Source organism: Zonotrichia leucophrys, chromosome 1A (assembly GCF_028769735.1).
Source record: "Zonotrichia leucophrys gambelii isolate GWCS_2022_RI chromosome 1A, RI_Zleu_2.0, whole genome shotgun sequence".
Lineage (NCBI taxonomy): Eukaryota > Metazoa > Chordata > Aves > Passeriformes > Passerellidae > Zonotrichia > Zonotrichia leucophrys.
The window spans coordinates 31,943,465-32,015,553 of record NC_088170.1 but is presented as its reverse complement, the minus strand read 5'-3'; the positions used below and the strand labels follow the sequence as shown (position 1 = coordinate 32,015,553).

Sequence of the window (72,089 nt, the reverse complement as noted above, 5' to 3'; positions counted from 1 at the left end):
ACCTGGGCTAAAGGGTATGGATTAAATTTCTTGGAACTTCTGAAACTAAAACAGGATAGCTTCTGATCTGTAGTGGAAGCTTTACAGGAAAAAAAATTGCTAATAAATCATACTTATAAAGTGGGTGGAGTAGAGGAACTGCCTGAGCCCTATCCCATTCAAAGCCTCAAATAACAAGTTTGTGTTGCTCAAATCCATGGAAAATCAGGTGAATCCTATTTAGATTTACTGGCCAGTTAAAGCCACCCATGACCAAAAAGAAACCCCAAATATTCCAGGTAGTTCTGCATAAGCAGAAAAATGAAGCATGAATGACACAGTAGTAATCTCTGCCATTAGAGGAATAACAGTTCAGTTCCTTTTTGAAAATAGAAATAGGCAATGTGTTTTGGAACAGAGAAGAAAAAAAATTATGGAAACTTCCAGAGAAGCCCAAATAGTCATTGACAGTCACAGGCCAGAAGTGTTCTGATAAATGTTATTTATACTGTTCTTACAATTTGGAACATGTGATAGAGCAAATGAATGACTGCACTGGAGAAAGAGGACAATCAGCAATGATGTGAAATTACACTTGGCACAGTTTACTGTGCCTCAGGGATTTCTAGAGAATCAGTCTTTCATTTTAGCATGAGCCCAAACCTAAGGCTTTTTTGACTTTTTATAACTTTTGTGGCTGGTTGCTAGAAATATAGGTTAAAAAAGAAACTTGGACATACAGTACACATCTTCACTTCCAGAACTACATCACAATCTGGATTGTTCACTTTCCTGAGGCAGAGGAAAGGAACAGAGAAAAATAATTAAAATGAACATTTTCTTCCTTGCGTTTATTCTCTGCAGTAATAAAAGATTCTAGATCAAAGAGGTTCTTTGTTAGCAGAATCCAAGTCAAGCCCCAACTAAAGACAAATCCAAACGGTGTCCTTTTGATCTTTTGCAGTTTCATTCTTGAAACCACTCCTTTAATGCTCTTCATACCTTTCAACATTTGAGCTTGGATGGTGGAAGATTTTCCCCACTGGTAAACAGGGGCTAATCAACACCTCTCAGGACAAAAATCAGAGGGATTGTCTTGGAAGAAGGGTCTGCATTTTAAGTAAACTTCACCACTATCCCCTGTGTAAAGCCAGCACTGGAGAAACAACAAGCAGCAGCATTATGGCATGAACTATAGGCAGATACTAGACAGACAAGCTGATCAAACATTTGTTTTTAGCATTTTTGTGGATTACTGGTAGCCTTTCTTTATCTGCATCTGTAGTTCTGTGATTTGGCTGCTTAAAGGGAGCCAAATAGCATCAGTGATCAGGGTCTTTTTCTTCTTTGAACTTTATGTAAGGTATGTATAATTGGCTGTGGAATGTTTGTTGTTTTCATATTTTGTTTTCATTTTGTTTTTCAAAAACAAAATCAAACCAAAGTCATTGCTATGTGAGAAATTTAACTGCAGAAGTCTTTAATGTTTACTGCAGTTGTAATTAGAGTTTCAGCAGACATTTTTAAATATCCAACAACAATCAAGGAAACCAGACAGAAGGCGGTGGGGGAACCGTACAAACAGGGGTTTTGATTCTTATGCAGGGCCTCTGAAAAAAGCCACCAAAGCACTGTGGAAGCTTGATATTTCTGAAAAAAAGTCTCAGACTATAGCCCTGAAAAAGTTATGTGGTGAAAATTTTTGGTTTTTGATTTTATTTCTGGATTGCCATTTAACAGGAAGTATTCAAGAATACTCTATATAGTACTGGAGTTGATTTTCTGAAAGTAGTTGAGGTGCCACAACTGTGAAATAAGAATATCAGGATTTGCTATTTTGCATCAAGGTTTTCCTGGCTCTTTTAGAGAGGAGATCGCATCTGTTGTGCAAAGATGGCTGGATATGTTTGTATATGTTGTCCTTGATATGGATGGCTGGGTGAATTACAGAGCATAAGTGAATGAGTCCTTAGAATATATATATATATGTGTGTGTGTGTGTGTGTGTGTGTGTGTGTGTACAAACACACAAGCAGAACCACTGCTTTCAGATATCACTACAAAATGTGACAAAATAGAACTGGCAAACAGGCTGCAACCAGCTGCAGAGCTGTTTTTAATTAACCTCAGTGCAAGATGATAATGGAAGTGCGTTTCTCTTTTCCTGTTGAATGAAGATGCACTGATTCAGCAATAATTGAACTCTAAACACTTTGTAAACTTCTTCTGGGAGGAACTGCAGGAAATGCCAGCAAAGTCATCTGTGAATCATTAAGAAGAAGGGGAGAGGACTCTCTTGAAGCCAGTCTTCCCTGGCCCAGGTCACAAAGGGAAGGCAGTGATAGTGGCAGATCATTCTACAGTGTCCTATTGGCATAACCAGTCCATGTTGTGAGTTTTCTGAAAGTAGTTGTTATGAGACAATAGGGTAGTCAGATGTGGTCTAAGACTTCTTAATCAAAGTTGCTCTCATCTAACAGCTCTTTTACCCATTACAGTAGAACTGTTTTTATGGTGCTTATGTTTGAAGGGCAGAACTGCATTTATGTTTCTGCTTTGTGACTGCCAGAGCCCTCAAGTGCTTTATTATAGTACATTGCCAGTTTTGTTGTAACTGAGGTGGAGAACTCCTTACGTCTGCAAGTTGGGTTTTTTTTTTAATGTGAAACCATAAACTCTTTCTCGACTTGTCTAGAATTTCTCATGATGCAAGATTGGCTTTGTGGTCCAGACCTGGTTCAATAAGCAAAACTTTCTTAAGATACAACTTTCTGAATAAAACACCATGAAACCTGTTGCTGTGTTTTCATGTGAATCTCTATGTAACTGCCTTTAGAGCAAAGCCTGGCTCCTATCCCAGGATCTCTTATATGCTCACTGCAAAGATGCTGCTTCCATGAAAAACAGGACCAGAAAAGCCATTTTTTTTAAATTTGAAAAAGAAAAGGAAAAAAAAAAGTGTAGAAAAAATAAAAACCAGAAAAAAAAAGGGAAAGAGATTAGTCTTTGCAGAGAGTTATGCTTAGCTGTAAGGCACCAGATGAATCAAAGCGAGCACTGGCAGGCAGAATATCCCAGCAAGTATCTGCCCACGAGCCAGGGGTTATATGAGCTTAATTGCTCAAGGGAACATACTTTGGTTGCTGATTCCATGTCACACCCAAGCAACGTAAATCTGAACCTTGCTCTTGACTGAAATTTGAGAAACCTCTGCAGGCATTTTACTTAAATGCAGCTCTGCTGAAGGGGGGTATTTGTGCATGGAAGAAATGTAATCAGAGTATTCCAGCTAACTAGAAGCTGGTTGTGAAAAGAAACTGCAAGATGTGTGTGCTGGATGGGAAGTGTTGGATGAATACCCAGCAGCAACTTTGGGAAAGAAGGAGGAACTGCACAGAGACAGAGAATAAGGAAAAGAATTAAAAGTCAGGGAGCAGCTAAAGGAGGGGGCTGGGAATTGAATTCAGGACAGCAGAAGGAGGAAGGAAGCAAGTGAGGGAGGAAGGGGAATGTCAGATGGGCCTGGGACCTGAGATCACTCTGCTCTTCCTTCCCAGATGTGTTCTGGGTTACAGAAACTGGTCAAGGGTCAACAGTGCCCTCCTCCTCCTGTCTCCACTTTTGTCAGAAATTGGACTAGGTAAGAAACAAAGAGAGAAAGATCATATGGATTTAATCATTAGAAAAGGAGGTCATTTAAAGGTAACGCATGGACAACTGGAAGATTGCTGGTGGCCTAGACGATGTGTTGTGAGCAGAGAAAGTTCTTGGAGGTGCATGGATCAGATAAACCAAGCAAAAAAGAAAACTGACTGAAAAAGCTGCAGTGATGTCCTAGATGTGACCTGCTTGAATGACAGTCCACAATCCAGGAAAACTTCAAAGCCTGTGTTATTTCTAGCATCTTCTGCAACAGAGGATGCTGAACAGAACCATCTCCTGTTATGTGCTAGCTGGATTTGGCAGAGTAATTGTTCAAGGAGAGATAGAGCAAAGGAAGGAGAGGGGGAGATGGAGGAAACAACTGAAAAAATATAGAAAAATTGCAGGTAACTTCTTGGGAGGGTAGATGAAGAAGGAGAGAGACCATGTATTGGTATTTTCCCTACAATATGAATTTTTCAAAAATGAAATTTTTCTGGAAGTGTTTGTATGTGTTGTACAGATATTCTATCAGGTAAACAGCTGTTTGACAGTGCTGGCAGATGAGATGTGGTTGCTCTCAGTCAGGAACTCCATCCAGGCTGCCATACATCCAAATGTCTCAGGTGTGTTTCTAAGCAACTGAGCAATACACGCACATGGATCTGAAGAGCTCTGGGCCTTCTTTGTATCTGCTTCCTAGGTGAGCAGCTGTGCTCATTATCACTGTACTGAAATCACCAGATTTACTGTGCAAAAGCTAATATTGTAAAATGGGTACAGTAAATGGATCCAGCACATCTTGACTACATCACTTAGCACAGACACCTGTGTATCAAGACTGAGGAGAAATATGGCAGCCCCAAATTACTCTTCTCTCCCGAGTTTTTTAATTTACTGTAGCTACTATTTATTCTATACTACTATCTACATATTTGTGATTTATCTCAAAAACCTTGTTATAAATTAAGAAATGTAGGCATTTCCCTATTACCTTAGCCCCTTGTCACGGTAAAAGATGCACTGGAAGGAGTAGAAGAAATTAGGTCTCCCAAGAGCAACCATGTTGCCTTAGAAAGAGAAACATTAGATTAGCACTCAGACCCCCGAAAAAGCACAGAATTAATGGTGGTGGGAGGTGCTGACAGCCTGGGAGAAACTACTCCTGCCAAAATGGGCACACTTGCTGTTTGTGGCTCATGGTTTCTAGGCAAGATAAAGATCAAAAAATGGGTGAAAGGTGATCTCCAGTGGGTAAAATTACACATCTTGCTTGGAACTATGATGCAGTAAATGCTCTACAATGCCAGTACAACTAATTGCTGACAGTAGTTGCAGGATCAATGACAAACGCCACCCGTGGTGAAGCAACAAGAGCAGTTGTGCCACAAAGTGGGAAGTATCTCTTGTAAATGCTGAGAAAGAGACTTCCTGTAATGTGTGAAAAATTGGTACAGATTGAGTAGGAACCTATGAGATCATGCATCTTTTCAGCTTTCAGACATAAGTTTCCCTTACTTCATGCAGTTGAAATTGTCTGGAGAGCTCTAGAGAGGGAAAGGAATCTGGGAGGAGAGATTATTTTTCACAACTGTAAACATGGTGGTTCCAAAGTTCCCTGGTATCTTCACCATTTACCAGTTTGAAACTATTCAGAGCACTAAATCCCTTTGCTCATAGCTTTTTAGATACTATCACTATATGAAACGCCCTTCTGAAATTTCTGTCACTTGTCTTGCAATGTTTTTTTATTACCTTGTTATTTCTAGCTTGTAGATAATAGAAGCTTAGTCCTGGATTTCAAAGTTAAGCCTCCAAGCCGGTCTGTGGTCTTCTGTTAAACAGACAATCAGAAAATAAAACTTATGTGGAAAAGCTGAGATTTGTTTAGTCTGGAAATAAAAAGTTGAAAAAGCAAATGATAACAGTTATGCCAAGACAGCTACATGGAAAGCAGTGACTGATTGTGTTCCTGAATCACGGGGAATAGATGTGCAGAAACTGCCTTATTTTGAAACAAGACAGATTTAGATTAGTCATTGGTTGAGAACGTGTATGATTACTTAGAGAAATTGCAGAATCCCTTTAAACAGCTAAGAAATGTTCATTGAAACACACAGATATCCCACAGTGCAGGTATGTTTGAAGCTACCCCCAAACACAGGGATGAGCTGAACCTCTGCCCTCTTGAGGCACCTTCCAACCACCTGATTCTATAATGTTGTCTCAAGAGAGTAGTGCAGGGCCAGCCCTGAAACCTGCCAGTGCTGGAAGATGTCATACTGCCTGACACAAGGAAAGGAAAGGGAGGAAGTCACAGAGGCTACAATACTCAGAGCGCCCAGGATGGCAATCAGAGGGAGCACAGCAGCACTCAGAAGCTCAGCTGCCCATGGTACATGGTGTGGGTGAAGCTTGCTGGGGCTGTGCCAAGAGCAAGAACCAGCTCCCTGCAGTCCTGTGGTGCTCACACAGGCCATTGCTTCCTCTGCACTGTCCATGCACCTTGGGAGCTGGGTAAAGCCAACCAAATGGGAAGAAGCAAGCAAGAGGAGATACCTCTCTCCCTCCTGTGCCTGTCTGAGAAGTCTGACCAAAGCTCCCAGCAGTAGCTCTGATGCCAGACAAAACACCTTTTATCTGTTCCTGCTCCATCACAGTAGCTGTCCCTTCTTTCTCACATGCTGTCCTCTGCTCCCCACACAGACCACAGACTCTACTTTGATCACTCCACCATCACTTCGCTTTCTGAGGTCCTGTGGGACCTCTGTGGAACAGCCCCAGACACTTTCTTTTCATGAATGCTCCAGATCCTATGTGGATTGAAGTCCTCAGGTTTGTCCCATTATGGATGGTGCTAGGCTCTTGTATTCACAATAACAAGTTAAGGAGTGCCATAGGAGACACACACTGTGTGAAAACAAAATAAAGTCTCAAACAAATTTGTGGTGCAAGGGTTTGGTATAAGTTCCTTGATACTCCATTTTTTTCCTCCTATGCTAATGATGACTGAATTTCCCAATTTTTGTGCAGAAGTGGAAATTCCAAAATGTTCATGGAAAAGTTTTACTTGTGGTCTATGACCAAGACATAGGCATAAAATACTGGAAACTTTGTGAGAGCATTCTACCCACCAGCTTGGAAAAAAATATCAATATTTATTTATTTACTGCCTAGACCAGATCAAGCATTGAAGCAGTAAGCACCAGGGCTTCTCAGACATTTATTTATAGCATATTTTTCTATTTCATAAACAGGAGAGTTCATACTTGTGATTGCCAGCATATCCTTCTGTACTCTGTACTGGTTCAGCATGCTCTTAAAAACCACTAAATAACACACCTTCCAAATTTCTGAACTACTTTTGCATTCATCAGGGTGCTGTAAGCAGCCTCAGGACAATATTAGCTCAACCAGCTAGTCTACATCATGAGATGAAACTTAAAAGTTTTCCTTCTGTCCCTGAGGTTGCTTCTTTCTGCTTCCTCTGGACCTCACTGACAAGCTCCAGAACTGCCACAGTGGTGGCATTGTCTTGCCTACTTCCCTGGCTTTAAGTGTCCCTGATTCTTTGCTTCATGGGGAGCTGTTAAAATACTGCCTTGGTCAATCCTTAATTTGATCTCAATTTGCTGAAACCATTAACTCATTTTTCTGGTTGTTATTTTTCTTTGGTACTTGCCTTACCACTGCTACCCTATTTTTATCTTTAATAGGTATTTTTATCAAACATGAGGACAATATCTTTCTGTACTAAAAGTAATTCAGAATTTTGCTCTTTGCTACAGAGGAACAAACATTTCATGTTTACCTTGAAAGTTCATGAAATTAAACTGATTTTTGCAAAGAGTAGAGCCTATATTTTGAATTTCTTTCTCATTCTGACGAAGTAGACAATTTCAACCCAAAAACCACCCAGTTCTGTACTCTCATCAGTTTGTGGAGACAATTTCCCCAGTGTTGCTCAACCTCTGCACACATCTGGAGCTCTGGCTTTGAGGATGTCAGGCAACTTTTTCTAGGAAGGAGCTCAAGGGTTTCTTCCATTTGGCCAGAATGAAGTACAATTCAAATATTCAAGGCTTATAAACTAGCTCAAATACTAGCACCCCTCTGAACATCTTTGTGATTGCTGAATGAAAGATGCAGACTGACAGATATAAAGTCAACATTTAATTTAGCTCTGAGAGAGATGTTCATGGTCCTTTATTTTCCAATAAAAAACTTCATTTCAGTTCCTGACCTGTTGATGAATGAATACCACCTCTGACCCCTGAAAGCAAACACTCCTCCACAGCCAGTTGTTTTAAAAAAAACCAGCAAAAACACACAAAGGGCTGCTTAGGGACTGATTTTTGTTCAGATTTCATTGTGTGAATTAAAAAATTGCACACACATTTCACAGATGAAAAGAGAAAAAATGTGACAATTAAGCATTCTAGTTTGGCAAAGTTCGTAAAACCATGCTGAGTGTCAACAATTACAGGTTCTGTTCAAATGATATTACAGCCTCTGTCCCAGTGGAAACAGCTCTCATTATAGGCATTGTATTGAATCATGCAAAGAAGAAAAGAGCTCAGGAGAAAAATTGATTGTCTGTCTGGAAAATCGCATACATTTCCTTTTGTCCCAATGAATTACACTAGCACACCCACAGCTAGCTCAAAAGAACACCCTTTTGGAAGCAAATTTTGCATTTCATGTAACACCAGACTGACACCTCACCACGAGGTTTTCCAAGCAGAAAGAGAATGCACTTCCAAGCAAATTTTTATCTCCTTTCCACAACATGCAACATATGTTCGTGCCTCTATTAAGAACATCAAACAAAACTGCTATACTGATGGGAAGCTCTTATGCAGGCCTCACATCCCAAATATTTTTATAGTTAGCCCATTTTTGAGGGTGAACATAAGATACATTATTCTTCTTTCCAACATTAAGTCTCTACATATGTAAAACATCACCAGTGGTTCCTTCTTTTCTTCGAGCAGACTTTCCCTGCCTCTCTACATTAGTTTGGCTCTTACAGCACTTTTAAGGCACTCCACATGTTGATGAGTAAACCATCATTTCCCACTTGTAATAAGATTACTCAGTCCTTGGGAGCAGATTTATTATCTACAGTTATTTCATGTCTAATCACAGCCTTACTCTCTGTCAAGAAAACGAGCAGGCAAGGATTGCATTTGAGAGCTTGGGGTCCTAAATATTTGGGTTATATGTATATAGACTTTGCTGTATGGAAGGATACCAAAAGGAAACAATAAAAGTGGGAGGGAGGGCTTTTTACAAACCTAGGCTAATAATGGACTTTCTGCACATGTTTTAGAGCTTTTACAAAGGCTGAAAACACCTTCGACATACACTGGTCCTGCAACGATGTCATCTGTTATGAATAAATGGGTGGGAGCAGAAAAATGCAAAGGAGGGAATATGCTCCAACAGTGGAATAAACAGGCCTTGTAGTGACTGTGTGGTGAGAGAGAGACTTTGTGTGAGGTATAAACCACATTTCTACCAGATGGCATGGGCAGCTGTCCTTGAGGAGAAGGGATATGACAAGGCCCAGCTGTTAACTCTTGAATTCCCAAGTATCATTCTGACCCTGGAGCCATGCAAAAGGGAATTTTGGGAAATGTAAAACTCAGATCATCTTCTTTCTTTCCTAGGCATCTTCCAGGGTGAAATTCAGGGACAAGATCTAGCCAGAGACTTCAGCTACCAGGGCAGCTCCAGATGTAGCCCAAGAAGGGTTCTGTGAGGATTGGAGACATTCCAGCCTAGGGGATATGTGGACCTGTAACTTCCATTAACTCACCTCCATCCAAGCCACAGTCGTCTCTCCTCTGGCACTGTTTCATTATCCTCTGCTCCTTTCAATGTCCCTTTTCTTATCTTTGCTTTTACTTAGTGTTTTCCCCCCAACTATTGCCATTCTCTCTGACACTATCACCAGTCTGAAATCTGCTGCCACTCCAGGGGTAATGTTTGTGTTTCCAAACCATTTAGGAGTCTATCTTGTCTGTTTAGAGTAGATGCTTTTAGCAGCAAACTGCAGCTGTGGTCCTTCCAGAGCTGTCTCCTAGGTCAGTGTTAATGTGTAGTCATTCTCCATTGTTAACACATAGGAATCAATAAACAAGAAATCCATCTTTTTTATTTTTATCAGTTCCAGAATCACCTTGGATGTCTTATCAGATGGCCAGTGCAGTTAGATGTGATGAAATAATAGAAAATACTATTTTCCAAGTATATTTCTTAATGTGGAAGTTCACTTTCCACCATTTCTCTTCTCTTAATAGATGTGGTTTTGCAGTTTCTGGGAGTTAGTACAAAAAGTTATAAATTACTTCAGAATCTCTTACTGGTTGGGAAGAAGTTTACATATATATTTGAATATAGGCAAATGAACTGCAAATATTTTTTAACCATGGAAACCTGGGTTTGGTGATGACTTCACTCCTACAGAACACTCTAGTGATCTTCTCAGTTTTCAAGGGAGGGTTATATTCACCAAAAGATCCAGGAAATGCTGTTGGGATTTATTGGGCTCATTGGCTGGCACATCTGTCACGCAGTGCCTGTGTTGCCAAGTTACATGGGAAAAGCAGTGCAGTGCTCCGCTGCTGTAATGGCATATAGTTGGGGTGGGGGCTATATTTGAGAGAATCATGCAGTCACCTGAGTTGGGACCCACCAGGGTCTTCCAGCTCCTGGTCCTGTGCAGGAACACCCCAAGATCAGTGGTGCTATCGCATTGATTTGATACGATAGTATTGAGATTACAAGTAGGAATTGAAATGGCATTTTTTCCTCCACTGTACTGCTTGCAAAGATAGTTTGCAATACATTTTAAAATGTGATTGCTAGAATGTGATTTAATGGTGTAAGCAGTGTGCTTGTTACTTGTGTCTCTGTAGTCACACAGCTACACAAGTGGAAAAAATGATACCATGGTAAAAATATACTCAAAAATAATAGTAATGGGAATAATTAGTTTAGGATGCAAGTGCATGGTAGAAATTATGCAGTTTATATCATGCAGCTTTGCCCAAATCTCTTCAGATATGTGTGGCTACTGTCCTTATGAGTGGCAAAATACATAGAAGAGACAAAAAAAGAAAAATGAAAAAAAGGAAAAGAAAAAAAGAAAAAAGAAAAAAGAAAAAAAGAAAAAAGAAAAAAATTTAAAAAGAAAAAAGAAAAGAGAAAAGAGAAAAGAGAAAAAAGAGAGAGAGAAATTCTGGTATTTTATTAGTTTCAGCAACAACAATGTGTGTCCTCACATATTCTTTACTCAATTCTTTTGAAAAAGTTCATTTTTGGATACTTGGAAATATATTTCAAAATTCCCCATCTGATCGAAATGCAGTACAAGTACACTGGGAAGTTTTTTCAAACATTTGCATTACAAAGTAATATTTGAAGCTAAAACTGGTGATTTTAGAGAACTGGTTTTGGTAGAACATGTTAAGAAAGTAATCGAATAGGTTAGTAAATGCAAGAAGGCTGAACACTGTAGAGCAAACTGATACCCCTCTCCTGCAATCCGCTTAGCAAGAATGGCACTTCTAGCCGACAGGACAGGAAAATGGTATTTAGTAGCATAAAAAGTTTGATTTATTAAAAATTCAAGAAGTCAAATAATGTGTGCTGGTGTCTCTGTTTGGGAATATTTTCCTCATTTTCTCTCCTCTGTTTTTCCTGTACACTCCTTTGCACCATTGTTTGGAAATGTTTTCGTGGGGTTTTAAAGACAGAGTAAAGCTCTCTGGCACTGAAATGCAGAATAATTTATGTGGCAAATGTTCTTCAAGCACATCTCTTGTAACCATTTCCATACTGGTATGTGTGAAAGTAGACAGCATTTTTAGAGGGAATTTTAAATTTTATTTTCTTTTTAAACACAACTGATTTTTTCTTAGTGTGGTACAACTTCTCACTTAACCATCCACAATCCTTGTGAAGTCAACTGGTAGCAGTAAGAGCTTAGCACCTTGGAAATTCTTGTATTTTACCATCTGACTATCCACATTTAATACAATTTTTGAGTATGGGTCTGTGAGGCTTAGCATAATTCAGCAGAGGGCTTCTGGTGCCTTTAGAGGACCACTTCTCCACTAACACTTCTCATCATTTCTTCACACTCCATGAGGGTGACATAGCTACTTCATCTTACCCCTTCTGCTCTTCTTCCTCCTCCTCTTCATGTCACAGTAACAGGTTCCAACAGGATTGGTTGGAGGTTGGAGGTTAAACAATCTGTTTCTGTGTCAGTGATTTGATCCCTTCTACCACAATTGTCCCTTCTTTGAACAAGCTCTACAGTATAGTGAGCTCAAATTCAGGATTAAGGAGAATAAATTTTGCTAGCTTGAGACCAACTGAAAAGAAATTCTTAATTTATCTTTTTTTTTTTTTTTTTTACCTTTGTACCAATTTTAGGTTGTTTTTTTTGGTTTTTTTTTGTATTTTCACTTGATATATTAACCATGACTTTCAATGGGTTTCTATCGAAAATCTCATTCCTTTGGAGAACTTGCAGTTTAGCAACTATGCACAGGCAAACAGCAGAAAAGAGGGAGCTCCTAAAAACAAGCGGCAGATACTTCCCTCTTTATCTCCAGTGTAAAAAACCCTGCAAACCCAGCTGTTTAATGATAGTTCAGCATTTAAACCACAGCACTGTTTTGCTTTTTTAAGAGTTGCAATGATGCATAAGCAGTGAGAGCAGTATACTTTGGCTTTGGATAATACTGGGTTTACAAAAAACTTGTGTCTATTCTGCTGTTTTTATTGGACTTTCTGCTGTCATATCTACTGAATCTCTTGAGATCTGACTACTACTAATATGCAGGAATTAGCTGAAAGTTTCATTTTAAATGACCTTTTTGGCTAAAGATGATATTACTCCTTAGAGAAGGTTTTCACGTATACTCTTCAAATTGAAGATGCTCAGACAGTCCTCTGATATCTAAGTCATTCAAAACAATGTATATATTACTCATGTTATTGAGGTACAAAATGTCTTTATATTTCATCAAGAAGTATTTCAAACCAAAAAACAGACGGAACATTCATAATTAAAACTTCTATTTTGTCCTCAGTTCAGTTAGTTTTGTTAAAAAATACTGGGTTTTTTTCTGGAAATAAAAAAGGAAGAGTTGTGAAATTAGATGTGAAATCTGAAATACTCGGGAAGGAAACCAAAGCTTCTCTTCAAAATGATGCATTAGGGGGCTTGTAGAGTGACTCTCACTGCTGCTGGCACTCCCTTTCTCCTACAGGCTCAAAATGCCCTTGGTCTTACTCTGAAAGAGGCACTTTGGCTGTGATAGAAGTATTTTTAATAAGGTTGATTGGTTGGTTTTTTCCCACAGGAATGCAGCTTCAGTTTCCTTTTGAGGCCCAAACTTAGCCTCTTGTGTTTGGATAGTACTATCATCTTAACTCCTTTATTATCTGAACTCCTTTCTGGAAGGAAGAATTTGAACCTCTGATCACAATACTCATTTGGAGCTCAGCACAACACCAAGAACTGTTTCACTACATTAACTACTATAAATGTTTCACCTTACCTGAAACAATGAAAAATGTAATTTTTAAAGAGGCAGTATTCATTTGTAGTCTTCTCAGCTTCTCGAAAGTGATTCAAGATAGCCAGCACAGCTTCACCAAGAGCAGGTCCTGTCTGACCAACCAAGTGATATTCTGTGATTGAGTGACTCCAACAGTGGATAAGTGAAAGGATGAGGATGCCCTTTATCTGGATTTCTCTAAAGCCTTTGACATCATCCCCCCCCCAGCATCCTTCCCTCTAAACTGGAGAACAATGGATTTTATAAGCGGCCTCTTAGATGGATAAGAAAGCAGATGGTTAGTGGTATCCAGAGGGTGGTGATCAGTGGCTCAGAGAGATGGACATCAGTGACAAGTGTTGTCCCTCAGGGATCTGTACTGGGACCAGTGTCATTTAGTATCTTCATTATTGACATAGGTGAAGAGGTCGAGTGCACCCTCAGCAGATTTGCTGCTGACACCAAGCTGAGTGGTGTGACTGACACACCTGAAGGATGGGATGCCATCCAGAGGGACCTGGACAGGCTCAAGAAATGGGTCCATGCAATCTCATAAGGTTTAATAAGACTGAGTGCAAGGTGCTGCACCTGGAGCAGCCCCTGATATCAATCCAGGCTGAGGGATGGACAGATGGACAGCAGCCCTGCTGAGAAGGACTTGGGGGTGCAGGTGGATGAGAGGCTGGACATGACCCAGCAATGGCACTCCCAGCCCAGAGAGCCAAAGGTGTCCTGGGCTGCATCCAAAGCAGCGTGGGCAGCAGGGAGGGAGGGGATTCTGCCCCTCTGCTCCTGTGGGACCCCACCTGCAGGGCTGCATCAGCTCTGGGCTCCCAGCACAGGGACATTGACATGTGAGAACAAGTCCAGAGGAGGCCGCCAAGATGATGAGAGGGATGGAGCACCTCTCCTGTGAGGAGAAGCTGAGAGAATTGTGATTTTTCAGCCTGGATAAGAGAAGGCTTAGGATGAGCTACTTGTGGTCTCCCAGTACTTGAAGGGTGTACAAGAGACGTGGAGAGGGTCTATTTACAAGAGCATGTAGTGACACAGCAAGAAGGAATGGCTTCAAACTGGAAAAGATTAGCTTCCCAGATATTAGGAAGAAATTCTTTGCTGTGAGGATGAGACAATGAAACAGGTGAACGGAGGAGCTGTGCCTGCCCCATTCCTGGAAGTCTTCAAGGCCAGGTTAGATGAGACTTTGAGCAACCCAGTCAACTGGAAGTTGTCCCTGCCCATGGCAGGGGGCTTGAAATGAGATCCTGTTAAAGGTATCTTCCAACACAAACCCCAGTGATATGAAACTGAAGCAACTTTCAGTCCTCTTCCTATTTTGATTTGAATTTTTTCATGTTTAATTTCTCTTTTCCTTTTGTCAATTGTAGTTGACAATTCAAGTTGTCCGATTTCCCATAGCAACACAAAACAATGGAAAGCTGTCTGTGTACACATTGGAAAAGGCAGAATCAGAAAATTTTTGATTAGTGACAGAGCTCAAAATCACTAATCAGTAGCAAAATTGTTTGTCATTAATGATGAAAAGCATACTTTGGCAACCTGCCTAAAACTGTCAAGTTGGGACAGACTCCCACACCCATGGAGAGGCCAAGATTCCCTGCTGACATTCACATATGAAAAAAACAGTCCCCCACTGGAAAAAAAGGACAATAGGACATCTCCATGCTTCTGGTTTCAATTTAAATTCATTTTTTCTAGTTATACAGCTTCCTGATTGCAGTTATATTTGTAGTCATATTCTCTTATGCATAATTTGCTTTATTCTACTAAATATTTAAGCAACTGTCATAGCACAAGTAGTATTTTATGACTCTCTGTAGCCAAGATGCATAAAACTGCATTTCATTTGCTTTCTGTTAATCATTCCCAATTTTTTATCTTTACTCTTCTCTTGTCAGCTATCTGTACATTAATTAATTTTAAGGAAGAATATAGAATGCTAATATGATTTTATTTATCAAGCCCTAACACGTTTTAGTAACTCAAACACTTTGCTTTTTTGTCTGTTTACAAATGATATTCATTGAGGTCCAGTAGAATTTACAGCAAAACACTTCCAAAGGATGTTTATAAAGGTAGCATATTTGCAGTGCTAAAGGTGTTAAAACAGGCATCTTACTGTCTCTAACATTTATCAGCAGAAAAACCATATATTTCATGAAATCATTAATAGTTTGCAGCCTTCTGTTTTTTTAAACCTACACTGATGTGATCACAGCAATCAATGAAGAATGAATCAATGGCTTTTAAGTAAAATAAAGAGAAACCATCCATTCAACTGGATGCTCAGCTGCTAGGAAATCATTAGCAAGCCCCAGAAAAATGCCCTAATTTTCAGATATGAAGAGATATGGTTCAGCAAGCTTGTTCAGTAATGAGCAAACCAGTACTGGGCTAAGATTTCAGACAATATATGTAATAATATGTGGGTTATGTTTTAGTGTTTAGAGGAAGAAAATTAGTACCTGCTAATAACTTCAATTTCATTTTGTGTCCACACTTGGGCATATCTACAAGGTGGATCAAGAAATATGAATGTGCATGTCAAAACCAGTGTGTTACCTAATATTTACAGTGCGTGGATTGACTAATATTTATGACCATCTTATAAAGTATAATTTTAACTCAGACTAATGCAAGCAATAATTTATCTGTGGGATCCTAGGGGTTGTCTGTCTCCATGAATCATATCCAAAATCTCAAACAGCTGTAAGCATATTTAGAAAATGTGAAGTTGTTCCTAAGATTCAGCACCTGTCTATAGAAATCTCTGTCTGAAAAAACATGAGCTGGAAATTGCACACACCTCTGGGAATTAAAAGGTATTTAACGAAGACTGAATTCTGAGTTATCACAACATTTAGGTGCATATAGGGGCAAAATATTTTCAAATATGTTGTAAATTATTTTCCTTTTTTTTCTGTGTTTGTTTCTACTGAACATATATACGTATGGAAGTTGGTTCAAATCAACATCTGAATGCTACCTTCTGCAGAAATTGCAACAACTGTCAATATATTTTAAAATCACTGAGAGAGAACAGTTCAAAGGCAGAAATTATCCATCTTTGAAAGGCAAGTCATATGCCAAGAATGTTACTCAAGTTTATTGACTTGTGCTGTTTTCTGGTTGCTGCCTTTGTCAATATCTCTGTATTTCCATGAGTGCTGCTAAATGCAAAGTACATATTCCTAAAAGATCACAAGGATGGAACACAAAAACCAGCCTTTCTTAAACCTCACTTAAATATATATAATTATAATATTATTATTTGTACCATAGCTCCTAGAGTACTGATAAGCTTTGATTTCACGTAACTAGATAAATATCTGAAAAGAAACACTTCTAGTCAAAACCCAATGCGGTCTACAGCCCTGAATTTTCTATTGTTTCAATTTTTAGGTGGCAGAAATATGTTTTCTGGCATAAAAACTTTTCTTACTTGATATTTAGAAGTACTCCTAGTACGCTGGAAAGCAATAAGCAAAAGAGTAATGCTGCCAAGAAGCCTGTGCATTCTCTCTGAATAATTTAATAAACGTGTTTCTACCAGAAGTGCCTGGTACTCTGACCATGGTAATAACATAAAACTCAGCATCATGAACGCACAGCAGTATATTCCACGCTATTTCAAAGATATGCCCTACATGAAGAATGTCAGGCCAAGGAAGACTAATCTGTTAGATACTGGAGCTGGGAGATGTTAAATGGTGTCTTAATTACTAGTGGAGAAAAATGCAATCTGGGCTAAATCCATATTAGTGAAATTAATGGTCCTTCTAAACATGTCCTGCAGAAATAAAAATACAAATCTTTATTAAAGTGTATGCAAGCCAACACTTTTTCAGTACATGAAATATTTGCTCACTCTTCCGCTAATGTTTTATTCATGCATGATTTCATAGTAGCTTAAATTTTCTAATACAATTCCCAAAATATATGCTTATACCCAGATGTGTGGTCTCATTTCAGAAGGACAGAATTTTCCCACAAGTCCCACTAAACAATCACAACTGAGCTGATGTGCAAAATTGACCTATTTATTTATGGTCTTATTCAAAACTAACTGAAATAAAGGAAGAAAATATCTTGTGTGCAATAGGATGAAGAAATTTTCTATCTCCTTTAAATTTAAGCACTCACACAAAAGTTTGTCAAAAGAATCTTTAAAATACAAGAACAAGAATGTGGTTAAGGAGTTTGGGTTTGGAGGAAAATTATAATTTCTGATCATTGACACGTATTTTGGGAAATATGTTTCTAAGTCTTTCCTGATGTAATTTATCTTTAATAAAAAGAAGTTGCAAAAAACCCCTCTATATTACTGTATTTCTTACTCAGAATATCACACTCACACAAAAATTTTCCTTCCAAACTATTTGTGAGAAAAAAAGTGTTTCAGTGTTCTGCCATAGGGCAAAAGACATATATCTGGAGAGTAATGAAAATAGCCTTGAGCAAATGCACTATAATAATATGAACAAATGGCCTATAACAATGTTATTCAAACTATTTTAATTTCTCAGCCCATTAATGCAGTGTGTTTTCTCCCAGCCCCTCCTATATCTGTTCTGTGTCTGTCTGAACAGTATGTGACTGAGAATGGTATTTATTTTACTTTTACATCATACTGGGAAGCGTTCATTGCCCTCTTTTAAATAAGCATTTTGAACTTCCTGTGGCTTGTGGAAAAAAAATGTTTTCTTTTAAATTATGTGCAAAACTGGATGAGTTTGGAGAAAAAAAAAAACAAATCACTTAGTGACTAACTTACTCCAAAGAGCAGAATTATTTGTTAAATAAACCAAATCAAAGTTGTTAAATATGTGAAATAAATATTTGAGGAAAAATCCTTATTTAAAAAATCCAAAAAAACCATGCAATGCCTATCTAGTAAACAGATTTTCCTGCTAATTTATGAATATCTCTGAGATTTCTGCTTCTGTAGGGGCCCATCCCACATAAGCTACAGAAGCTTTCCAACCTGCCTCTGACAGCTTCTTACTCTTCTGTTCTTATTAATTATTACTCTGAGAAACCCAAAAACTACAACAAGGCAGCCCACTGAAATGTCCAGTCAAGGTCAGAGAGCAGACAGGCTGCTTTTAGTGGCCTCTGTACCACATGCAGGCTTGAAAGGAGTCTAGCACTTAATGATATTATTCCAGTGTTCATTCCACTCTGTCGGTTATCTGCCATTTAGAGATTTTTAGGAAGTCCACTTTTTAATTTAGAAACTTGGAACACAGAATTTGCCTTGTAACAATATGGGTTACTTTTTCTAGGAGTTACCTGAGAAATTTGTTGCTGTGAGAGAAAGTAGAAAGAAGTATTACCCTGTGGGAATGTTTAAGTGTACATATTATTATAGTCTCATTGGTGAATGATGGGAGAAGATATCAGAAAAATATATGCTTCAGGGGAGGAAAACTTTAGTGATTCAGTCTGGTAAGCAATAGGTTTTTAATCTGTCTCCATCTAGTACTCTCCTTCCCTCTTTACTGTCTTATCTTCTGATTTCCTCCTTTAATTTAGTTAATATTTTAATTTATTCCCGTTCAATTATATGCATGATGTATTTTTTTCAAAAGGTATGCTTATTCCTAGGAACCACTCATTATTTATAGCACTATGTGCTAAAGCATAAACTTTTCAAGACATACATATTTTTGCTTACTGGACTGCCTTACATTTAGTGACATTTACTACAAAATGTAATAAACACAACTACTTTGCCTTTTCCATATCCACCCTCCAAGAAGGGCTTTCACAAGTAAATATCTGGATTGCAAACAGTCTCCTCAATGCCAGAAAAAAATCTGTGATGTCTTTATATGATTCTACAGTCCTGTTGAGTTGAAATTTTAAAGTTGCCTGCCTACTCTTTCATGCCTAAAAGTCACATAATTGTGTGTCTCAGCATTAATATGTTCCCCCAGTAACTGGTTCATGTGAAATGGATTGCTATAAAATCTGCATTCACGTTTTCATTGTACCAATGAAAAGGAAAACTTTCAAATTTACTCCAGAATTTTAACTTCAGATGCATTAACAAATAGGAATATATTTTCTTTACCAAATTAAACAAACCACAAGATTTATCTGAAATAATATGTGTTTCCCATTAAACATTTACAAGTAATCTATGCAAAGCTAAAAAGAACTGCATCAGACCAATTTAAATTACTGCTGTAAACCCAGTTATAATAGGTTGGGCATAGCCTTATATTAAATTTTATTCTGCAATATTTACACCAGAGAAATGGAAGAAATCCAAGCCTGCAATTCCTCAAGGAGAGCAGCAGTCCTTGTGCACGTCTCATTTGTTATGAAGTCTCAGAAAACTCTCTTACTCCAGACATTTGAAGTGGATGTCCAGTGTCATCCATTTGCTGTTAAATGCAGAAGTGTTCAGAAATAACCTCCCCACCATATGAACATTTTTGCTGCTGCCTCCAAGACACACACAATGGAGCTTGGCTCAAATCTGATCAGAACTGATTTGCTGGGTTCTGCTACTGTTTACTGAAGAGAAGGGCCTATGGAGTCTTTGGAACAGTCTTCCAGTATCCCACTTTAAGATTTAGATATGAGAATCCATGGGAGAATCATAAATGGTTTAGATTGGACAAGACCTTAAAAATCATAAATAAAAGAATAAATAAAAAATCAGAACATGTGGATGAAAAGTGTAGCAAGCAAAATAGTTAGAGAATTAACAGTTTGGAGAACAAGAAGGAAGTGATGACACTTCAAGTACACAAAATGATGCTGTGAAGAAGACTGTCATGAGATGTCTCACAGAAAGTAGAACAAAGTGTAATTGGCTTAATTTGCACCAGATATTCATGTTTGGGAAATATTGGGAAACATTTGCTAACTCAGTAGATCTGAGTAACTGAGTTAGACGGGAATAAAACAAATGTGCTTGTGCAGGAGTTACTTAGAATTCAGGAGAACCAAGCATTGAATGAAATTCTTTCCACAGAATTTTTACATGGAAGAGGATGTAGAAAAATGGTCTGTAGTAAGAATGGAATTTTTTATTGATTTTACATTTGATTGTGTTGGTTGTTTTAAAAATACTATACAACAATAATTTTTATTCTATTAAATATTATTGTACTTTTTCAACACACAATTTGGAAAATCAGATTTCCTCTCTGATGATTTTGTGTCTTTTTGCCTTCAAAGTGATAGATGATTATAAAGACAAAGAAAATTATATGCAGATAAAAAAGGTTAATTCTATGGTTTCTAAAGCAAAATACACATTGATGTAAAACCATTTTCATGGTGATAGAAAACATCCTTTTACCCAGTTGCTGCCTATATGGTATATGTTGTTCTCTAAGATCTGAGAGATAGAAAGAAGAAAAGGAAACACAAAAGGATTCTTGGACTTGTGAAAAACTAACACAAAAATCCAAAATTTAGTAAGCAGTAGATCTAAAATAAAATCAAGCCTTTACACTTAAGATAAGCCAGGAAAGTCTGGGAAAAGAGCACACTGCAGGTCAGAGATTGGTAAAGCTGTTGTACATCACATCAGTCACTTCTGTTCACCAGCTTTATGCAAACAAAATGAAACCAGGAAAAAAAAGAGGGTTAAGTACTCTGAATGTCTAGAAATTCCATATTTAATTAAGTCACATTTTGTACTAATTTTCTATTAAATTGCCATCTGCCTTAAGTCAAGAGTTCATAGTCACAGGAGTCATAGGGTCAGCATATTTTTCATGGTCCCACTTAGCACCCAACACAAGGCTTATCTATCCTCACCACCAAAACACAATTCCTTCTCATTTAGTGTACAAACTGGCAAATCCCTAAATGCACATCACATCTTAACCAGACAAGATGAAAATATACCCTTGTGTCTTGGTTAAAAGCTAGAATATGTAAAAGATAAAATTCACATTTTTCAGAATAGGCCCAGGAATTCTCAGACTGGTAAATGTTGTACAAACTTCTGTCACAAAGCTGTAATTTGCCTCTCTTTTTCATTGATGAAAGATATCTAGTATTATTTTTAAAAGGTTCTGACCTGAAATACAACAATGTGAATTTTCTTCATCTACATAGGCTGATATTTTATTACAAACAGAAGGTAAGATTATGGCTTTGGTTTTTAGAAATAAAATATACTGAGATATACCTTTTAAGAAAAGCTATAAAAAAATGTAATCTAAAACAAGCTGAAATTTCTTTCAAGATTCAAATACTTTTAAGAACTACAAAAGCCATTTTGCTGTCTCTAGTTTATTTGAAAATTACATTTCATACTTTTTTTGGCATCACTAATATTGTTTTCCTTTAACCTGAAACATACTGTAATAAATTACGAGTTCACTATTTGAAAAAGAAACCATACAAAGAATGCTTGATTTGGAAAGTAGCACCAAACTGTTTCAATGAACACAAGAATGGAGAGGCCGTGGGGAAACTTGCAGGAAAAAAAGGAGAATTTCAGTAGATGGTGCCAGCTCCATAACTCTGTATTCATTCATATAGAGTGGCTTACCAGCAACATTTGTGGATGGGGGTCAACATATTCAGAGATGAGGCTGTGGGCCATGGGGACAAGGGTTGACATTGAGATCTACACACAGAGCAATGTTTTGTTGTCACTGTAGGTGGATACCTGGGCTCCACAGACAAATCAGGTCCTTGAGCCTCTCGGGCTGGCAATGCTGTCCCCTGTGTGTCCTGGGAACAGTAACAACAAAGTAGAGAAGAGATCCCAGTTGCCTCAGGCTTAGCACTTCAAAGCCACAAAACAAAATAAAGATGTATCAAAGTAATCCTAAACCTGAGTAACCCTAGCTTGTCCCTGCCAGCCTGCTGTAGTCCATAATACAGATGTTTATTCTGTTAAAGCTGGGAAAATGCAACATTTTTGGGACACAAGAAAAAAGAGAGGATTGCAAAATGGAGGCATTCTAAACTATATTTGCTTCTATCCTGGATATTCCCCTAACAAATAGATGATGGTTCTTAGTTAGGCATCTCATACTAAGTATCAGGTGTCCCTCAGGCTAAAATTGACCTAACCTATAGCCATAGTGAGACTTCTGGGGAAAAACAAACAAACAAAAAACAAACAAACAAAATAAAGCCACAAAAATAAGGGGTTTGTGAGGCCAAAAAGGTTCAACAGAGTTTATGAGCTACCAGCATTTTCTTGGATGTATTTTTAAAACCTGCTTTTCTCCTAATAATTTGTACAATAATTGTTTATTTTCTCTGACTTAATTCCATTGTTTCTTTTGTCAACTCTTTCTCATTTTAAATTGACACAAGAATGAATGGCATTGCAGGCTAAAAGTAGGTTAAATACAGCCTGAACTCCTCAGAGAGATGAATTTTCTAATTATGCCTGAAAGATAGGCATTTCCTCTTGTGAAGTTGATTCAAATTTCTTGAAGGAGATGCAGTGCACAGGAGCACACTGAACAACATTTTCAGAAAAAACTATTCTAACCTATCCAAGTCTCAAAGTACAGTTTGGAGTGGGTTTTGTTTTATAAGTGAACAGTCTCTGAATAGTTTTTTCCTTGCAGACACGTGGCTTCTTCAGAGGCAAGCTTTCCATCTTCCAATAAAAAGCTGATACACTCATTTTGAAACATCCTATGTAATTTTTACAATTAAAGCACAATATGTTGATCCTGAAATTTAGTATTTGGTATAATACACTGATCTTTTCAAAAAGCTGTTAGATAGCATGGATGCTTTGCTGTTTTCTGTGTCCATCCTCCAGTGCATTATGCAACACTTGATTTTCAGAAACTGCACTTTGAAAATCAAAATTTATCAGAGGTATTTCAAAAAAATGTTAGTCACTTTTACTTCAGGCTTTAAGGGTTTGTGCTCCTCATATATTTTGATAGATGAGGATGAGTCAAGAAAATCAGTGGCTAGGTTCTGAAATGGCATAAAACACAGGATGTTGCAATTTCAATAAGAATAGTATGATTTGTGTCTTCTTCAGGGAGATGTGTCCCAGCATGCTCATAAATTCATCTATTACATACGCAGATGTAAAAAACAAACCAACCAAAAGACTAAAAGTGAGACAAATAAATGCAAAACAAGAATATTCATAATAAGAGTAGTGTAACTTTTATTCAGCTGGAACACAGCGGATGTGTGCTATCCTCTAAATTAAAATTTTTGGAACATAATATTCCCAAAGGTAACTGAGAAACAAATTGTAAAAAAGGAAATAAAACAATGAGTAATTAGAAAAAGGTCTAGAAAAAAGGATAGCCTTCTTTTTTTTTCTGATTACCAATTAACATTCAGCTGTAATTCAGTAACTGGAGGAATTGCCATCACATTTAAAGTTTTTCCTTATAGAATGAAACTCTGTTTCATTTAGTAAATCTCACTTTGTTTTATCCAGGTTGGCTATGGAAAATTTCTGTTGAGGAACAGCAGTGCAATTTCTTAGTCAGCACAATCCTTTGAAGAGCTCATTTACAAGAATAAAAGTGAAATATATATACACACTTTAAGTAGAAGTCAAAGAAAAGCTCATATGTGGTTAAGGCAAGTTAAAGCAAATGACCCTTCAATTGCTTAAGATAATACAATGGATGTTTTAAAGACTCTTCCCAAAATACCCAAGACTTTTATTTTTAAGTCTTTATGTTGTAAATATCAATTTGAAAATTTCTACTGCATTATTTTTAAACTTCCATTTCACCTTTCTTTCCTCTTTAATGACAAATCACAGTCCATACTAGTAAGTTTTGTGATGACATTTCTTATATTTTCAAAGTCACCATTTTGTATGTTTGGCTTAAGTCAGAATTTTCTTCCTCAACAGATTTCCAAAAATTAACATTTTAACACAGAGAAAAAGCCACAATGTCTTATTTTGGTTTTTTTCCCGTTCCATTCCTTTTTCTGGACTTTCCTCAGTAAAGCAGTCACTAGCTCCCCCTGAACAAGTTTACTCTGTGATGACTAAATTGGAAATCCAGGCTGACCCTTGTATTCACATGTTTTTCATAATCTGGGAATAGGCTGTTCAGAGCTGCACAGGATGTGCCTCATTTCGAATGCTGGTTCATAACCCATGACTAAAGGAGTACATGCAAGGAATACAGTTACCACATTTGCATGAATTACTGTCATCCTTTTCTAGGGCATTGTGTAATTCAGCTGGGATGACGAAGCTTATCCAGAGCATGATCTAAGGGCCGTCAAAATGAGAATTAAGGTTTGTATTTTTCATCTGAACCTTGGAAAAAATTGGACTGCAACTCAAGATACTGCAAAATATAGAGAAAGGCCAAAATCGGATGAAAAAACTTCTCACTGGAAAGAAAATTAATCTCCTCTTACCTAAACCAATCCTCTCTTCTATTCAGTCATCACTTCCTTTTTCACAGCCCACACTCCCAAAATTGTACTCTTTTCTGGGAAAGCATCTTTCTCAGGGACTTGTAGACTCCTGGAACCTTTGCTTATGTCAGCACACCCTTTCCTTCATACAAGAAACTTTAGGGAGGACAGAAGGTTGCTGATGCTCTCCTAGAAACCAGGCAGGAACAAAATTTAATGCTGCCTGTCACTGAAGTACAGCAAATGGAGCACCTGAGTACTGATATTGTGTCTATCAATGTGTGAGAACAAATGTTTTTGCCTGCATCTTCAATTTCTTTAATTAAAGGTGAAGAAGTAAAGTCAAAGTGAAGTTCTGAGATCTTTGGTCGACAATCACTTTTACTTTTTCCTCATTTTTTGCTTGTAGCATGGCTAGGAGCTGGTAGGACTCCTACAAAGTCTAGTTTTACCTATTTCCTGCATTTTTGAGGGAGAGAGGTAAGATCAATCTGAAAATGTACATCTACACTACAAAAACATGAGGATTAGGCAGGAATGTTTCCTCCCCAAGGGTAGAAGTTAAGTTCAGAATGTTTGAAATCGTAGTGACCAGTAAGGCTACATCAATATGTGGTTAACTTCGACAGCTGCTAGAAAAACCTGGACAACGTAATTTGATTCAGGAGAGAATAGAAAAGCCAGTGAAAATGAAAGCTGGTGTCAAGTGTAGGAACAAATAGGCCTTTCCAACGAAAAGAGACCGAAGTGAACGATATGTCCAAAGAGAGAGCTCTGTCTTTTGAAGTTTGACTGCATTTTGTTCAAACAGTTGTACAAGTATTGCTTTTCATGGAAGCATAAATGAAATGCTACTGGTAGCACACATCCAAAGTCTGATACATTAGCCCTTTTGATCTGTAGAAATGTGAAGGAGTCCAGGCTGATAATTTCTGAGGTCACAGAGCACTGAAGGAAACTTTCATACTCAGAATATCCAGAAATTACATTTCTTCTCTTTAACTACCTTGTTAGCCTGTGCCTGGGTCAATATTTACCTGGATCAGTGTTTACTAAGCTGGAGTGCATATTTACTCACATTTTTAGTAAAGGGACTTCACTGCTAACTGTGAAGAACAGTTTATTACACTTAATGGGAAGAAATTATTATGCCTAATGTAGGAAGAAGAGACAGTCTGTAGTACCTAGTGAATGTGGAAGATGAAATGCGAGGAAGCTGTTCATAAAAGGCCGGGTGTGGGATACCAAGGAGGTGGAAAGGGTTCCCATGAGGCAGCCAAGCAGGATTCGCTGTTTTCATCCCTTCCTGATGGGGATTGGCACTTACCTGATGGGGACTGGCACTTAACTCTCTGTTTTATGAGAGCTTTGAGGCAGACTTGCCTGCCCTTCTTTACCACAACAACCACAACAATGCTAACCTGACTTTGATCATCAAAGCCGGGATTTATTAGAAGGCAGCCCAAGAAAATGCCTTCTTCTCTAGTGAAAACTTAGAATTAGTAAGAATCTGTATCTCTGGGACACAGGACACCATGTTCCTGCAGAATAGATCCTGTCCTCCTGCTTTGGTTTCATTCCAGGAGCTTTCTGGATTGCAATAAATGTTACCCATTTTTTCCCAGACTCCCTTAAGAAAGCCTTTCTTTCCACACCCAGGGACAGATTATGTCAGTTCCTCTGAGGAGTCTTCAACCTGTTCTGGCAGCACTGAGTGCCTGCTGGACATGCCTCTCTTCCAGCTCAGCCACATGCTCCATGAGCAATTTCCCCAGAAAATGCTTTCTCCTTACAGGGCAGTGTTCATCTCTTTCCTGCAGAGATTTCCACTGGACCAAGGTAAAGCACTCACCAGCAGGCAGGCCTCCTGCCTTCTTTCCCACCCCTTCCCTTTGAAAGGTCCACAAAATAAGCTAAGAGCAAAGGAAGCAGATGCTATCCATCAAAATTTAATAAAAATATTGTTATATAAATAACATTAACATGCTGTTACCTGTAACTTTCTGGGAATCAGTATTTGAAGCAGCATGTAGCTCTAAAAGTTTGTTAAATTGGAGTAATGAAATCACATAGAAACCAAGATAGGTTTAATAATACTGTTCTAATGATGATTTTTTATATTGACTAAGCAGTAGTCAAAGTAGGTCAGACTGGGAAGGACAGCTGATTGACACTGGGCCCTGTGTATGACCAAGGGCCATACAATTACATAATCACTTAATATCGTTCTTTGGTTGGCAGTTTTTTCTATGGTTGTTTATTTTCTGTGTGACACAGCAGGGGGCAAAGAGTGGGATTCAAGGAATGCTTGTATCAGAAAGGATCCGCATTCCCCTGGAAGCACGAAAATATTGTGTGCGCAGAGAAGGGCAACGAAGCTGGTGAGGAGTCTAGAGTGTAAATCCTAAGAGGAGCAGCTGAGGGAGCTGGGAGTGTTTAACCCGAGGAAAAGGAGGCTCAGGGGTGAGCCTTATCACTCTCCACAACAAACTGATGGGAGGACCTAGCCAGGTGGGGGTTGGTCCCTTCTCCCAGGCAACCTGCAGTGGGATAAGAGGAAATAGCCTCAAGCTGCATCAGGGCATGTTCAGGTTTGACATCAGGAAGAATTTATTCATGGAAAGGGTGATTTGGCACGGGAACGGGCTGCCCAGCAAGGTGATAGAGTCACTATGCCTGGAGATGTTCAAGAAAAGACTGGACTTGTCACTTAAGGCCATGGTCTAGTTGACAAGGCAGAGATCAGTCAAAGTTTAGTCTCAATGACCTTGGAGGTCTTCTCCAACTTAAACGATTCTGTGATTTCTTGATTCAAAACAATTATTGGGATATTACATCAATAGTCAATGTCATAAATCCTCTCCCATTCAGTTGCTCTGTTCCACCTAACTCCACTTTGCATTTCAGTAAGGGCTGGACACCTAACACACTAACTCTTCTACTTCTGGGTATCAACAGGTCGAATAAATGTTGTCATTGTTTCTAAAGCTCATAGCATCTTTTCCCCTCTGAACTTCTTGGAATGGACTTCATGAAAAAAACCAGAACCCCCAGTCCATCCCGCAGACACCCTGTGCTCCACCTGTTCCCACCTATATCTTCATATTTTGGTTTGAATCCTAATAATGCCTAAGACAAGGAGAAGGAGAGATGCCTGTTCATCCCCACCCTGCCTCCAAAGAAATTACTGAGGCATTCAATTACAACACCCTTCAACCCCATGACAGATATCAGAACAAATGTATTAAGGCTTTGCTGTGAAAGGATATGAATGGGTTTTGTGAAGCAAACTGACAACAAGTTTACCCTGACCTGTTCCTCATCAAAATCTTGCTTTGAAATGTTTTTAAACACCAGATGCAGCTGGTGACCAAGGTTCAAATAACTGACATTACTAAGATGCAGCCAAGATTTCAGCAAGCCTCATGGCGACACTTCTGGACAAAGATAAGGCTTTGTTGTAAGCATGAAAGCTTGGAACACCACTAATCATATGTAGGAAAATGTCACAACAAAAACCATTAGCAGTCTTGAGTCCAGTGGAGAGGCAGGGAAAAGAAGTTAGCTTTAAGACTAGGGGTGAATAACTGATCCTTAACTTTTAGAGCGAGCTATATGAGGAATCTGTAATGTAAGATGCCTGATTACACCTTTGTTCTACAGAGACCAAAGCTAACAGACAATTACTCTACCATGCTTTCTTCCACCAAAGGAGAACAATTTTAAGATCTGTTATAAGGGCTCTTCTTGAATTTAAATGAGAAGGACAGCTAAACTTTCAAGATTCAATTATGTTTCTAAAAAATCCTGACTTCTTTTAAGCATCATTTTACAGGCTTTAATTTCAGATTTGCACCTGGTCTTTGCCTAGGGGCAGAAATAAAAAGGATGCAAGTCAAAACACAGAGACACAAGCCTTCAGCATTTAGATAGGACAGCTAACAGCACAGTGAAGTTACACATGTTCACAATGTGTTCAGTTTACTAAACAAATAGTGATTATTGTATTTTCTCTCATTTCAGTTCAGACTTTCAAAATTATGTAGGAATAAAGATATTGCATTTTGTCTTCCAGTGACATTTGTATAAAATCAGAAATTACTAAAATAAAATATAAATTAAACAATAAGTCAGATGCCTCTTTCATCCCATACTTAAAAAAAAAATCTCTTCTGTCTCTTAAAAAACCCTAACTAACCAAAAAAAAACCCACTAAAAAAATTAAAATATACAAAAAACCACCAACACAAAACCCAAACAGTTAAAGCTAATTTCCCCTCTGTTTTGCTGTCCTGGTGAGAAGGCAGCAAAGGAAAAAAAAAAAAGCAAAGTTTATATAAAGCAGCTCTAACCACAAACGTTAGAATCATTTTACTAATGAAAACATGATTTTCCTATATATCAAAATCATGCTGTCATTTGAAAAAATACATGCAAACTCTATAATTAGACAAGAGAGTAATGTATTAAACTATATACTACTTAGTTTGACAATGATTATAGCGTAAGCAAAGGCAGGTTGATATCTGTTTAAATAGTTTTAGTCAAAGCTAACCCTTTTCTTCTGATACTAATCTCTAGTTTGCCTAACTCAAAGATTAATTTTATATAATTTCCTTGATTTCCAAAAACTATAAACAAGAGGGAGAGCTAAACATTTTTTTCATTAATGAATCACAAACCCCCCTGTAGTTAAAACCAAGAAAACTTTCCTAAATATGTGTTGTAGGGACATAAATAAAGTAAGTAGGATGAATTACAGCTAAGAATCTGTCTTATAATGTGTAAGTAGTTTGGGATTGTAAACAGATGAAAGAGAAATAAAGCAAATGAAAAGGAAAAAGGAGGAAAAGAAAGCAAAAGAGCTGATAAAGTTTCTGGCTGCAATACAGGAGACATATCATTACCATATGATCTAATGTGGGTGTCAGCCTGGATTGTGTTCATTGAGAGAAACATTTTTTAACTGTGCTATGGAATAGAAGCAGGAGGGTTTTCCACCAAGTGACAGTCACTGAGCTGAATTTACCCCCTCCTCCTTTCCACACCTGCAAAGCCTTCTGCCTGGGTTGAATATTTAGTTTAATTACATCTCAGCTTTGAGAGCTCCTGTTGCAAATCCCTGGATTAAAAGGTACGTTTTTAGTAATTCTCTTGAACTATGCTGCACTAATAGAACTTCGGGCAAGTCTATGGCAAGAACTATTTGAATTTTAAAAGAAGCAAGTTAAAAATCCTCCTAAATGTTAGTAATGTTAAGTTTTCTATGCAGCACTTTTGTTTCTGGAAACATGAGAATACATTCTCAAAGACTGTGCAGATTTCCTACTGTTTATTTGACTGTTCTGTCTCTTGTTTTGATTTGTATAAGCACTGCTGTATTCCTTTCTTTTTCTTTGCTGTAAACTTTTACAGCAGTATATTCTCTGCAGTCCAGTGTTTAGAATCGGTGATATAGAGAGCGTAAAAAATCCGTGTATGCTTACATTTCTGCTTTAAACTGCGCTCTGTGATTTCTTTCTCCTGTGTTTCTTCATATACTTTTCAGACACTGATGAATATAATTTCAATTTCAGAGAAAAAAAAAGCGTAGTAGTAAGTTAAACGGGCTCTGTGTATGCCTTTGTAATGTTAGAAAGTGCTGTGTTACAGGCTACAAACAAGGGAATCATGATTAAAGAAAGTTCTTATGAATGAAATAGTGGAAAAGAAAATTCATGCAGTTGAAACTCCTGTTAACAGAGTTTTATTCTCTAAAACTTCTAACTCCTGTGTTTGCTTATATAGACTTTATTGCACAAAATGGGCAAAACATAAAATGGAGGGGAATTTTTTGAATCTGGAATGTATTGTTTAGCTTGTCTTTGTGGAATTTTGAGAGATTTCTGACAGTAGGTGAACTAATAATTTACCCTTAATATTAAGGTAAACTGACAAGAAGACCACCAGTAGAGTGGTGACGTGAACTGATGGAGCATATTTTCAAGGGTATTTTAAAATGAAATGTGGCCAAGCTACATTTCAATCTATGGTATAGACTCCTATGCTTGTGGAAAGTTCTTCTTCATTGTAAACACATAATTAAAGGAATTTTAAACAGTTATATCCTCCAGACATAAATATTGTGTCACAGAATTCAGATTTTTTTTGTTCTCCCCACTCTTTTTTTTGTAAGTGAAGTGTAAATATTTCTTGGTCATACAGCTTTGTGTATATCTTTCCTTTTGTTTATGTTCAATTACACATGCAAACAATAGGAACAGATACATGCGTCTGCAGGATGGATGCATATATGCCTGAAGACATCTGTTCCTATATCCTGATTAATATGTGTCTGCTGTTTTCTCTGTTGTATCCTCAGATTATATACTTGATATCCTTTGTTGTCCTGCAGTTTTCCTTTATAGCCAGCTCTTTCTGATTTCATTAAAGTTTTTACAAAACAGGGACCGAAGGAAGGGCCTGCTACAGGGTTTAACTGAGATAAATGAAGTCATCAATATTAATGTGAATAAGAAGCAAAGTGTGAAGACACTTCCAAAGTGCCTTTGCATTTGTTTTTCTTTTTTGGCTTTTTTGAATGGTAGCAATTAAACTCCAGGATAAGATCCTGATTGTGCATTCTTGGGATGGGTGGTGCTTCAGCAGTGACCCTGAGAGGGAATAAAGAAGTTTTAAATATTTTAAAATGTTTTAAAAATGTATTAATACATAAAAAAAGGGCTGAGGATGATCTTTAAAGGTCCTGACTGCCACTGCCATTCAAGGACTAGTGTGCAGCATTCCCAATTTTTATTGTTGTTAATATATATTCTGAAAATTAATTTGCACAGGGGAAATGTTTTATTGGTCATTTTCACAAAGCAGTTTTTGTAATGAATGGTGATGGTTTAGCAAATTTTTCTTCTCATCTGAGATTATTAATAAATTACGTTGTTATTTTACAATAATTTGCACATGATGATTACTCTTTCAAAACTCATGTTTTAGATGAAACCCTGGCAACAGCTCACTGCCATGCATCAGCAGCACTTTGCTGTGGCACCCTGACACGTCCCTGTGCACTCTGCCTGCCTGGCAGGGGTGCTGGAGGGAAAGGGACACAGCCCCAGTGCCAGTGGGGAGCCAGGGCAGGAGGAAGCACAGGAGGATGACCCACATGGGGACACAGCCTGCCCCTGCTACATGTTCATGAGTTTGCACAGCTCTGGCTGACAGGGCATACTAAAACTCCCCAGCTGATGTTGGGGTCTGTGATCCCCCTCTGCACATGCTGTCAGTAAGGTGTCTGTTCCAGGAACAGAAGTACTTTCCTGTCCAACTAAGAAAACAAATGTGTCCCTGAAAGAGACAACATAAACAGTGTTTTACTCCATGTGGTTTCACTTTGAAGTCTTTGGGATGTCTGAAGATAGTAGGCACATGTCTTCCTGTCAGGTAGATCACAGCAATATAGGCTATGATTTTAAGACACCAGCATATTTTATTAGGCAACCTAATCATCTTCTCAAGAAACAGACCTAAAGGTTTCTGGAGAAATGTACTCTTGGCACCTGTAGGTAGAAATTCATAAAGGAAATGAACTCAGACACAACATATATTGTATCTAAATCCAGTCTCATAGCTTTTTTATATATTTAGCTTTTTTCTTAACACTAATCATTCCTTTTAGTGTACCTGGTGGTAGCATGGTAGAAAGGCAGGCTTCAGTAAACTCTCACCTAATATCATCTGTCCATTCTTGTCATCTACCTGGTAGGTTCCATATGTCAAAGTAGAGAGGGAGACAGTCCTCCCCTTCTGCCTCTCCCAGTTTTTTATCCAACAATGAATATGGAGCTGAAAATTGCTCTACCACACCCCAAGCTGTTAGATAACTTCTTCTAGAAAGGGAAATAATCCCAGCTAGCACCTTGGCAAGGTGTTTCTAAGATATTGACCTGAAGATGCAAGTGGGCATTTTTGCTTTCATTACAAAGAGCAGCATCTGTATTTAGGACTACACTCTCCATTTTAAGAAAAAGCTTATATATAACTGCCAAGTTTCCCTTTGTGTCACTTGGCAATTTGAAGGCAGATTTGGTTTTTTGTTGCTTTTTTTTTGTTTTGTTTTGTTTTTTTGGGTTTTTTTGGTGGGTTTTTAAAATCCATTAAAATCAATAAAGTATGAACTTCATTTTATAAATACACAGTAAAAAAAATAATATTCAGAAAATTAGCTATTCTTTACAGCTTTGGTACAAAACCTGCAAACAGTTGTGCAATTTCTCCTTAATGGACAGCAAGACAGAGTGTGTTGAAATGCATCTAGGCCTAAGTCCTGAGAACATGTATTTAAGCAGCTTTTCTTGTTAATATCTATGGCAATACTTACTTGTTAAAGTTGCTCCTGACCATGAAAGTCTGCAGAATGAAGCCCTGAAGTCCCATTAGAAATTGTACACACAACACTTCAAGCATCAATTCAAATGCTTATGCAGTGCAAAGCAGAGGCATCTCAGGGTGTATGTCAAAATTTAGAAAGAGAGCCAAGAATATTCAATATAACACAACATTGTTTTCCATTTTATTGTGCTGTTTGAACTAGGAAATAAGTATAGTGCATTTAAACAACTAAAGACCTTCCCCTCTCTTTCCACCCTGTCACTAAATCCTAATCTTTCTCAGTCAGTTTTACTAGGCTATAATTTAAAACACACAGCAAGTCGACACTTAAAAATATTTTTCAAGACATGAAATACTGAACTACAGTGAGTTTGGGAACCTCAGGTTTGTCCCCAGGGTCAAACCCATTGCTATGAAATAAATGCTAATGAAATCAAATAGACTGTTTCGTTGGCAGAAGAGAGGCACATGGAAAATGTGGCTTATTGCTTTGACTCTTTTGCATAACAAAGTTGACAGCACTGCCTATTCCTAAAAAATATTACTCTAAATATGCAAACAGATGTGTTTGCTGTTGCCTTCAAACTGCTCTGAAAAAAAAAAAAAAAAGGCCTATTGACAAGCAGCTGCCAGACTCCTATCACATAACTGTCCTATTTTTACAACTTAGTTTTCTTTTGTTGAGGGGAATGGTTATGCAATTGGTGGATGTGCTGGACCTCCTTCAGGAGGAACTTTGGGAAGCCTTGGGAAATCGCTACTTTTGTTGTTAATCCGCCGCTTTGAATCCTAGGTCCTGCCGGGCGTCCATGAACTGAGCCATGAGGAGGCTGGCTCTGCTCCTTGTGCTCCTGCTGCCAGCATGCTTGGCCAAGCCATTCCACCAGCAGGGCCTCTTTGACTTTATGCTGGAGGACGAGGGCTCGGCCGACATGGCTCCGACGGACGATCCCGTCATCTCCGGCTTCGGGCCCGTGTGCCCCTTCCGCTGCCAGTGCCACCTTCGTGTGGTGCAGTGCTCCGACCTAGGTAAGCCCAAGAGCACCTGCAGGGGCTCTGTGCTCACACTCCAGTCACACACCGGCAGCTGGGATGGTGAGGCTGCCATGGACTGTCACTCCCTCACTGGCTTTTTGCAAAGAAATATGCTGCAACTATTCTTAACCAGAATTTACAAAGTAGGCCACAAAGCCCTGGCAAGATGGGCATTGTTGTGACCATGGAGGATGTTTGATTTTTTTAAATGTGTATTTTGAATTTGTACATTTCATTTGTTCTTTGAAGTGCCACAGATTTCTCTTGCGGAGAAAATAACTTTTCAAAGTATTCCTTCAGATTAATATTAAATAAATGCAGTGAGGTCAGATGTGGGGATGGAAATATTTTAGAAGGTTCTAAATTGTGTGGTCTAAGGTCCAACACCTTTAACCATACTGTCTAGTACCTCAACACAGAAGTCATCCAATTTCCATAGGAATATATAAGCATGAAATCAGCAACTGAATCATATACCCTGGAACCAGCTTTTTGGAGTAAAGAGCTTGGAAACCCACCAAAATAATGAACACAGCATGGAATTCCTTATTAAATATCTTCCTGAGCCACTATATGAGCTGAAACCATGAGAACATTTCTCACAAACTCTCCTTACTCCCTTATGTAAGGGAGGGGCTTGTGTGCTCAGTCAGAGTAGCAGGATATGAAGCCATGTCTGCCATCATTTGGCTTTTCCATGCAGAAAAGTCTCAAGTAATGAAGTTGACTTCACTGAGACTGTTCTTAGTTTAAACCAGTATAATTCAGTCTTAGTGTGCAGTGCAGAAAATCAATTAGAGTTGGTTTTGTCACAAGAAAACAGACAAATAGCTTCTCATGATTTTATAGAGCTTTTTTTTTTTTTTTAGTCATCCTAGCTCTTTAAATGTATAACTGGGTGTTTCTTTTTTCTTGTTATGATGTTGGCTTTGAAAATTACTGTAAATCATGGCACAAATCCACCAGTTAGGACCTGTGTCTCACTGTATTAGGGGCTGTATAATTACAGAAAGGAGGGGAAACTTTAGCTACACCCCTAGAAACTTCTGTGAATTTATTAAACTGAGCCACGTAATTATGCAACGGATATGTTTGGCAAAGACCCAGTGAACAATGCAAGCCAAGCTGCACGAAACAGAGTGGGCTAACCTAGCCATAATTTCAGAAAGCTTCCACAGTACTGTCCCTCTTGAAAGATGTTTTTTTTTTTTACCATTTAGGTGCTAGAGAGAGCAAACATGGAGTGGGGAGTGGGGAGGAGGTTGCCCCACATGCCATGAAAGCTTTAGGTTTTATTGTTGTTACACTTAGTAATGCTGATGGAATTTAAGTTATTTAGAGAACTTGTTCTCAGTCTGCTTGAGTTCTGCAGAATGTAATGAACTTGGTGAAAAAGTAGAGACATTCACACAGGGACCCTTTGCTCCTGTACTTGTTCCTGTGGTCATGCACTTCTTCACACACACATTGCATAAGATACTTCTGGGTTAGTAGAGTCCCATACTGACAAGGAGACTCAGAAATACAGCAATTAATGTCCCAGGTCAGTGTTTCCCAGATAATTTCAAGTGGGGTGAAAAGAAAGAGATATATTTTGAGCTTTCTTTATACCCACATGCTGCATATTATGCAATGAAAAGATTGTGCTTTTGGATCAGCTAGGCTGATAACATCCAGCCATCGGGTACAAAGGAAAAGAGATCTCCCTGGGCTCAAAATATGCAGCCCTGAAAAATAATAAAGAATATTTCCCTGGCAGAGCTCAAGGAAGTATTTATCAAGCAGTGCCAGCCTTGGCATTAAGTTTCAGCCATCTTCATCCCAGCCCCTGATGGGACACAGCCCAGCTGGGAGGCTCATGGAGACACAGATGTGCTGGCTGCCCTGCAAGCAGGGACAGGAGAGCTGTGTGCCACCTGCTCACAGGCAAACCTGCCCTCTACTCTTCTGAATTCACTTCTGTGTGACACACCCAGGCAAAGCCATATTTGTACTGACTTGAGACAAGGCAGTTATTGGCCTTTGCGGCAAACTGTGGAGGTGACCTCGTGCGCTCCTGAGCTTTGGGATGAAGGACGCTTGTGTTTCAGGGATCAGGAGCACAGTTTGCACACAGAGGCATGAAACTAGCAGTGACACTTCTGCCTCTCTGTTAACCTGTGCTCCTGGCCTGCTTCTCCCTTCAGCTCTGGGCTTTTCCAACCCAACCAAATTAGCTGCATCTGTCCTCCAAAATTGTCAAATTTAGTTATCTAGTCCCATGGGTACTAGTTGAAGAAAAATTTCAGGCACAGTAACAAGGGTCCTCACAAGGACATATTAAGACTTCCTAAATAAATTCTCACAAAGGAAAGTTGAAACCTGAATCAGGATCCTTTCGCCTACTCACTCTCTGGCATGGAGTGAGTGTTTACAGCCATGAGCCCATGGGTGCAGGGGACATGCCAAGCAAGGCAACTGGAGGATCCTAACATGGGCAACATATGGAGACATTTCCTCTTCCTCAGCCTGCTTTTTTGTGCCTAAATGGGCATTTGCTATTTGTAGATTCTTACTTTGTAAGGAAAAAACCAACCATCTGACACAGGATTATGTGAATAAACCACAGGAGAACTATTGAATCCAGAGTCCAGAGATCAGGTTTGCCCCTTTTATCATGAGCACTGGATGGGAATAGCAAAAAAAAAAAAATAAAATCCAAGTTCAATAAAAACAGTGAACAAAAATGCCCAGTAGTCCAATTACACTCTTGTCAGCTGAATTTTTGCATTCCTATAGTCTTAAACTTCAGTCACATCCTCCTAAACACATACCTACAAATTAATTTATTTTTGTTTCCCAGCCAAGAGCTGAGTTGACAAGAAGGATAATGCTGCCTTCCTTCTCACATTCTGAAAAAGAATACTTTCTAAGTTTTGGTTACTGACGGATCAAAAGCAGACCCCATTGCCTAGATTTCATGAGATGTACTACCTTTGCCAACAGGCTCAAGGATCTTATCAAGGAAGGCCACTGTGCTATCTTTATAAGAGTGCTGCCTTTCATTAATCTACCTCCTGTTGTTAAAAGGGAGCCACAGGTTCACTTTTTGATCATGCTTCAGTATGAGGCATTGCCATGCTATACCCAGGCTTTCCATAGGAATCACAGGCATCTTCCTTATTAGAGTATTGTACAGGTGGGGAGTAACTGATGTAGCTGCTCAGAGGCCAATTTTCCTGCTCTAAAATAATATATACAGGGAAGATGTGCAGTCAGCTGGGCAGGCAAATACTTCTCAGAAACCCCAGCAAGGACTAACAGTTCCGTTTAAAGTCTCATCCTCCCAAAGGGAGTCTCAAGCAAAGTTCATCCGAGAGAGCCCTGGTCGGCAGGAGGATGCATGTGTCATTACTCATCCCTGCAGCAGATGCAGGATGCTTCATAAGCACACTCAGAGGCAGTGGTCAGAGCTTTCTTTCACCTTCAGATAAGTCTGGCAGCCCCTTCTAAGGGAGCAATGTCTCTATACACAGGATGCAATGTGATTGCCCTTCTTGGAGAGTTATAGGACATACTGAGGGTCTCTCCATCTGTGTCACTTGGAGTATCCATGGAGGTTTTGTGGTTTCCTAAAGTTGTGTGAGAGAGACATGCCAGCAAACAAAGATCAAGTGGTATTACTTTTAGAATTCAAATCTTGCCCACAGCTCAGAAATGCAGGGTTTCTCCAGCTTATATATAGAGTACATTAGAGCTCAGCATGGATGCTGGAGGGTGTGTTTGAAAAGCACTTTGAGATCAGGAGATGAAAGCTTCACAGACATGTAAAGTATTATCAGTAATTATTATCTGGTAACGTGAAGCAGTTTGTCTGAACAAATAGAGTGTCTCAATATAGCAACTGATGGCTCTTCTACACTTGAACCATGGTAACATGCCAATTTATTTGTTGGCAAAAGATAATTTGTCTCATTGTAAGAAATCTTCCAGAAATATCTGAACAACCATTTTCTGATTTTGACTTCATGTGAGTACCTCATTTTTCACTATAAAGGAAATTATCTCCTTTACAATATACCATGTTTTGAAACATAATCTTTAAGGCTAAATGCTCAGCTCAAAATCCTATAGATAAATAAACATGCAAAAGAAAGCATGGATTCTTAAGTGGCCAGGCATTAAACAAATACAATTTTTAAATAAAAAAGGTTTGTGAATTTACGTCACCACTGATGAGCCTTTAGGACAATTTATTCAATTTTTTATGTGGGTTTTTTTTTAATTTTTCTTTTTTTTTTTCCTTACAATAAAGATTAAAGTCTTACTCCTTTTATGTTTAATAGAAGCTGATACTCTCATGAAATCCCCTGGCTTCATAGAACTGGATCATTTACCAAGTTATTGTTATTAAAAAAGGAGCCATGAAATCTGGGAAAGTGTTCTGTAACTTATACCGAGAATAGCATCTACACCACAAGACCCTGGCCTTAAAACTGACATTCTTTAGCCCAACATAACTTAGGCTGTCAGCAAGCACAGGCCATTGGGCATTCCACATGCTGACTGGGTGAACTCTTGAAGTGTTGGAGGTCAGACTGGAGGATCTATAGGAATTATCATAGGATGTTAAGGATCTGAGAGTGGTCAGCTTCCCTTTCATAGTCATTGGGTGAGTTAGGCTGTCCATGCAGGGGTTCATCCTGTCTGAGGTGGATGTCACTGACAGAAACATTCCTCTTGGGGAACCAAGCTGCCAAGACAGGGCAATCACCACTGCAGGTTATAAAACTTACTTTCAGATTAATGAAGTTATGTTTTTTAAAAAATTAAGGCAAGGAAAAATAAACCCACATTGCCATCTTTGTTTAGTTATAAATTTGGCATGGATTATTAATTTTTTTTTATATACTCTGGTTCAATACAATTCTGGGGATGCCCTGGAAGTTAAAAAACATTAATTAGAGCCCTGTGCTCAGTACATTCTGAAAATGTGTTAAATAAAGAACCCAATAATTAGAAAACACTCTTGAAAAATTGTCAAGAAAAAAAATATTGGCCTGGATGTAGACTACTTTATATTAAGAATAAGTCATTATCTTTGCCAGCATGGCAGTAAAAGACAGGCCTTCTTGCACCACCACTTGAATTACTGATGTTCCAGTTTCAGCTGATAAACATGATCCTAGATGAAAATTAAGCCTCTCTAAGTACATCCCTTCCTTATTTACTGCTTACTCCAAGGTAACAGTGACCAGTTTTGTATGTTTTCTTTTTTGGTCTAAGTTTTTTTAGATTTGTTTCCTTGCTTCAGACTTGGAAATGCCATTTATGAAATCCTGGTGCCAGGAATGGAAATGCAGACTGCCAAGTCTAAGTGATACAAGAAGTGACTCTTTTCTGGCTTGCTCTGTCACAATTGTTCATTTCTAAAATCTTCCAATGCCATAATAAATAGCTAATAGATAGCTAGTAACATGTGAGTAAATTCAAAGTGATTATAGGTGATTATAATGTTTAAAACATGCTAAATAAGCATTCCTTACATGACCTAGTGTTATGGACTAACAGGTGTGACTGGTATGTGTGTTATGTTCTTAACACATTTGTAGGGAGTGTTACTTGGTAAGGGATATAGCTATTTTAAAAATACCTGTGTTTTCACAACAAAAAGCCTCAGGTATTTAATTGTGGAGGGTTATCAGCCATAGAAGACATAAAGAGTCCAAAAGCTCCTTCCCAGTGTTCACTGAGAACCCATAGCAACAGGGAGGAGATCTAGAAAAACAGATCCTGTGTGAAGGATAGCCAATAATAACAGCCAGAAACTTCTGGTATCAGCACTCAGCTTTCTAGAAAAACTCTATTCGCACAGTCCAGTTACCATGGTACTTTGTAAATCTAATTTTAAGCAGATTTTCAAAACACCAGTTTCAAACCCAAATTGGATTGTCCCAGCCTTATCAAATTTGGACTCGGTGGTCCATAATTTGCTTTACACATGCCCTGAATCTTTGATTAAAAGGAAGTGGTCCAAAAGAAGGTAATCAGTTTACAGGAAAATAAAATATTTTTCTGAATATATTTTATTCTTTTCCTAAAGTTCAAATGAAAAACTATATTCTTCAAACTATATTGTCATTTTTTTAAATTTATTCATCCTGTTTTCCATGTCTGCCCTGACAAAAAAAAATAATGATAAATGCTGGAATTATATGTCTCTTTGGCTGTGTTGTATTTAGTATGCTTACACAGAGCACTGTTGTCCTTTACATTATGAAAGCAAAGTAGATAGATAACCACAGAATCACAGAATATTCTGAGTTGGAAGGGACCCATCAGGACCATCAAAGTCCAGCTCCTGGCCCTGCAGAGAACAGCCCCAGGATTCACACCATGTGCCTGAGAGTGTTGCCAAGTTATTCTTGAGCTCTGCCAGGCCGGTGCTGTGACCCCTTCTTTCCCTGCGGAGCCTGTGCCAGAGCCCAAACACCTTCTGTGTGAAAAACCTTTTTAAATATCCAATCCGAACTTCCCCCACAACTTCAGGCCATTCCCTTGGGTCCTGGCACTGATCCCCACAGAGAAGGGATCAGTGCCTGCCCCTCCTCTTCCCATCATGAGGAAGTTGTAAATTGCAATGAGGTCTCCCCTCAGTCTCCTCTTCTCCAGGCTGAATAAAAGAGTAGAACGTGCTATTGGGCTTCTGTGCAAAGACAGAGGTGGAAAAAATAAACACCGAAACACAGGGATCTCAAAACCAAGGACCATGCCTGCATGGGTTTTGGGGAGGAAAAAAATATATATTTGTGTTGCAGTTTTCAACTTATGGAGCCAATTAAGAGATTCGAACAGCTCTCTACAAATGGCCCTGATTTTAGTAAGATTTCATTTGCTATGTAGGGAACTCTACTGCAAACCTCATATGCAGTCAATAGGAATTGAAAAAGGGGAAAAGCAGTATTTAATGAATTTATGTATTTTCTGCGTGCATACTCATGTGAGGGAGCATCCAAGAGGGAATCCCATACCATCTCTGTGTTTGTGACCTGTGACATACTTGGAGTGTTTTTAGTTTCTGCAAAAATCTGTTAAAGAGAGACTGCTTACAGTTTTAATTTTAATAAGAAACAGAATGTAATAATTATATTTTACAAATAGCAGTGAAAGTGAGAGACCGCTTCTGCCCACCTAATGGCAACTTTAAGGACTTAATGGCAAAAGACTCAAATGGATAAATTATTATAGAAATGTCACAGCTTTTAAAACATTTGCAGTCTAAATGGGGCTACAGTCTGGTCTTGTAATACAACATTAGCACAACAAAAATGTGCAATAAGACATCTCAGAACCAGTTTCTGCACCTCCTCTAGCACTTAAAATGTGAAAGCCTAGAATGATTTCAGTTTCTATGCCAGAGTACATATTTTCCCTTCTACTCTTCCGGAGTGGACCTCAGAAACTAAAGAGTTTGTAAATTAATTAATATTTTAGGGTGACATGGAAGAAAAGTGTCTGTAGAGGTGCAATAATCAAACTCATTGCTGAATATCTCTACCTAAGATATGTAGGAGCAAAGGCAAATAATTGAATTAAAATCTTAACATTTTCAGGATTAGGGGATAAAATTTACTTTCTCTTCTTTATTCTTTCACTCTGTTGGCAGAGTTTACATCTTCTGGGCTGGAGATGACTGGTAGAGTTGCAGAAGACCTGGGGAAGCTCTATCACTAAATGTCTGACAAAATAAAAGGGGTGACAAAGCATATATGCCTAAGAGTTACAAAGGTATATAAAACACCCTCTAGTAGAAAGAAGGAACTAGCAGGTCTGTAGATTTCCTGATTCAGTAGGGAATTCTCTTCCAAAATTTGTTTGTTATTCACTGTGTCCAGACATGACCACAGCAGCTTCTTCCATTTTATGATTGCATGACAACAATTCTAAAACATTTATGAAAAATGGCTGTGTTATGTTTAGAAGTACCTGAAATAACCAGGAACATATCTCTGCCCTCAGGTCACAAACTAGGGCTGTGTAATGACCATGTGGTCAGAACAGGAAGGGGTAAGTTTACTTGAAACCAGAGAAGACCTCCCCCAAATGATTCTTTATGACATTATGTTAGAGCCAATTCTGGTAAATCCCAAGGTAAAAATTGAGGGAACTATCCTCAAATTGCAATGTGTTGCCTATTGCTAACTTAAACTGCAGCAGAGGTAAACATCAAATTGCATTACTCCAAAGGGTCATTCAAAACGTAATTTGCTATATAATGCTCACTTTTCTGAGTCACTGAAATGCTCTCTTATGTCTGCTGAAGGAATAAATGTTTCACCTTACTGCGTGAGCACTAGTAGATAGCACATCTGCCTTGCATCCCCTTTGAGTAAAGCCATTACACACATGGTGCTGGCAGATTGCATGAATCACACGGGTCACTTGCTGCTCTCTGATGGGATGTTTTATGTCTGCAACCACAGCAGTGGGAAATGTAACGCTGATGATTCTAGGAGTTAACTAGAAAACTCATAATACTTGATTTTTGTTTCACTTAATGTCTTAATCCCTGAAGTCTAAAGATTATTTCAGAATATTTTTCTGCCTATCTAAAATGCTAGTTTTCTTCAGAAGGCATATACATTTGAGACCATTGTAATTAAAAGTCAGAAGTAGAAGTGACATGAATTTTAGCTTCAAAAATGTACCATTACTCTTAGGTATTAACTTTTGGAGCCAGGAGAATAACTCTATCTGTACCAAAAATGTGACTAGCACTGAAAAATAATTCATAACAGCTGTGCCTTGCAATATTCGTTATGCTTTGAAATATGTGTTCACTACTCAGAGTGGGTGGAGGTGGAAAAGAGCAGAGAAAACCATGCATTCACTTTTATACCTTTGCTAGGGCTTTTATCATTATTAGCACCACCATAGTGGAGAACTATGCATTTGATCTCAGTGTGTGTGAATTCATTTCCATTTTTCTGTGTTTCTCACCCTGTTCTGGGAAGCAAAGTTATAAGTATTTGGGGGGGAGAAATACTCCATGTAGTAATAGGTCAGTAAGTCTACCGTTGTGAGGGGCCATATCAGCAGGGAATGGGGTTTGTTTTCTTGTTCTTTCCCATGGGAAGGGTCAGACATATACAAAACAATAATCTGTGCTAAAAATAACCCTAAAACAGATCTTATGAGACTTTCAGACTGCTGAACAGGAAAAATATCTGAAAAATGGTTGTGAATCATCCTCAAGAAGATGTATTTTAAGAACCTTATTCATTCCATAGTGTTTTTTATATCTAATTTATTAGCAAGAGTGGAGAAAGTAGAGAAGAAACTTTTAGTTTGAAAGTGGGAGAGAGAAGGAGGCCATGGATACTTGTCTGTAGAAAAAGACAATTGTTCCTCATTTCATGGATGCAAATAATGAAATTACTCCTATTTGCAAATCCCACACAATAGAGAACAAATTTCCAGTAAATACTGTAGCACATTGCCTGAGAAAGTATCAGTAAACTTTTCTAAGTCAAAGCATTCAAGGCAGTTCCTTGCCATCCTTCCAGCAAGCAGTCCTTGGATCCAGTTATTTTTCCGTGACTAAGTGTCCTGACCCTGTAACCTTGCCTGTTTCCTCGTGTGCCCCAGAGGCCACTCAGGGCATGGCTGAGGCCGTTCACCCTGGGAGGATCGCTGCCCGTCAGTGGGATGCAGCAGAGCTGGGCTCGGAGCAGGACAGCACTCAGCTCAGAGCAGAGACAGCAGTTGGAGAGGCTGCCTGCTCTGGGAGAGCCGCCACTGATGATCACGGCTGGGAATTACACACAGCTCAGCCCAAATTCCTCAGCTGGCAGCAGCTGCCTGCGGAAACTGAGAGAGCCTTGAAACGAGCCCCATTTTATGGCCCCTGTGATAATAATCGTAAGTGTTGCAATGTAGTAACACATGTATCCGAGCTAGAGCCTTCAGATGTCTCTCTGCCTTTTGGCCCGCGCTCTCCAGCTGGGAAAGCAAAGGTTTATTCAGAGGAATAAGCCTCATCCCTGCTGCTTGTAAAATGGATAGGTGAAGGAAAAATCTACCAAAATACCCTCAAGACAGCAAAAAAATCAAACCACAAAATTGTAAAAGTTGTTTATCACTGTCACTCTTCACATTTTTGTGACTTAGACTTTGTGGTCTCAGTGTAAGAAAGATGCAATTGTCAGGAAAGAGTCCTCATCTCTGGGCTGCAGACTCAGACTTCTACTTGCTTGGTCTCCCTCGCTGGCCCCATAAATCTTGCATTCCTTTTTTGCACAGTCGTATGGCTTCAGCAGAAGTGTGGCTCCATGCCAAGACACAGACTAACTTGTGGCTCTCGCTGCCGAGAAGCTGGAGCAGCAGGCTGAAACCTCTGCACAGCCAGGAGGGCTCACAATTCTCCCTTCTCCTTTGTGGTTTGAAAGATTCCATGGCCACTTGATCTCAGCTCCTGTAGCTGAGCAGGTTGTTCCTTCAGCTGCAGAAAAAATAAAGCCTGCTGTGTACACCAAAACCCATAACATCCTCACTCTATTCCCAAATTCCTGCTGCATCTCCCACACCTGTTTGGCCGGCAGAAGAGCAGCATGTGCTAGCTGGGCTGGTGCAGTGCTACACAGGAGAGGGCCAGCCACTGATTGATTCTCTCTCAGGGGCCAAACAAGGGGTGGATTATACCAGTCTTGGCCCTTCTCTGCCTAATTTCCCATCTCATAACATATCCAGACCCACCAGCCTTCTGTCCTCTCCAGGACGGGAGGCTATCACAGCAGAGCAGCCAGACACTGCCATTTGCTTAAGAAATGATGACAAAAGGCTACACCTCACAAGGATTAGATCCCACAGAGACAAGCTTGATTTCTGCGAAGTTACCTTCTCCGACCTCCCACTAAGCAGGGATTCCTGGTCCATGTAACATCTCCACACCAAAGGTGACTGTGGATGAATCTTTCTTGTGTGAGAAAGAAATTGGTGAACAATCCAATTATTCTGGATTTTATTGAATAAATTTTGATGGTGCATGTTATCTCAGAAGTCTGTTGTGTAGCAAGGAAGTGTACAAAAATGTTAGGAAAACTTCTGTCACGAATAATAAAAGCTCATCTTATCCTAAGAAAAAGAAACACTCAAACTTCCTTCCACAATTTTTTTGCCATTTTGTAGCTCAGTGGCTTATTCTGTTCTTCATTTTAATGTGCATATACATTTTTACACAAGTAAAAATATACTGGTGGGAATAATTGTTTGCTCCAGGTTGACAATGCAGAACAGTAGGAAGTTTCTGCTTATAAAAATTCATAAGGGGTATTAGAGATCTGAGCTGGGCCGCAGGAACTGATGGCTGTTAAGTTTCTATAAGGAAGTAATGATTTCTCCCAAGAAATATTTTAGTGCAAATCAAAAGGGTATTTTGACTAAAATACATGAACTGGTTAATTAAACATCTTTTCTTTCCAGGAGCTTTAAGCTCTTAATCTCAGTGTAAACTAGAATTTCCTCTTGTTTGTGAATAAATTTATTTTTAAAAAATTTATTTATCAACTTTAATTTTATCCAGCCAAAATTTTAAAGAAGATATATGTATTTTATACATTTAAAATATGTATAAAATACATAGATATATGTATATATGTATTTTCAATTTAATGTTAGAAAGGCAGATGGATCTAAATTTTTAATAAGTTATAAGTTAATTTTAGGAACTAGAAACCTGAAATTCTTCCAGGGAGTTAAATACCCAACTGTGTAGTGCTGATTATTGACATAAAAGCTCAGACTGCTATGAGAGATTTTTCATATGGCTTTTCAATAAGCAAGTTTTAATGTACGGAAACATCACAGGTAAGAGCTGGAATATCTGAGTATACTGTTGTTAAAATGATGGAGAGGAAACTCAATTTATATTTTCTGACACCAGTTTTCCTTTTGGTTGGTATTACATAAATTTCACCAGAAGTTATCAGTAGATGGGTGTGTGATCACACTGTACAACATGGCTTCAGAAGTACACGGGCATCTCCTGAGTCTCTCAGAAATGAGTAGTAAGGACAGCCCACAATTCCCCTCTAAACTTCTGTCTCCCAGACAGAAGAACCAAAAAAATCTCTCTGGGACATGATAATTCTGTCCCAGGAGCCATCTGAGCTTCCAGTGGGATTACAATTTTCTCCATTTGATTTAAACTCTGCCTCACTGTCATGTCAGTTCAGGCTCCCCCACTCATCCGAACTGGCTGCTGTTGGCCAGAAAGGTTTGGAGCTTTCCTCCCCAAGCTGGGAGCCTGCAGCACAGGGATGAGTTTGCACTGCACCAGTGCTCCTGCCACATGGATCTCTTTGGAGGTGCAGCAGTTTATACAGAGATCTGGAGCTGCAGGCTGAAGCACAAGCCAAGGGAGATGTGGGTCTGCCTTACACCTCAAATGCAGTTCAGTCCTGAATTATTAAATGCTGACTTTGCAGGTCAGTGTCCAGGTTCACACATTTATACACTCTTCCTCCACTGAAGAGCTTTAGATGATGTAGGTTTCAGCTGGAGGATGTATTCAATTGCTTTCACTAATAATGTAAGATCACCACAGTAGCTGGTATGCACCTTGTACTCATCTACACTTTGCTCTTCAAAGCCCACAAAAATCAATTAAAAAAAAAAAAAAGAAATATAATGTCTATAGCTGGTTTTGAAAACATTTTAAAAAACAGCTTCAGGAAATGCATTACAATATAGGTGGGTAAAGTAATAAAAAAAGCTCAATTCTTCAAGGGATGGCAACTATACTCTGCATGCAGAGCTACTATTGCATTGTACATCCATCTAGTTTCTAGTACAAGACAGGAAAATGATGTTATACATAATTTTCAGAAATGGATTTCTGATTATCAAATTTGTCTTATCTTTATAATAAGAAACATTAAAAGTCTAAGTTTATTGCTCTGAGAAATTATCAGTTCTACTATGTTAATGAATAACACTTGAGCTTTTAGAAACTGAAAATTACAGCTGGAAGTTGTGGGTGAAGTTTAGTCTCTGGCAAATTATCCCTTCAGTGGCAAGCCAAGTGTTCCCCAAGTGCTCTTACAAGGTGTGTTCCAAGGGCATCCCATAAAGCACGACTGCATAGCTCTTGCACCCTCTTGTCTGCCATAACCCTTACTAGAGGTACCAGCCTACTAATGCAAACATGCTGACAACCAGGGCACAATAATGCTACTTTGAGTCTTTGAATATAAACAATTAAACCCTTCAGGTTGTTTTGGTATTTTTTTTTTAATATGTGAAGAATGTTAGAAAAGTTGCTAGACTGTAGGAAGTTATAACAAAATTATGGTCTTGAAAAGCAGAGTTTTTGGGAAAGAATTTTATAGTTGTTGACATCAGTTCACTGAAGACAGAAACTGTCCAAAGACAACCAACATGCAAATTATACAGTATCATATTCTTATATATTTGGAACTCTAGAACTACCCTTCTGAAAGTAATGAGGGTTTTGCAACTGTTGAAGTAAGAACCAAGTCCATGCCTAAATGAGGAAAAGTTATTTTAGTAATATGAACAATCTTAATCTGTATCAAATATTTGTGCACTGAACATCAGTAAGGTAAACAGGATGGGATGTGAGTTTTGGCTGGTGTCAGTTTATGAAGCATTTATTAGTTCATCCCAGGCCACATGATTCTGCTTTTTAAAACCTTTGAATTATGTTGTAATTAAAATTCAGATAATTTTTTATTACACTCAATTTTAATAAAAATCTGGTCCAAATATTTTCATATTTTTTATCTTACCATACTTTTCTCTTTACATATACACACATATATTCTAAGAAAGGCTTGAAAGAGAATGAGTTTTGCTACACACAGCAAGATTTTGACAGAGAAACCAACATTCTGTGTGTGAGAACACATTTTGATGAGCAATAAGTATCACAGAATCACAGAATTGTTGAATTTGGGCATCAGCTCTTGGGACCATCTAGGCCACTGCCCTGCTTAGGGGGGTGCTTGGGGCTGTATCCAGACAGCTTTGGAGAATCTCCAGGCATGGAATCCCAACAGCCATGGTGGACAAAGCAGCTTTTCTCTGGGAAGCGTATCCCACTGTGTTTGCAATGCCATGCTTTAGTATACAGGGATTAGTATACAGGTTTAAAAAATAACATATATAGGTATATATCTTTCCTCTGAGAAGAACATTTTGCAGTTCACCATCATTCTGGGGAGACATTGGCAATACTTGCAGAGAGATCTTTCCCAGAAGAGTTCAAATAGAGCTTCAGGAATACTAGTTAAAACATTTACTGGTAAAAAGACAATTTTACCCAGAGAAGTTCACTTCTGATACATGTCCATATAGAGACTTCATTAGTGTCTAAAAATTTTTTCCTACCAACTATTCATTTACCATTTCACATTCTGTTAAAAAAAAAAAGCTAGTTAGGAAAGAACATTTTAATTTTGTGGTAAATCAGAATGACTGTAAAAGATTTGTTTTATTCCAAGTCACAGTATGAAAGGAAAGCTGGGTAAAGCAAGTGTTATTTAACACTAAATAATTTCATTTCCATGACTTCATCAGACTTACATATCAGCTATTCAGAAAATAGTCCCAAAGAGAGTCTTTAATTTAAACTGTCTGATGTTCTTTTGGCAGTTGTAGTGAAACCAAGAGATTTGTTCTCCAGAAAACTTGGACATAGTTTCAGTTCAGAGAAAAGGGGGGAGGTGGATTGGTAGTTTGGGTTTTTTTTAAGGTGGATTTTACTGCAATTTACTCAGTTACTGTCAAACAAACTGTATTTTTTCTGGAAATTATTATAATTAACTATCATACTTCCTTCAAAAAGCCTAGTACCTTTTAAAAGCAGGAAAGGTTCTCTGTCTACAAAAGCTAACACCCAGTGAAAAAAACAAATACTATATCTCTGTCCAAAAGGATTTTTTATTCACACAATTCAGTGGAATAAAACATGTTAGAAATTATTTCCCCAAACTAAATCCTTTGCTTCAATACCTCAGACTCAGATATTTTCTCAGAAAAGGCATAATGGAAATGTGAATAAATAAATGTTGGTTCAACTTAGCAAAATAAAACTCTCTTTGACTGTCTGGAGACAGAAACACTTTCAAATAAGTCTTCATAAGCTGCTTCAGGAAATTAGTTCTAGAAATGGTGTTTACTGAAAGAAAAATGCTACTAAGAAAGGCACTGTCCCTTATTTAAAGTTTCTTCCAAAGTTAATTGTTCTTTTTACTGTCACTAGGCCTGGAAAAGGTGCCAAAAGACCTTCCCCCAGACACAACCCTGTTGGACTTACAGAACAACAAAATCACTGAAATTAAAGAAGGAGATTTCAAGAACCTGAAGAATCTTCATGTAAGTCTAAAAGTGAACTGGCATTTACCAATAAAAACGGGGAGAAAATGTGGGTTTGGCCTAGCAATGCATTTTTTATTGAAAACCGATTAAATAATTTGTGATCTTCCTCCACCAGCCCAGTCTATTTATTTCTATCCCCATTTCTCTCCTGCAAGCTTTCTTGCCAAACTACAGAAGTTTCTCAGCTCTTTTCAGCTCTTCATGCCTGTCTCCTGTCCATTCAGTCCCCTGATCTCCCATCTTAGCTCCTCTCACATATTTATTTATGTTCTCGGTCTCTTTGGCACAGTTACTTGGTAATTTCCATCTCAGCCCTGCCACCTCACTCCCTTCTTACTGTACTCTTTCCCCTCCTACCTCTGAGCTCACAGAGAATTCTCTGTGCCACGTTTGTCAGCAGACATTCTGTGCTAATTTTAATTCAAGAGTATTTCCAAATTACTCTTCTGCCCCCTGGAATACAATGAAATGATGTTTTTGCAATAACCTTCTCCCTGCAAAGCTCCATCCTCATCCTTTACATGCCAGTCTCTTCTAACACTTCTGTCTGGTTTCCTCTTTGCTGAAATATTTTCCTTCCTGGTTTCTGTGACTGTTTTTTTTTTTTTCTGGTTCACCTCTTCTTTTCCAAGTTTCCATCAGACAGCTACCTTCCTCTCTGTTTCTATTTTTTTTTCTCTGTCTGAGGTTCTCCTTCCTGTCTATAGTTTTTATCAACATTTTTAAATACACACCTCATACTTCTGCCTGAATTTTGTTGAAATATTTTTCCTTACAGAGCAGAAAAAGGCTATTTTCTCTCTTTGAAAGTAATATCCTAACTCAGGCATACACCTGAAAATATTACTTTCTAGGCTTCCAAAAACTCATTTTATTCTGTGCATTCCTCCATTTGATCCTTTATTATTATAAACAATATCTTCTTTGGCTTCTTACAGCCTATTTTAATTCTATTCTATTCTATTCTATTCTATTCTATTCTATTCTATTCTATTCTATTCTATTCTATTCTATTCCATTTCTTTCACAAACAAGAAGCCAACTCCCAATTTTTTATCCATAACTGGTGCCAATATCATCACCCAAAGAATCACTGTTTAAAACAAGAATCTACATTTAGCTACTCATATTTGGAAAAAAAACTATAAAATTTTACCTCTTTTAATTTCTTCCAAAGTCCATCTTAAATATTTGTTCAAATGCAACATCAAGAAGATAATTTAAAAAAAATATGAATGCCAGACCGTCCATAGTGAGGGGATCTGCATGAGTGAATCATGATGAGGTTCATGTCATCTAATTTTAGCATAGGTGTCTGTAGTTGATCTAGTTCCACAGATAACCTCTAAAGACAACAAAACATGTTCTTCCACATCACATTTCAGCAGTCTAGCTTTAAGAATGAGATAATTTGTTCCCCAGAATTTTTTTCAGTTCCCTTCTTTGGCTACAGGACAGATTTGACACTGTAATTCCTGCCTGTTTGCTTTGGTTTTCTTCCACCTTGGAAAGGAGTCCTGTGTTTTCTATGAAGTTTATCTGTGAGATGCTAAAAGAGACAAAATTCTTATCAGTGAAATTAATCTTTTGGCAATCCTTCTTCATGACACTGTATTAAATGAGTCAGAGCATGGTATTGCAGATGAGAATCACTGCTCCCAGTGACTTCTACCCACTTGGCATTTGGTCCAGGTTTCAATTGCACATCCTGCTGTGAGCTATGCTGTTGTGAACTTATTTTATGTCATTGAAGTTAACTCTAAGGGGTTTTCTTTACTTTGGTTTTTTTTCGGTTTTCCTGTTTTCTTTTTCTTTTTTTTACAACAAATACAATTTAATAGTAAATTAAACATGTAACTCCTCAGGGAAGAAATTATTTGTTTACTCACAAAAGTACCCAGGAGATGCTTAAGGACCACTGGAAAACATGCATTAGCAAAAATTTTAACATGTAACCTTCAAAACTGCAATTTTCCTGGATTTACTCAAGAACAAATAATGATTCTCTCAAGGTCCCCTTCCAACCCAAACCATTCTGTGATTCTATGATCTCCTCCCCAAAAAAATAATTTAGTCATGCAGTATATTTATGTAACTAGGCACCATCTTTGCTCTCAGCAGGAATATTCCTGTGTAATATCTGGGAACGATTCCCATTCCCCAACTTTCAATTAAATATTTTTCAGAGGGAGTATTGTTTTTAGAAAGTAAAACTCAAAAGCATTGTTACTGACAGAGCTCTATTATCTCATTTATTTTAAAGATATATAAGTGTGTGAGGCACATATAAAAAATGCATGTGCTTTTTAATCTTATTTCCAGAGAATCATGGCTTGGGTTAATGCCACAGTTGACAGTGTGATGTTCAAAAATTTCTTAGACTTTACTAAACTTTCTTGTACTCTACAAGAAAGATTTACTAAAATTTCTGTGACAAAATCTAAAATTGGAAATTGGACTTAACTGATTGCATGAATGATCACTTAAGGGAAAAATTCCTTAAACTCCAATTTGCATAGCTCTTGAAAAAAAATGAGCAGCTTATACAGTTTGTTACTTTTAAATAATCCATTAAAATACCTTCCTAATACCTACAGATGTCACCAACCACAAGTGAATCAGTTTTAGAAGTGATTTTCATGAACAAGTTGGATTGAACCTAAGGTTTGGCTGGTTCTAAAATCCAGAATAAGTAGCAAGAAAATAAAGGATTTACCCCTAATTTGTTCATGGCTTCTCTTTCAGTACAAATGTAACTGCTTATGCTACACATCACTGTGTAGTGACACAGCACTGGAGATGAAAGAGAACTTAGAACCTACCAAAATATTCTTAGTATTGAAAATTTTCCTGAGTAGATTTCCCAAGCACAGCTAAAATTTGCAGCTGTGGAAATATGTCAAGCAATTAGAAGAGGGCACAGCTAAAGGAATATTTACCTGCAAATAATAGATTTCTGCCAAGAAACATCACAGTCAACAGTTACAGTGCACTTGATATTTTCATAGCTTTAAATTATCCAGGAAAAAGTGGCTAAACTATTAATTTTGTACTATTAAAACTCAGTGAGACTTCACCATATTTGAAAATGAAAGATTGTTTGTTTGTGTGGTTTTGATTTTTTTTTTTTTAGCACAGGGATTGAGAAAACAGAGTAAAATGTGAAGACTTTTTAACGGGCTGAGGACTGAGTTTCACATTTTCAGAAAACTGTCTGATATTACTATATAAAAAAAGTTTCTTATGACTTAGACCTGTGGCAAAAAAGTCAGACAGGAAATCCATTGGAAAAGCCAGGAAAAAAAGTCTCTATTTCTATGAAACAGTAAGAATTTTCCAGGCAGACTGACATTTCTGGATGGAGTTCAGTACTTTGACCCCATGGACACAATAAAGAATCCAAAATACTGCATGAGTAAGCTCCCATGCAGAGTAAAGGAGGAGCCTGCACAAACAGCACATGGAGTTGCAGGCTGTGTGGCAAAGCCAAAGCAAACCAGAAGAATGCCTGCACCTGGAAAAAATGGTGAAACAAACTGCTCTGTGTTAGATCACTATAAGAACAGCACAAACAGCAGAATAGTGACTGCATGCTTCTCCAACAAGAATTTTTCAATTGGCAGAGTGCTGGTGTAGTGAAAGAAGATGAGTGCACTGTTGGCCTGAAATCAAATGGAACATTACCTAATTGAAGCTAGCAGAACTGTTTAAAGACATGGCTGCGCATACAAAAATGCTAAACAAAACTTTGTTTAAACTGAAGGAAAAGATTTAAGAGATAAAAGATTTAAACTTGGAACTTAAAGTTATGACCATATCCATACTAAATGTGCAGGCAGAGAAACTGAAACTCTTTTAGTAGTAACAGCAAGTGGAAAATTAATGTATGGCACTAGAAATTTTAATGCCATCCTTTTTTTAAAAAAAACAAAGAAAAAAACAAACAAAATAAAAATCCCAAAACACCCAAACAAAGCAAACCAAACCTAAAGAAAAGTCTAAGATCTTTCAGAGATACAGAAAACCCCTGAGATCAAAAGAATCAATTAAATAATCCAGTCTTCTGATGACTCATTGCATTTTCAGTTCCCTTTTCCCAGGCATTAAAAGAAGTTAACACCTTGTCTCTGTAAATCACAGAAAGAAGAATCAGTAATCACCATCCTACTGTGGAAAAACAAAGACACATATCTCTGTCCAGCTTCTACCTCTGAACCCAGTTCCTATTATCATGAGTGGCATGAGTGAGGTGCAGCTTTAGGTTCCTAAAAAATATTCAGAGAGGGGAATAAAAATTAATCTTTCTGAAATACAGCATTCCCTTAGAGAATTTTCACTTCCTCATATTCACCTTTGCATTATGCTTAAGAAACACTGAGATTTTCCACAGAAACAAGAACAGAAAACATTTTTCTTGTACAATGGGTAAAGATTTTTTCCTGTGAGGAAAAAAACCAGGACCAAATATTTGAAGTCCTTAAAATTCTGGAGAGAGCCAGCATTCTAGGCTAATAAAAAAAGGAAACTTTTATAGAACATAACAATTAAAAAATCAGATCAATTGTAATAAATTTAATGAATGACCAAAATTTCTTGCCACAGTAGACAAGGACAGGGTTGAATGAAAAAGGAAAATGCAGAACTACCTGTTTCCTCATCATCTGTGCAAGTCATGTTGCATGAGAGGTACCAGTGAGAGCTCAAAGGCCAGGCAAACTAGGTCTGCAGCAGGCTCCTTTTCTTGGTGAGATTATTCAACAATGTCCTGTGCATATTATTAAAGTGTTTTCCACTGGCTTCTCTTGTTTGTACTGACAGGCTGCTTCTCCAGTGCCTTGACATCTCCTTCCTTCACAATTCATTCCTCTCTATTGCTTCCATCTCATCCTTTTTTTCCTTTCTTTCCTTAGCTATGTTCTCTTGATCCTAGCTTTGGATGATTAGAGAAAAATAACAACTGCATTTCTGACAAGTTCTGGTTTTGGGGGGTTTTGTTTGTTTGTTTGCTTGTTTTGTTCTTGGGTTGTTTTTAGTTTTTTAGTTTTTTCCATAAATGTACATACGTCTTTAGTAATTTTGAAGAAAGTCTTCCCTCTATGGTCAGGTTATAAGTATGACTTAACTTAAAATGTAAGGTAAACAAAAGGGATTAATTTTATTATTATTTTTATTGGGATGCCTGGCTCCTGAGGTTAAAGTTCTTAAGATATAACTGTTCCTAGCAGAACTGTAATAAAAAACAGGTAATAATGTAATACATAACCCAGGAAATTAAAGAAATTCCATTGGGTCAGGAATTGACTTTTCAGTTTAAACCCTGAAGGATGCATGCATCAGTAAAGAATTGATGTTAGATAAGAGTTCCATCCCCAGCTGGCAAAACAGGTGTATCACTATGTAATATGGCTGATGAAAGTCTGCTGGTAATTTTCCATTTTAATTCTGGTTTTGGCAAGGCTCTCACTTCTAACTATACTAAATTAAGATGAATGGGGATTGAAACGCCTCAGAACAGTCTCCTGAGAATCTCATATAATGAAATTACACCAGAAAATTTAATTCCCCACCCCTAGACAGGACAAAAATTGGATGTTTTAGTAACCACAACAAGAACAACCCTATGCTAATTCCAGCCTGCCTGCCACACACTGCCTCTGCAGCTTGTCAGGCTGTATTTTGACAAAAGCCTGCCAACAAGGATTCCAAAAGTTTCCTGAATTGTGAATCCTCCTTTTTGTGTTGGGAATAAATATTTGATGTAGAAACCAGGTCAGAGGGAGCTAAATGGCCAGACTCCCACTGACTTCAACGTAGCCGGGGTCTATTCCTGTCATACAGTGGTTTTTATTTTTCTCCTGACTACAGAAATACCAGAGGTGTTTCACTAAAAGAGAAAGTCATCTTTGGAGCAAAGCTTAATTTTTTTTTCCTCTCTGAATGCTACTTAAACTGCTGGTCATGATAAGGTGGTGAAATATTGCAACTGAGTCAATGTTTACTGTGCATTTTACATGCTATATTATGACAAAGGAAAAAAGCTTTATCTCAGGAAAATGAGGATGGAAGTTGAGTTTTATCCATGGGAAATTGCTATGAAACCTCTAAGCCTAACAAACTGATGTATTAGTACTTAATGTATTTTTCAGTACTTAATGCCTTCCTTTCTTTCTTTCTTTCTTTCTTTCTTTCTTTCTTTCTTTCTTTCTTTCTTTCTTTCTTTCTTTCTTTCTTTCTTTCTTTCTTTCTTTCTTTCTTTCTTTCTTTCTTTCTTTCTTTCTTTCTTCCTTTCTTTCTTTCTTTCTTTCTTTCTTTCTTTCTTTCTTCCTTTCTTTCTTCTTTCTTTCTTTCCTTTCTTTCTTCTTTCTTTCTTCTTTCTTTCTTTCTTCTTTCTTTCTTTCTTTCTTTCTTTCTTTCTTTCTTTCTTTCTTTCTTTTCTTTCTTTCTTTCTTTCTTTCTTTCTTTCTTTCTTTCTTTCTTTCTTTCTTTCTTCTTTCTTTCTTCTTTCTTCTTTCTTTCTTCTTTCTTCTTTCTTTCTTTTATTCTTTCTTTCCTTTCTTCCTTTCTTTCCTTTCTTCCTTTCTTCTTTCTTTCCTTTCTTTCTTCCTTTCTTTCTTCCTTCTTTCCTTCTTCTTCCTTTCTTTCTTCCTTTCTTCTTCTTCTTTCTTCTTCTTCTTTCTTCCTTCCTTTCTTTCTTCTTTTTTCTTCTCATCTCTTTCTTCCTTCTTTCTTCTTTCTTTTTCCTTTCTCTTCTTTCTTTCTTCTTTTTCTTCCTTTCTTTCTCTTCTTCCTTTCTTTTCTTTCTTTCTTTCTTTCTTTTCTTCTTTCTTTTCTTTCTTTCTTTCTTTCTTCTTCTTTCTTTCTTTTCTTTCTTTCTTCTTTCTTTTTCTTTCTTTCTTCTTCTTTCTTTCTTCTTTTTCTTTCTTCTTTCTTTCTTCTTTCTTTCTTCTCTTTCTTTCTTCTTTTTCTTTCCTTTCTTTCCTTTCTTTCTTTCTTTCTTTCTTTCTTTCTTCTTCTTTCTTTCTTCTTTCTTTCTTTCTTTCTTCTTTCTTTCTTTCTTTCTTCTTCTTTCTTTCTTTCTTTCTTCTTTTTTCTTTCTTTCTTTCTTTCTTTCTTTCTTTCTTCTTCTTTCTTTCTTTCTTTCTTTCTTTCTTTCTTTCTTTCTTTCTTTCTTTCTTCTTTCTTTCTTTCTTTCTTTCTTCTCTTTTCTTTCTTTCTTTCTTTCTTTCTTCTTTCTTTCTTTCTTTCTTCTTTCTTTCTTTCTTTCTTTCTTTCTCTTTCTTTCTTTTCTTTCTTTCTTTCTTCTTTCTTCTTCTTTCTTTCTTTCTTCTTTTTCTTTCTTCTTTCTTTCTTTTTCCTTTCTTTCTTCTTCTTTCTTTCTTTCTTCTTTCTTCTCTTTCTTTCTTCTTTCTTTCTTTTCTCTTCTTCTTCTTTTTTCTTTCTTTCTTTTCTTTTCTTTCTTTCTTCCTTTCTTTCTTCTTTCTTTCTTTCTTTTCTTTCTTCTTTCTTTCTTTCTTCTTTCCTTTCTTTCTTTCTTTCTTTCTTTCTTTCTTTCTTTCTTTCTTTCTTTCTTTCTTTCTTTCTTTTCTTTCTTCTTTCTTTTCTTTCTTTCCTCTTCCATATATTTTTGTATCCATACCAGGTCATGTTGAAAGCTGTGCATTTGTTTTCTCAGTCACTTTTATTGTCAATTCATTATGTGCTTAAATTTTTTTGGACAGGGGAAGTTAGGATTAAGGGAATATATTTATTCTAAATGAAATATCCTTTTTCCTCCATTAGAAGTGAAAGTGTAGAAGAGGATAGATTTTCCAATAAGGGCATCAGTTTATGTGACTTTTGTTCTAGAATGTCATTTCTGCCAAATTATCTCACACCAGCAGCATTGCAAGTGGTATCTGTAACCAACGGCTCCAGCATTCTTGAGCACTTTCAGGATGACCCTTATTTTTCTCTCCAAGTGCTTCTTGCCCTGTACAAAATTTTCATGTCCTTTAACACACCGAATGTAATGTGCCATCATGCCATCTGGGCTTTATTCTGGATAGCTGGTCCTGTGACCTGTTTTTGCCTAAGATCCATTCCTCTGCAACACTGCCTGCAGATGTTTTCCCTAGGTTTTTGTCCCCTAGTTCCTGTTTTCATTGACCTCTAAATCTCCTGAGTTTTTAATTTTATTTTATTTTGGTTTGGTTTAGCTTTTGTTACATGCAAACCATACGGGACACATTCTGAGGAAAGTAAACAGCCTTGCTGCAAGGCTAATAACTTAGTTCTTTAAGTAAGGGGTATAATAGAGGCATTGTGAAGTGGGAAAGGAATCCAGGGCTATGGCTTGCCAGGTGCTATACTGGTGTGTTATCCTCATCATTTATTGTTGCTCTGGGAAACAGCAAAATGTCTCTTACAAACTGGTGTGTGGGTTTATTTTTCCTTCTTTACAGCTGCACAACAATGGAAAAATAATGCAGGTTTGAAATACTGGGAGCAGGGACTTGCAGAGAGGGATCTAAGTGGGAAATATTATTCTGGTACAGAAAAAGTTGTAAATTCTGGCTTGTGTTACTTTCCCACCTTATACCACCAAACACATGTTCCCACTGTGAAATTAGTGGCTTTATACATACCTTTGATAGAATACCGTCATTTCTAAGTGAGAGACTCCTTGAGTGTTTGAATAATAAAAAAATCTGTTTCCCAAAGATAACATTAACATATTCATGAGAAACCATTGGAAAAGCATAATTCTAGGTACCTAGATAACTTCTGGGTTTGGTCAGGGGTATCAGTTCCACTCTGAAGAGATATAACAATCCGCTACTCAGACAATATTTACAGTGCCTAGCTGAATGTATGCCTGCCTATTTCCATCAAGAAATATTTGACACCAAGTCATCAGCTGTGATTATTGTTGCCCAATTTATATTTTTTTAAATTTAAAAGACAACATGGTTAAAAGAAATCCAAAAAAAGCAGTCTTTTAGCTGAAACAAATGGTTAATCAGTAAAAAACAAGATACAGGATAAAACTTTCAAATATTCATAACATGAGCCCAAACTCATTGAGTGTTGACTTAGAGATCTATGAAAAAAATACATGGTGAAATTAATAAAAATAAAGACCAATGAAATTAGCGGTAGTACATTTGATTATTGAAATAAAAGCAATGTAATACACTAATCTGCCTAGTTCCAACTGCAGTACTTCTAAATAACTGGGTTGTTTGCCATGTCCTAATACTCTACAGGTAGCTGAATTTCACTATGGGCAGAAGCTATATCTGTATCATAATTCTGGCAATCATGAATCAGAAAACCACACCCAATGTGTATCCATGTGTTCTCATGTCAGATTTTATCATACAGGCCCAAATGAAAGGGAGTTGGTGCCTGACCAACTCCACTGACCAACATATTTATTTTGGGATGGGCTTATTGTTAGAGAAATGCTCTGCTGAACTGTGGGCGACCTCTTCTCCCTCCTCTTGCATGTGAGTTATTTCTAGCTAGCACACCAAATTGAAACCAGCTCTGTTCAGCTTTACGTGCACTCAGTGAAACCATGTCCAGGACACACTGCTGGCTTTGCTCAGGGTGATCTGCAAGAGGAGCCCATCAGGGGAAAAACTCATCACCATTTTCATCTTTCACGCCTCTTTCCAGTTTCCATGATGGAGAGCTGCTCTCACAGAGGCTGATAGTCTTGTCACTGTTTTAATACTTAACTGATTATGGAATGTCAGACACTCCATTTTCCTCCAAGAAACAGACTAAAGTGTAATTCTGAAAATATTGAAAATATGAAAACACTCTGATGTTCACTATAGTATTTACAACAATTTTTGTCTTCTGTTTCTAAAACTAGCACAATGGAGGTGGTGAAAAAGATGCCCTATTAATGAATATAAGTAGATATTATATCAATACTTAAATGGCACATTCTACATAATCCACTGCAAAAAACATGCAGCGCTGTAAATCTGATAAGTAGATAGCAAACAGATGGAATGATAAGAATCATTCAAGTGTCTATTATATCTGAAATAATCTCCATTACTGTGTTATGTCCTGATAGTAATGAGGCCTTTGCCCTTTCTGTGTCATGGTTAATTAATCTATGAGATTTAGAAGTAATGTAAATTTCAGAGGCATGCAGAGAGCACCTGTTACAGATAAGAGTGCTTTCATGAAGGTCTTTCTCAGCTGAATGTATAGAGAGACAATCTTAGAGTTACCCTGATTCTAGGTATCACAGTTGTGAGAACTGGATTAGGCACTGACAAGTAAGGCAAAGTATGTATGGTCCATGATTCCCAACAGCAGGGCTTGGAGCCTGATGCTACAGATTGTTCCCCTTCTATACAAATTTTTCTTACCAAAATGATAGCTTATATCTCTGAAAAAAAAAAAAAAAAAAGGTTGTTATTTGTCCAAAATCTAGTAAGTGCTGTTTTATAAGAATAAGAGGAATGAGGTGAAGTTATGCATATTTTTATTAAGCTGGGCTGTGCCTTCACTCTATTGAGTAATAGAATTTCCTGTTCAGGAGACACTGGTTAGAAGGGTTGTGTGATGATGGATAAGGTATAAGAGTATCCTTAGGATAAACAAAACCAGAAAAAAATACCCAAATAAAAATTGTAATTTTTGTGACTGTCCTGTTCTTCCCAGCTTGCAAATGGAATGATTGTACTTCTTCTTAAACATAAATTATGGATGCTAACAGAAGCTGCATTGCAGTCCCAGCAATGAAGTAACACTTGCATTTGTTCTATGGGATTTATGTTTCACTGTTTCAGAAGTTTATAATCTTTTTTTTAATACTGCATTATATTTACTTCAGCTCACCAAATTTGCCATCAGAAGACCTCAAAAAGCAGTAGAGAATAATAATAGTAATAGTAATAGTAATAGTAATAGTAATAGTAATAGTAATATAATTATAATTTTAAAATTTTTCACCACAAAAATAACTTTCCTTGTGGTCATCTGAGATCTCCTTGATTATTACTCCACAGGCATTGATCCTTGTCAACAACAAAATCAGCAAAATAAGCCCATTAGCTTTTGCTCCTCTGAAGAAACTGGAAAGACTTTACCTGTCCAAGAACAACCTGAAGGAGCTCCCAGAAAACATGCCGAAGTCTCTCCAGGAGATACGGGCTCATGAGAATGAGATCTCCAAGTTGAGGAAAGCCGTCTTTAATGGACTGAATCAAGTGATTGTCTTAGGTATGAGCATGAGAAATTTTAACAAACACAACTGAGTGTTTTTTTAAGATGCTATTTGTAGTTTGATCAGTGATTATAGTAGAAAGGCAACAAGTGCCCCAATAAATTGTGCCTCCAAATTAGCTATGACCTGAAGAATATAAGTGCCTACATTGCAGTCCAGCTCACAACCATGTTTTGTTGGCAGAGCTTGGCACCAATCCAATCAAGAGCTCAGGCATTGAGAACGGAGCTTTCCAGGGCATGAAGAGGCTCTCCTACATCCGTATCGCTGACACCAACATCACAAGCATCCCAAAGGGTAAGAAATTCCATTAGTATTTCAGGGAATTGCACAGGTATAACGTGATAGCTTCTACTCAGTTGGGAAAAAAATCTTATGAAAGCTTTGTAAGTCTGTCCTTAAAGTATCTGATTTTAAACCAGATTACTTTTATTAGTTTTGAAAATTTTGGCATTAGGTTACAAGAAGCTTCATGAGAGGTGCACTGTGAAATGTCATTTTATGTTATTTTGCTTTTGTTGTCTCATAGCTGAAATATAAAATGGAAGAATGTTTTCAGCCTCCAAGCCTGGTTATTGAGCCTGATTAACATTACACGACTGTAAACTCATGTAGAATTAGCTGAAGTTGTACAAGCATAAAATCAGCCCTCCACAAGTCTGTGGGTTTGAAGCCAAAAATAGTGTCCCTATAACAAAACAGAAATCTTTGCTATTTTTCAAAGTCCTTAATTGCAAATTCCTAGAAAATAAGAACAATTTCATTGTAATTTATTAAAAACAAAACAAACAAAAAGGAATTATTCTAATACAGATGAAATTATATTCAATTTATTCATACTTCAGTCAACAGATTGTTTGGAAATGGCTGAAAACTTTTTGAGAGATAATACTGATTTTTTTTTTTTTCTTCCCATATTTCCTGTTCTGGATGTTCTTTTGAGGGACCTCAGTTAGGTAAAATGTGTTTCCTCTTTTGTTTCCCCGGTAAACAGAATTTGTAAACTAGTATGCACCCTAACTAAAATGACATTAAAATTATTTTGCCTCATACTTACAGCTGCATTTTCTACTGCTGTTTCTTGTTAAATATCTAGGTGATACATGTTTGCACATTTATGTATATGGATAGTCTGGCTAAAATGAGAGATCTTTATAGGTCTCATTTACATAATCATGAAGGGTAGAATTAATAAATTAGAAGAATTTAATTTTTCAAGAGTTAACTGTTTTATAAGGACACTAGGGTTGTGAAAGCTATTTATTCCATTTAGTGAACAGTTCATGGGCAAGTTTAGAAATATTATTTTGTCAACCGTGAAAGAACCTTGTTATGGTACAATTATTTTTTTTTAAATATAAGAATCCAGTTTAATCAAAATTAATTTGATGGTGTTCTCTCTTTCAGGCCTTCCACCATCCCTTACTGAGCTTCACCTTGATGGCAACAAAATCAGCAAAATTGATGCTGAAAGTCTCTCTGGGCTCACTAACTTGGCAAAGTAAGAATTGATTTCTTCTTTTCACATAAAATATTAGCTGAAATTTCAATCACCACACACACAATTATAAAACATAAGTCTGGCCTTCATGAATATTAGAATAATTGGAAAAATCTTAACTTAGCAGGAAAGGCTTCTAAGGATTTGTGTAGTGATTGAAGAGAACAAACACTTTTTTTGATTTTCCTGACAAAACTTTTCATCTGTTTTCAATTATGAGTGCTATATGCTCGGGACAACTGTTTATTTGATTTACAAAAACCAAAAAACAAATAGAAAAGAGAACAAAATGCACACACACACACACAAAAATAAAAGCCAAACAAAAAATCCAGAACAAAACAAAACAAAAAACCCCAAAAACACAAACAAACAAACAAGAACAATTAGACTTTTAAAATTGTATCATGCTTCTTTCATTTCATGTCCATCTTTGGTTTATGCAGTTTTCTTGGAACACAGCAATGCTCATGCAGTTTGCCTGGAAAATAAGGGAAAAAGTACATGGGAACCAAAACTTCTTTCGACAATGGTTCCTTTGTTTCTCAAGAAGGGCAAGTCTGCAATGAGTCCAGGAACATGATTAAGAAAAAAAATAATAAAATTTAATTGAAAAATTGTTACTGTCAGAGCGACTTTACTCTGCTAATCTGTGGTTATGTTGATGAATAAGTTTCTCTAAGTGTAGGAAAATAAAAAGGAAAATTCCCAAAAATCCCTTATACAGAATGATTTGTGAATTCATTCACATCAAAAAACATGTAGCAGAGAAAAATGGTCTTTTACTACAAGTAATTTTTATAATTTAATATTAAAAAATTACTATGCAAATGGTTTTTAAAAAGACTGATAATCAGACTTCTAACCAGATTACTGGATTAATGGATTTTCATCATTCCGCTTGTCATAATGAGGGTAGAAAACAGAAATCAGAGAGAGATTACTGAGTAAGGGGTGTTTAGTTTACAACTATTTATAGTTGCTTGAACAGCAGTTCAATGCAATGAAGTATATAGTAACCTAATATTTATTTTGAATATGAAAATTCCAAGATATAAAGCTTAGAACACCTTTCCAGTTCTTAAAAATTATGACACTTCATCTTAAGTTTTATGTTAATATTTCATCACAGACTCAAAAAGAAATCTGTCCTAGGTTTTAATGAAAAATAAAAATACTATAAATATGGATTAGAGGACTATGAAACAGTTATTGTTTGTTACAGAGGCTTAGAATAGATTATAAGATTCCTCAGAGAAATTATGAAGAGAATTTCCAAAACCAAAACAAGACGATAACTACTCAGGTAGAGAATAATTTACATTACTGGAGGTGGAGGCTGTGGGCATGTGAGCTGTCCTGCAGATGACAGAGTTTTTCTGTTTTTCTCATTCACACTTGGAAAACACCACAGGCAGCATCACATGGACAACACTGTTGGAAGTCTGCCTTAAGACATAAAGTTTTAAACAGCAGGTGCCAGTGGAGTCCTAAAAATATCTCAGCTTGGGCTGCTCCTATTGTGGCTGCACTGCACGGCACAGCAAGATTCTCTGCTGACCAGGATGTGGAAATGTGGAGCTGCTCAGAGCAGGCTCCAGGTTTTAAAGCACTCTCTGCCCTGTGCTTAAGCAGGCAACCTAAGCATAGTCAGAGATGCTCTTTTGCAAAGGTGAGAGGTAAGGAAGAGCATGAACAAGGAGCACCTTGCACAAAACAGACAGATGGGGAAAGGAGGGAGCTATGGAAGAGCTCTAGCCCACCAGAGAGAACCCCAGCTTTTTTTTTTTAATATGACAAAGTTTTCAGAGATATTAGGACAAGGTCAGACAACCTTGTTCAAGCCTACTCAAGATTGACAGTCTAATAGCTGCCCTAAAACACAAATAAACTTTGAGAAACAGGTTATTTTTCTGGCTGTGTTAAGGAATTTTAAACTGTAAAACAAGATCTTGGTGTATGTCAGTTCATTCTCTTTTGAGTTTTCTTGCATTCTAGTAGATGTACAATATTTGTCCTTTTTTGTTTATTTTCCTTATCAAGTTACTCCTAAGTCTTTCAAAAGCCTTCATTGAGTGATTCAGTAAAAACCCAATAATCTTCTGAAAGTAAATCCAGAAAAGACTTTGCTGATTACTTGCAAGAATGAGTTCCAAGACAACATTCACATTACACATCCTTGCACATTATGTGTTGATATTACCAATATCTATATTCTAATGAAACTTACTGAAACGGACTAGCTTCAAACAATGGAAATTGAACCAAACAAAGGGAGATTTTGATAAGATATTAGGAAAAATTTCTTTACTGAAAGGGGGGTCAGGCCCTTCAACATGCTGCCCAGGGAAGTGATAGAATCAGCTTCCCTGGAAGTGTTCAAAAGGCACAGGATGTGGATGTGGCTCCTGGGGACCTGGCTTAGGGGCGAGTGTGGTGGGACTGCATTAACGTTTGGACTTGCTGGTCTCAGAGGTCTTTTCCAACCCTAATGATTCTATGATTCTAAACCCATAATAATAATAATAACAGTGCTGGGCATCATGAAGTTTCTTTCAAAAACATAGTAGAAATTATTCAGCAGGGATGTTGGAGAAAAAAGGTGAAAAATTATCTGAGAGTTTCTTCAATTTTGAATTATGTTTATGATGATGCTCTTCAATGATTTAGAACACTTGGATGAGATTTACTGAAACTCTGGGAAAAGTTACTTATTCACTAATGAGAAAGGAAGTAATATATCAAATGTATGAAGTAAGAATGATTTGTGAAATTCTTCCTTTCTTTTCCTATGGGAAGGGCAATGGAGACCATATTCTTTCCAAATCACCCTCTGTTTTACACAATAATATTGACTTCATCTGCAAGCATAGCCCCAAGTGACTGAGAGTTTTTGTAAGACATTTAGAGGAGATGTAATTGCATATAATTTCATTCCTTCTGGGATTTAGGTCCACTTCACTACAGACTCCCATAATTTCATTCTTTCCCTAAAAGACTGTGCAAAGGGACTATTTTTCTTCAATAGACTAATATGAAACTCAGAACTGGTTTTCTTGGTACTGGTCTCCCAGGTTTGACACGTCTGCTTCTTGACCTGCATATGTAGAGAACACATATTTAGATATGTGTCAAACAAGAATTTATAGCCCTCTGAAAAAACATGGAGGATTTTTTTCCAATCTTTTCAAAGACATTCACTATGAGTACCCATCACTGAAGTCCATTGTAAGCATTCTGTAGAACTTCAGACAGAATTGCTAGGTAGGATCTAATTCACCAAGCTATCCTAAATCTTGGTATACCCTATTCAAAAGAAAGTTCATTCTAATAACTTTTAATGAAAATTCTTCATTATCAAATTCTAGCTAGGAGAACTCTGAATTGATTTCTAAGCGAAGTAAATTCATGTTATGTAGTTGGGAGCTCTCATTAAACTCTCCTTTGTCATTTAATAGTTTGAAAGCATTGCCATATCCAAATTAGTATGATAAGACTATTTGTATTATATGTAATACTAATTAATACTAGGAAAACTCTCAACCATAAAGATCAAGCAAGAATTTTCAGTCCTGTGATTTTGTTCTAGTTTCAGGCCCTGACTTCTGAAACTGCAACTAGCCACAAGAATTACAAGCTATTAGATAACTGTGAAGAAGGCTTTCTTTAAAAGTACTCCCCCATAGCAAATTATTTTAACACGAGGTCTCTTATTACCTGTATTAAATTCTCTTATCAATTAAATTGTTAAGAAGTCTCAGAGCATTTTCCCCTTCAATATTATTTTTTTTTTCAAACTTTTTCAGACTGGGCCTCAGTTTCAACAGTATTTCTTCAGTTGAGAATGGCTCTCTTAACAATGTACCTCACCTGAGGGAGCTCCACTTGAACAACAATGAACTTGTCAGAGTACCCAGTGGACTGGGTGATCACAAATACATACAGGTAAAGTTTATCATACTGTCTCAGAGAGCAACAGATGAAAGATTCCTAATGGTATTTGTGTGTTTATTCAGTCTTGAACAGAAATGTGCACATGATTTTTAACTTGATGCAAGTTTCATGAGTACTTGAATTATGAAGGAAATGTTGAATACAACAGGAAGACTCTTATTGCAATTTTTTGGTGAAAATGGTTATGGAGGTATACAGAACTAGAGGTGTACATTCATTATCTCTGTATGTCTGACAGGCCACAAAAAAATATGGGATTATTTTTGTACTTTGGTTTCCTCTTCACTCAAAAAATAATTTCTAAGATAATTTCTTCTGTTGATTTTTTTTTCTTTTCTACTGAGTGAAATTTTGCAACCTTTCCCAATAACCTTTCCTTTGTTATCTCACAAAACAGTGCCATCAGGAGGACAAACAGACAAAATAGGCATTCCACATCACCAGTATTTCTGACGTCCTTTTGACCAGATATCTAGAAATATTGCCTCTTGGAAGCAATTCAAATATGTCTTCACCCAGACTAAGATTTTACAGGAAAGAAAGCTCTCAAAGAATGAAGACTCCCAAATGTAAATTGCCCCCTTCATGTTGCTTGGAAAAATTCTCCAGAAGTGGTGACTCTGGAGCTAAATAATATTCATCAGCTACTTTAAATTGTCATTAGTGTTACTTTGGCTCTGCGTCCTGTATAGTTGCACTCATGAGAATGAAAATATTAGAGCTGGAGAGAAACCAATTGGCATCAAATATAGTCTCTGTATGATGTCGTTATAGAGCACGACACAACACAAAGTACCACAACTCCAACAGAAGGGTGCAAGAGAGATTTGTTATAGCAACATGTTGCTTTTATACTTTTTCAAGATATTTACATTCACTTAACATACACATTCACTGCCCATTGGTTATAGGAAAGAAACAAAATTCTCAGTGGGTGATCAAGGAGCCACATAATTCTGTGAGCCAGCTAGAGTCCGTATCTTTTAACTTTCTCTCCTTCATCACATTACCGTGGTGACAACCTTGGTGTCTTCCTCAGGAGAGATATGGGGCTTCCCTTTATCTTCAGGAAGCCTTTGCTGGCTCACAAGAACAGCACAGAATGTCTTTCCTGCAGTATACAGTGCATGCTCCAGAGCCACAGTGTTGTATTCGTAACTTCACAGTTTGGCTCCTCTTTTGGTTACAGTTCTACCAGCTGACAGCAACATTATTGTGATGGTGCTCACAGGGGTCCCAGGATGAGGGAAGAGATGAGAATGTTGACTCCATGTTTCAGAAGGCTTGATTTTTTATTTTATGATATATAATTTATTAAATCTATACTAAAAGAATAGAAGAAAGAATTTCACCAGAAGGCTAGCTAAGAATAGAAAAGGAATGATAACAAAGGCTTGTGACTGACCAAGACAGCCTGGACAGCTGGACTTTGATTGGCCATTAATTAGAAACAACCAACATGGACCAATCAAAGATCTACCTGTTGCATTCCACAGCAGCAGATAATTATTGTTTACGTTTTGTTCCTGAGGCCTCTCAGCTTCTCAGGAGAAAAAATCCTAAGGAAAAGATTTTTCATAAAACATGTCTGTGACACGTTATTAGATTCCTTGCACAGTTTGTGAACTTTCTGTAGAAATTATGTCAATTGGGTACATGCTAGGTATTTCAAAAGGTAAAAAGGGTCAAGGATTTGTTTGGAAAAAAGACATATTTGCATAATGTTGCTAAAATCCATATGAAACATTTAATATGAAATTATTTCTCTTATTTGCCATGATAGCTCAATTTCTCACTTCAGTACTTGCATGCTTTTCAGGTGGTCTATCTTCATAACAACAAAATTGCTTCCATTGGCATCAACGACTTCTGCCCCCTTGGCTACAACACCAAGAAGGCCAGCTACTCCGGCGTGAGCCTCTTCAGCAACCCCGTGCAGTACTGGGAGATCCAGCCCTCTGCCTTCCGGTGTATCCACGAGCGCTCCGCAGTACAGATTGGGAATTACAAATAGATCTCTAGGGATGGGGGTCGGTTGTGTTCCAGCTAAAGTGTCTGTCCTCATAGGCCTGTTCAAAAAACCATTGCTAACAATTAACGCCAAATGCCAGAAACTTCACTTTTAAGTGGAAATGATCCATTGATGTAGAATAAATGAGACATAACAGATGTACAAGAGCAAGCATACCACCAATAAGAATTGCCCACTGTGCTTTAAACTGACTTATTTCAGCCTTCTTTTCCAGCATGCTTTCTGTGGCATTTTTCAGTTTGCTGAATGCTGCAGGTTTTCAGATTCCACTGTATATGAAATTCGGAGTAAATATTTGTCAAGTTATGATTTATTAAAAAAAAAAAAAAAGACAGTGATTGAGGTTATTTTTATAGCCACACACAGAGAAAAATAGCAGAGGGGAAAAAAGACTCTCAAATCATCTTGAGACTTGAGAAGGTAAGAGTTACCTCCTTTAAATTTATTTCAAGCCCTGGAGGTTTAAAAATATCCACTATAAGATAATTCTGAATGTATCTATTTAGCAGAGGCAAATAAAGTTGTTGCTAATGTCATTATTTTTGAAAAAAATAAATAAATTTGTATTTTACACATAGTTCTTTAAAGTTTGCCATTCTTCTAGAGCAATGCTATTCAGAATTAGCCTAACATCGTCCTAATGAATAAAATATTGAGTAGTCTGCAGTAAAAAACTTGTAACCTATATCTGGAGCTCAATGACTAAATTTCTCTAGAGCAAATCCTTCTTACTTTAGTCACAAGAGCAGTTTTTATGATTGTACTGCCTTGCAGAGTATGGTATAAAGGTTTAGTAATTGTTATCAGTCCATGTATTTATCTAAAAAAAAAACCGTAGCAGTTCACTTTTCACTTGTTCTTCATTGTACATTTATCAACATCCTTTACTGGTTTTGGTTTTTAAAAAATGGAATTAATTGTGAAGTAGAGATATGCAGGCTCCTCTGTCCGACAAATTTGTGGAATTTTAACTATAGAAGCAAAACCATAAGTATAGGAATATATGAAGTGAAATAACTGCTATTTTGTGGACATTGTTGAGACATCATTTGTGGATGCATCTATTTAGAGTGATTTGGAGCCCTCTGTAAATTGGGATTCTTCAACCCATACCAGCGGGTAGCAAGCACATCAAAGGTAGGCTGCACATATCTACTGTCAATCTTCAAAGCTAAACATATACTCAATAAAAACATCACCTGAAAAAAATCTTCTGCAGACTCTTAATACTCCAAAGTCAATCTCTCTAATTTGTAAAACTTATATGTCATTTATATTAAAGAATAATGTAATACAGGCAAACTCCAAAGTGTTTGTCTTTCTTCTTTTGTTTTGATAGAACAACATACGTGTGTCAGAACTTTAAATAAGTCTTGAAAATTGAACATCTTTGGCATAGTGATAGCTAAAGTAAGAATAAGTTATGTGAAATTCTTTTGCCTCAAGGAACTCTTTCATGCCTGACTTTCATAGGTATTTTTTCAGGAGCAAACAAATATAGTCTTTTTATAGCTGTCATTTATTCAGTAGTAAATGATTGGAAACAATATGACTCACTATAACCACCACACAGCAAAAAGCATGTTTGCACTCTTCTGAGATATCTTCTTCATATAGTAGCCAATAATTTCTCTGCTTCTATCTGTTTTTCTTCTGGATTTCACATTTTAGAGAGTTATTTTTAAATAAAACAAACAGTATATGATATCTTTCTGTCACAGGAGGGAAAACACTCCAGCAAATCATCAGTTATGGGTTTTTTCCTTTTGGTTCTTGGTTGGATGTTGACTATTGTGCAGAGACTTCATGCAGAAAACTAAGTACTGGCATTTCAAGAGAGGACAAAGGCACTGTCTTAGCCTGAAAAACTCCACAGAGTTTGTAAGTACATGGTTACAGAAAGATATTCACACAAAAAATAACAACAATTACATAAAGCATCATGTAAACATATGCACAAACTATCCATTTCTACATCCATAGTTTTAACATCTCACATACTAAGGCTTTTCTTTCAAATTAGAACAAACTTCAACAAGTCCAGAAGAAAATATCTGAGTCTGCTCCTCCTCTGTAATACCCAATCAAGCTTGCTGCTGGCTGTGAAAGCCTAAGTTATTTCCCATAAAATACATTCCCTTCTAACAACCAAAGGCTGCAAAGAATAGCAGGACTTCCCTGATTCCCAGTCTTTCTCAATAAAACAAAACAAGCAAATCCTGTAACAAGAGACCTAAGCAAGATAATGAAAAATTTGAAAGGTAAGCACACTGTGGGTTTTCCATAAGTTGTGCAGCCCCACCAGTAATATTTGACTGATGGGATTCTATCCATGCACAGCATCTGCAGAGACTTCAGAACAGTGGGAAGCCCAATACTTTCAAAACTGCTCTTCATATAAATAAAGAACAGATGGTTCTTCCACTTAAAAACAAAACAAGGAAAGAAAAAAAACGAAAAAAAAAGAAAAAAAAAGAAAAAGAACAAACACAAACAATTTATAAACAATTGGGTGGAAAGAAATAAGAGAACTAAAGCAGAAAAACTTTGGGCCTTGCAGTGCATGCTCAACTTCTTTGTAAAATATGAAGACAGTAAATGGTCACAACTGTTGGACTCAAACACATAAAGAATAACTAATACCTTGTTTCCTGGTGCAGGCTAAAGCAAACCTTACTGCCAACAAGGGTCTGGCCATCTTTTAGTCTTGTTTCTCCTACAGTGCATCAGGTTATGGACAGTTGTCATATACTCAATTGCTGATGTATAAATGGCATTAAATCTAATTTCATTTCCAGGAAAGGACCAGCTCTTAAATCCTTGGCATCAGTGTGTTGCTCTCATTTCCAAGACTGTACATTTTTTCAATTGCCTCCACAAACTGTTTCTAAAATTATCTAAGCACAAGGTCCGGTAACAGGTCTTTGGCCCATAATTTGGTTTTGGTGGCCTTTTGGCCTTTTTTATTGGGCGGGGGGGGGGGGGGGGGGGGACAAGGTTGGTTGGGTTTTTCTGTTTTGTTTTTTGGGGGTTTTTTTGAGCTGCTAGTGAACCTCTCTGTTATAATCTATTTCTGCTTATGTTAGCTGTTTTTGAAAACTGAGAACATTTTCTACCTCACACTCACTCATGTGTAAAAAATAGGAAAAAGCTGAAAAATTGTGTTTGTTCAAAGCAACATTAACTTAATGTATTTCTAATATATGCAAAACAATTAAAAAATATTACAAACTTTCTGATCCCATCACTACTCTGAAGTGCCATCTAGTGTCACAGAGGGACAGTCACAAAGGTACTGTTAACTAGAGAAAATGAAAAGGAAAAGGTTTATGAAGCTTTATGAGAAGAGGGTACTTAAATTCACATACTCTGTTGTTTTGGTTTTCTCTTTTTATCAAGTCAGAGATGCAGAGCTGTGAAATCAATAGTCTTTTCGTACACGCACAATCAAATGCACTTGCTTTGAACAACGATGTGTTTTTGCTCATTCTTTCTGTATGCACACATTGCTCTGAAGTCAGTTTTGCTTCAGAGACTTGCCTACATCTGTGTTTTCTGTTTTGTTTTTTTTTCTTAAGAGTTGCCCTAATTTAGCTGAAAATAGTTCATTCAAGAAAAAGGAAGATAAATTAAAGAGTCATGTTAGTGACAATTTGCAGAGCACTGAAGGGAAATATGGGCTATGAAATAGAGGTTCAATATTTTCATTCAAGAAAAAGGAAGATAAATTAAAGAGTCATGTTAGTGACAATTTGCAGAGCACTGAAGGGAAATATGGGCTATGAAATAGAGGTTCAATATTAACTGCCTCATCTTCAAAATGAAATTATGAAATTCAAAATAGTTGATAATTTTTAGCATAAAACTTTATCTTAAAAATGCTCCAGCAGCTCCTTCTGCAAAAGAACAAAATTTCTGTGGATGTCCTGAAGAGGCACAAAAACTGTTGAGCTGTTTGGATTACACTCAACACAAACACTCAAACAGCTAGAC

General features: G+C 37.4%; 1 protein-coding gene across 1 annotated transcript; it reads left to right on the top strand.

The window, feature by feature from the left end:
- The first annotated feature begins 29,405 nt into the window (after nucleotides 1-29,405).
- DCN (decorin) lies at nucleotides 29,406-69,398 on the top strand. Its single transcript, XM_064702048.1, has 8 exons — nucleotides 29,406-29,712; nucleotides 33,757-33,992; nucleotides 49,261-49,373; nucleotides 60,392-60,605; nucleotides 60,793-60,906; nucleotides 62,017-62,110; nucleotides 65,917-66,055; nucleotides 67,884-69,398. Exons 2-8 carry the CDS (start codon nucleotides 33,785-33,787, stop codon nucleotides 68,076-68,078), a joined length of 1,077 nt encoding a protein of 358 aa, XP_064558118.1. The 5' UTR covers nucleotides 29,406-29,712; nucleotides 33,757-33,784; the 3' UTR covers nucleotides 68,079-69,398.
- The last annotated feature ends 2,691 nt before the right edge of the window (nucleotides 69,399-72,089 follow it).

Excerpts from the sequence above, each read along its gene's own strand:
- DCN (XM_064702048.1), top strand. The coding sequence starts at position 33,785 with ATGAGGAGGCTGGCTCTGCTCCTTGTGCTCCTGCTGCCAGCATGCTTG. Across the intron at positions 33,993-49,260 it reads GGTGCAGTGCTCCGACCTAG|GCCTGGAAAAGGTGCCAAAA; the intron begins GTAAGCCCAAGA and ends TACTGTCACTAG. Across the intron at positions 60,907-62,016 it reads CATCACAAGCATCCCAAAGG|GCCTTCCACCATCCCTTACT; the intron begins GTAAGAAATTCC and ends TCTCTCTTTCAG.